The sequence below is a fragment of the Manis pentadactyla genome, chromosome 10 (assembly GCF_030020395.1).
Source record: "Manis pentadactyla isolate mManPen7 chromosome 10, mManPen7.hap1, whole genome shotgun sequence".
Lineage (NCBI taxonomy): Eukaryota > Metazoa > Chordata > Mammalia > Pholidota > Manidae > Manis > Manis pentadactyla.
In genome coordinates this window covers 60,669,745-60,722,904 of record NC_080028.1, presented here as the reverse complement: position 1 = coordinate 60,722,904, position 53,160 = coordinate 60,669,745, and the positions used below count along the sequence as shown (strand labels likewise).

The following is a 53,160-nucleotide window of genomic DNA, read 5'->3' as shown; positions in this document are numbered from 1 at the left end:
AACTCATTATCCAGTACTAAACATCCGCAGTGCTGAGGTTGAGAAACCCTACAATACAGTATCAATTCTAAGAGGGCAGGGTCCTAGGTTGATCTCAGCTGCTGCTCTATCCTCAGACTTAGAACAATGATTGACAGAGAAATATTTAAATTTGTATGTTGAATATTTATGTTTTTAGGAGCCTAGAATCCAGCCTGGTATACAGCTGGCAGGCAACAAATAGTTGAAAGTAACTGAATTTAATGGCAGTGCCCTCAAAGAGTATCAAATGGATGTAACAGGACACAGTGAATTGGACTGATTTTAGTGCTTCATAATCCAACTTTTGGGGGGTTTATTTCTCCTAATGACTGTAAGTAAGTTCTGCCAAGATAAGTCTCTTAGTTAAATGGGGTTTTTGAGAGAACATTTTTCTTTAGATACTTAGAATGTTTAAATACATGAACTCTGTGGGTTAAATATGTAAAGAAATAAGACCTTTTCTGCTTAAAATGAAAGCCTTAAAATGTTCCATTCAAATAGCATGTATTAGGGGATTAACAGACAACCTCTAAATTCGATGGCATCACTAATTAATTGCTGTTATGCTCTTGTGGGTGGCAAATACTTTGAGAAAGTTTAAGGTTTACAAATTTCAAAAAAGAAATTAAATTATTACATGCATAAGACAAAGATGAATCTATTACCTAAAAAGAAAGTAGTACCTGAGCTAACATCATTCAAAGATTTTTATAACCATAATATTCTAAGTATAACTTTACCCTATATTAAAAAAAAAACCCTAAATATAACACCTGTCAAAGTATTTTCAATTCCTTCTATACCTCTAAGAGCTACTGAACATCACCCAGAAAGTGTATGTTCTTAACTAATACCACCTCATTTACAAAATTCTTTTCCAAAGGAAAATTCAAAAGGTGGTTATGTGGATGGATTTTCAAACAATAGTAGGGAAAAATATCTGTGACATCTTTCACTCATCATTTCTGCAATGAATGAATATGGCTTGCCCAAATGTTAAATTATAAAACCACACTATGTAAAATGCACCTATTACATTTAAAAAGACATTAAACCCATATTTATTTACTATCACTGTTAAACATTACACAAAACACATTCAAGTGGCAAGTAATTATAATGCAAGCCCTTGCATGGCAATCCAAATTTATTGAACTACTGATGCTAAGTTATACAAAATTGCACCACTTTAATTAAGGCTTTTAGTTTACATTTGGCCACCTCAAAGTAGTTGTAACATTAGGTTGGTCAATTTAAATACTGTGGCTCCCTGTTGGATAGACACACAATCTTTACACCCAAACGTTAATGCATACAAAGCAACAAGGCATTGTTAAATAAAACAGCAATAGTTACTGCAACTTAGGCCTTGTGACCAATTACACATGATTAAAATTACTTCCCACATTCACATCCACAGTACTCGTCCACCATTTAACATCTCAACCGAAACGTTACACATGTGAAACAATCACTAACAGGCAAAAATACTAAACCTGTATATTTGGTATTGCAAATACACTTATGCATGAGCAAGCAAGGGATTCACAGTGAGAATCTACAGCTGCAGAAGCCTGAAAATGATTTACAAAAACTGTTAAATCATTAAAAAATTGTTTGAAAATATACACTTCTTGTTGTAGACCCCCACTGTACACACAACTATAAACATTGTTCCCTATGTAAACAAAAAAGGAAACATATAATAAGAGATTTGAAAAGTCTGGACATTTCCTTCCCAACAGATATTAAAGGCAACGTCTTTAAATCTAAGACATACTGAAAGGACTATCATATTTTAAAGACAAGATCACTGTCTCCACAGGTTTTTTTAAAAATTAAAAAAACTATATAGCTGTGTTAATCAAAGCGCTTATTTATACAATACAATGATAATGACCTTGAATTTCTTAAAAAAAATTACAGTAAGCTACAAGTATCAAAGAAGCGAAGTTATCTGGAGTAGTCTATATAGGAGCTCTTTGGACTTTCTTTTATTATGCTAAAATAGTGGTGCTTTTAGGATTTACATTATTGTTCTCTCCAATACAAAGTATGGGGTGTGTTAAAGTATTTTCATACATGTACAACATTGGTGGATGAAAAATGTCTCTTAGCAGTAATACTGGATTGTAGCCTCTGGTTTTACCAGCTGCATACTCTAGGACTATTATATAAGTAAAAATCTCTCGTGATACTGGAAAGTGATTAGAATGTGCAAACTGATGTAGTAGCTTTCATCCGCCTCTTAAAGGGTACCACCACAGAAAGTCCATTTAAGATGTTGGTAGGTTTAACAAAGTTGGAATGCTGGCACTGTTGAATTGGGCAACAGTTCTTCAGACCTGTCAAAAGAGAAAAATTAAATTAATTGAAAAATGGGTTGATATTATCACACAAACGATGCAAAGGAACACATTAAGACAACAATGATTAAGTGCTGGTAAGGAGTTTATACAGGCTCTTGTCTTCTTCATTACAGTAATGAAAATGTACCACAATTCACAGCAAAGCAAAGCATGGAGAGACAGTCTAACCTTTTTTGGAATGATTTTTTTCATCTATTCTGTTGCTCTTTGAAAGTCAGTCAAATTAAAGTTTTAGATACAAAAAGGGAACTGTATCCTAGTGTAAAGTTCTGTTTATGACTTTTCAAAGAGGAAAAAACCCCACAAAAACACTACTTTAAAATTTCACATTAGGTCAACTTTATTAAAATCAGAATTAAAAGACAGTACTATTAACCACACGGGTGATACTATAAGAGTGTTTTTTCCATCTTAGAATTACGTACATATAGAACACACATCGAATGAAGGTTTTTAGTGTCAGAAAAGCCAAGACCTTTCTTCCTTACTCTTCCAATAAGAGGCTAAAAAGTTGTTTCAAAGAAGAAGACAAAGTAGAATTTATTTCATGGATTTCATGGTGGCTCTTTAGAGCTGACAGTTACATACTTTCTAATTCCATATTTAAATAGATCTGTCAATTTTTAAGACAGATGACAGAAAAAGCTGGTATTGGAAGGGAAAAAAAGATGGTGGAGTAGGAAGGCAAGGTGGAAACCCCCTCCCACACACACCAAGGAAGCAGCTACAGCAAATACAACTCACCCTGAAAATGACCTGAAGACTGCAGAGTAGACCACCTACACTTGAAGAAGGGAAGAGCAAACAGAGAGAAGGGAAAAGTGGAAGAGCCCTGATCAGTCAGGACCCCAGCTCTTCCCCCATCCAAGCCCACAAGTGGGAGCAAGGGGTGGGAAGGGGTAGGCACGCAGGAACTCTGCACACATGGCCCTGGAGACTGGCTCTGGGAACATGAATCCAAACTGCACTAGGTTCTGGTGATTAGTGGGGCTGAATACTAGGGGAGTCTAAACACTCTGGGAGGCTGAGACTCTAGTTGCTCATGGAGGACAGGCCTGCTCAGCAAGTCCCACTGAGACCCAGAACAGAGGCAGCAGTTTGAAAGACTTGCCAGCAGAGGGAGGGGTATCAGAGGGGTGACGGTTGGACAGCACTCTCTTCACAGGAGAGGGAATGTAGATGATAACTCCTCAGCCCTCCCTTAGCCCAACAGGTTGGGCACTCCCGGGAGCACCAAATGCTCCATTTTCTCACTGGCGGCTCAGCCCCAAGGTGCTTCCCTGCTCATTGCCAGTGCACTCAGCCCAACAAGGTCGTATTTTGCTGCCTGGCAGGCAGAGGGAGGCTTTCCCAGCTTTCTCAATTCTTAGTCCAACTAGGGAGGCACCTGCAGGAGCGAGCTCCAAGTGCTCCTTCCTCCTCGTGGGCGGCCCAGCCAGGTGCCAGCGTGCCCTGCTACCACCAGGCAACCTCGTAACTTGCCACTGTGCACCTCCCCCAGCACAGCATGGCTGTCCTGCCCACCCCATTAGCACCACAGCTCTGCCCCTGCAGGACAGGCAGAGGGTGGCCCTGCCCACAGTGATCCCAGCAGAAGTGCAGTTGCTCTCGTCACAGAGGACTGGCTGAGGTAAACTGCCATCTGCTGCGGACTGAGACAGACCACTGCCAGAGGACAGTCAGAAAGGTGGCCCTGCCCACAGCCCACCAACAGCAACTGGGGCTCCATCAGAAATGAGAATCAGGCACTGGAGAGTAAAGAGTGCTGAGCTTCTGGGCACCACAGAACTCCTTCTTCATAAAGCCATTACTCTCTAGACCAGGAAGCATAACAAATCCATATAATGCAAAGGAAGGAACACAGAAACCCTGACAAAATGAGGAGGCAAAGGAGTATGTTCCAAACAAAATTACAGGGTAAGACACCAGAAAGAAGGCTAAACGAAATTGGAGATAAAAAATCTTCTTCTAAAGATTTCAAAGTAAGAGTCATAAATATGCTCACTGATCTGCAGAAAAGTACTGACAACCTCAGGGAAGACTTCAACAAACAGAAGAGCTGAAAAAGAGGTATTCAGAGCTACAGAGAGAAAAAATAATCTCTAGGAATGAAAGAATGCTGAGAGCTGTGTGACAACTCAAAATGAAATAATATTTGCATAATAGGGATACCAGAAGAGAAGAGAGAGATACAGGGATAGAAAGCCTCTTTGAGGAAATAATTGTCGAAAACTTCCCCAATCTGGGGAAGGAAATAGATATCTAGGTCATAGAAGTGCAGAGAGACCCTAATAAAAGGAACCCCAGGAAGACAACACCAAGAAATATAATAATTAAAACGACAAAGATTAAGGATAAGGATAAGTACTGAAAGCACCCAAAGAGCGAAAAAAGACTTTGTAAGTGAAACCCCATCAGGTATCAGCAGACTTCTCAGTAGAAACTTTACAGACCAGAAGGAAGTGGCATGAAATATTTAATGTACTGAAACAGAAGGCCCTTCAACCAAGAATACTCTATTCAGAAAGATTATTATTCAAATTTGACAGAGAGATTAAACATTTCCCAGATAAACAGAGGCTGAAGGAATTATAACCCTAAACCAACATTATAGGGTATGTTAAAGGGACCTCTGTAGAGGGAAATGTTCTTAAACTTAAATAGTTTCAACAGTGAAAATAAACCCATGTAAAGATAGTAGACCAATTACTTACTAAGCAATACGAAATTAAAACAAATGTGGTAAAACCAACTATAGACAAAATTCGTCAAGGGATAGATACACAAAAAAGGCTGATTATGACATCTAATAAAGTGTGGAAAATAAACAATAATAAAAAAGAAGTACTTTTACACTGTGCTTGAAATAGAGCAATTATCAACTTAACATAGAATGTTATGTAGTTAGGAAGCTATCCATGAACCTTACATTAACCACAAACTTGAAGCCTGTAATAGATACACAAAATATTAAAAAAGAGAAATCCAGCTCTGAAGAAAACCATCAAATAACAAGACAAGGGTATAAGAGAGGAAGAAAGGAACAAAGAAGAACTACAAAACAACCAGATAAAAAATTAATGAAAGGATATAACCATTTTAAGTATCTATGCATCCAACATAGGAGCACTTAAATATGTAAAACGAATACTAACAGAAGTAAAGGGGGAAACAGACTAGAACTCATTCGTTGTAGGAGACTTTTACACCACTCATATCAAAAGAAAGATAAACCAGACAGAAAATAAATAAGGAAACAGAGACACTGAACAACACAACGGATCAGATCAGATGGACTTAACAAATATCTACAAAACATTCCACCTAAAAGTAGAAGGATACACATTTTTTCAAGCAGACATGGAATGTTCTCCAGAACAGATCACATACTAGGCCACAAAAAGAACCTCAATAAATTAAACAAGACTGAAACTGTACCAAGCAAAACTTCTCATACCACAATGGTATGAAACCAGAAGTAAATTACACACACACATACAAAAGCCTACAAATACATGTAGGCTAAACAACATGCTTCTGAATAATCAATGGATCAATGAACAAATCAAAACAGAAATCATGCAATACATGGAGACAAATGAAAACGAAAATACAGCAGTCCAAAATTTGTGGGGTGTTGCACAAGCAGTTCTAAGAAGGAAGTACATAGCAATACAAGCCTACTTCAAGCAACAAGAACAATCCCAAATAAACAGTCTAAACTCACAACTAAAGAACCTAAAAAAGAACAAATGGAGCCCAGAGTTAGTAGAAGGAGGGATTAATAAAGATCAGAACAAAAATAGATAAGAATAAAACAACAGAAAAAAAAAAAATCAATGAAACCAAGAGCTGGTTCTTTGAGAAAATAAGACAAATTCCTAGCCAGACTTACCAAGAAAGAGAGACACACAAATAAACAAAATCAGTAACAATAAAGAAGTTAAAATGGACACCACAGAAATACAAAGAATTATTAGAGAATCCTATGAAAATTATATGCAATAAATTGGACAACCTAGAAGAAACGGACAAATTTCCTAGAAAAATACAACCTCCCAAGACTGATCCAGAAAGAAACAGATAATCAGAACAAAGACCAATTACCAGTAACAAAATTGAATTGGTAATCAAATAACACCCCAAAATAAAAAATTCAGGACCAGATGGCTTCAGAGCTGAATTCTACCAAACATTTAAAGAAGAGCTAATACCTATTCTTAGAGTATTCCAAGATGTAGAAGAAGAGGGAATACTTGCAAATCCATTCTATGAGGCCAGAATCACTCTAATACCAAAAGCAGAGAAAGAAACAATAAAGAAGAAAATTACAGAGCAATATCCCTGATGAACATAAATGCAAAAATTGTCAACAAATATTAGCAAAACAAGTAAAAAAATACATTAAAAGGATTATCCTTCATGACCAAGTGGGATTTATGCCAGGGATGCAAAGATGGTACAATATTCATAAATCAGTCAATGTGACACTACATCAGCAACAAAAAATGATAAAAACCATATAAACATCTCAATAAATGCTGGAAAAGCATTTGACAAAATTCAACATGCATTCATGATAAAAACTCTCAACAAAATAGGTATAGAGAGAACATACCTCAACATAATAAAGGCCATATAAGACAAACCCCAAGCCAACATCATACTCAATGGTGAAAAGCTGAATGCTTTTCCCTTTAAGACTGGAACAAGATGAGAATGCCCATTCTCACCACTTTTATTCAACAGAGCACCAGAAGTCCTAGCCATGGCAATCAGACAACACAAAGAGATAAAAGGCATCCAAATTGGTTAGGAAGAAGTAAAATTATCACTATTTACAGATGACACTATACTATATATAGAAAACCCTATAGACTCCACCAAAAAATTATTAGAACTAATAACTGGATTCTGCAAAGCTGCAGGATACAAAATTAATACATAGAAATCTGTTGTGATCCTCTATACTAACGATGAACTAGTAGTAGAAAGAGAAATCAGAAAAATAATTCCATTTACAATTGCATCCAGAGAATAAAATAGGAATAAACCTAACCAAGGAGGTGAAAGACCTGTATTCTAAAAACTATAGGACATTCATGAGAGAGATAAAAGACGACACCAATAAATGGACATCTATCCCATGCTCATGGATAGGAGGAATTAGCATTGTCAAAATGGCCATCTTGCCCAAAGCAATTTACAGATTCACTGCAATCCCTATCAAAATATCAAAGGAATTTTTCAATGAACTAGAGCAAACAATCCTAAAATTCATATGGAACCACAAAAGATCCAGAATAGCCAAAGCAATCCTGAGAAAGAACAAAGTTGGGGGGATAATGCTCCTTGATTTCAAGTTACACTACAAAGCTACAGTAATATAAGCAGTATTGTACTGGCACAAGAATAGACCCAAAGATCATCACTGGAACAGAATAGAGAGCCCAGATATAAACCCACACATATATGGTCAATTAACATATGATAAAGCAGCTATGAATGTACCATGGGGAAAAGACAACTTCTTTAATAACTAGTCTAGATTATTGTCTAACCCCATACACAAAAGCAAACCTGAAATGGATCAAAGACTTGAATGTAAGACAGAAACCATAAAACTCTTAGAAGAAAACACAGGCAAAAAATTTCTTGAACATTAGCATGAGTAACTTTTTCCTGGACACATCTCCTCAGGCAAGGGAAACAAAATAAAAAATGAACAAGTGGGACTACATCAAACTAAAAAGCTTCTGTTCAGCAAAGGACCACTATCAGCAGAACAAAAAGGCAGACTACAGTGTGGGAGAATATATTCATAAACAATTCATCTGATAAGGCGTTAACATCATATTAAGAACGTGCACACCTCAACACCAAAAAAAACAAATAACCTGATTAAAAAAATGGGTGGAGGATCTGAACAGACATTTTTCCAAAGAAAGACAGATGATAAATGGCACATGAAAAGATGCTCCACATTACTCATCATTAGGGAAATGCAAATCAAAACTAAAATGAAGTATCACCTTGCACCAGTTAGAAAGGCCACTATCCAAAAGACAAGAAATAACATGTTGGTGAGGATGTGGAGAAATCCTACATGCAGTCACTGTGGAAAGCAGTAGATTCCTCCAAAACTAAAAGTAGAAATACCATACAACCTAGCAATTCCACTTCTAGGAATTTACCTAAAGAAAACAAAATACCCAATTCAAGAAGATATATGCATCCCTATGTTTATAATTGTGTTGTTTATAGTAGCCAAGTTATGGAAGCACCTAAGTGTCCATGAGTAGATGAATAGATAAAGATCATGTGGAATACACAATAGAATATAATTCAGCCATTAAAAAAAGAAATCCTGCCATTTGCAACAACATGGATGGATCTGGAAGGTATTATGCTAAGTGGAACAAGCCAGGCAGAAAAAGACAAATATCATGTGATTTCACTTATTTGTGGAATATAAAAACAAAACAGAATGAAGAAAATAGCAGTAGATTCAGACATTGAGAAGTGACTAGTGGTTACCACGGGGGAGGTACTGGGGTGGGTGAGTGAGGGGGATAAAAGGGCTCAAAACTTGTCAATCGTAATGTAAGTTGGTCACGGGGATGGTAGTACAGCATGGAGAATGTAGCCAATGATTCTGTACTATCTGTTTTGACAGACAGCAACTGTGCTAGTGGGGGGTGAGGATTTAATAATAGGAGTAACTGTTGAACCACTACATTATATACTTGAAACCAATATAAGATTGTATGTCAATGATACTTCAGTAATAAAAAAAAGCTGGTATTCACTAAAATCATATTAAAGTTAAAAAAAATTGTGAGTGATATAAAACAAGTAAAATCAGAACTCACTGTTGTCAAATATTTATTTGGATGTTTTTCTGCAAACATTCCTGGGCTAAAAAACTGTTTTTTCTGGGGATTAGACTTGTTGTAAGCTCCAGGAACATTGTTAATACAATGTGGCTACTGAACTAACTTTCACAAATGCCTTGAACTTAAAGCTCTCATTTAGAGTCTGAATGAGTTTGCTGAGGTTTCTAAATCCTAGCTCACTGAAATGTAGTAAATTGGAATGAACAGATTAGAGTCTCATACACATGTGTGAGCTCATACACATGTGTGCTGCTAAGAATGAGCATGCGGTCAGGAATGAGAGGATGTCAGAAATTAGAGGATGTATCTCTAAACAGAAAGCCTTACAAGGAGAATAGGGATAAAAACTCTTAAAAATACACAGCATCATAGTTTTATGGTAGTATAGGGCCATTCAACACAGTAAGAAGTAGAGCTATAAACATCAAAAGTTACCAAGGGTACAGTAAAATATGATTTAATGGTACTGAGCAGGAAACCATTACCATTAGGAAATAACATCAGATAATAGTTGAGGGTCTACCATGTGCCAGGCACTAATCTAATTGCTTTAAAAATATTAACTCAATATGATTGTTTTCAAGGCCATATTAAAAAAACCTGTTATATGCTTAGTTTTTCTAGGTGGTTGTCTCTGACTTGGAACTCTTCAGATCTCAGCTTAGATGTCTCTTACTCTGATAGACTTTCTCTGAATCCACAGTTCATATCTGACTGGTTTGCGCCCCCAGTTATATGCAATACTACCCATAATTGCATAGTGGCTAAGCATGGACTTGGCAGTGAGTCCATGGTTCAAATTCTGAGCCATGTACGCAGATCACTGGATTCAAGGAACAATCTTTTGTGCCTTAGTTCACTCATCTGCAATATGGAAACAACAGTTTCTGCCTCATACAAATGTTGTGAGAAATAATATATACAGTACTAAAAGAGTGTCTGGCATATACGGTAAATGTGTCAGGGGTTCTTATTATCAGTACTATGCTGGGTTTTTTCTACTATAGCATTTATCTTATTTTGCAGTTGTCTGACTTAGGCTGATCTTAATGAGCTTTAGACAATGAGGAGACAATGTCAGAAGGGTGATTTTGCTTATCACTGTATTATCAGCACAAACCAATGTCCAATTGGGACATATGTATACACATGTCTGGATGAATTTATCTAGAATATTCATTTATGTGGAATACCTTAGTTCTGATGATTATGTAAGTGAAATAATTATTTTAATTATTAGGATACACTAACTCATGGATACTTTAAAAAAGAAGTAACCATTCTTTTTTAGAACAATGACAAATTCTATACTCATTTTCTTGAAACAGAACCTTCAATAAAATTGAGGTTAAAAATCAGAGGAAAAGAAAACAATTGGAAGAAAAGATAAATTAACGTACCTGGCTCAGAGCTACAATGCATTCAGTATATTAAAGCAGCTGACATGATGACTTTTTGCGGGCCTTCCCAGGTACTGGAGTTTTTCTGTTAATTTGCCGCACTAGGTCATAAAAGATCTGCAAACATATTACTCTTTTTTAATATACAGGAGAAGAAAAGGAAAACACACAGAAAAGAAAAAGTAAAATGAAAAAAATTTGAACTTTCCATTACGAACCCCAGGTAGGAAATATTCTGTTCAGGTAAGGAATGAGAGTAAAACCAGGTGTTCTTACAACAGCCAAGTTCTTTTCTGTTTGTTTATATTTTGGAAGGGCTACAACTGTTCTCCTTAAAGTAAGTACTGAGTTGAAGGAGCTCCAGGAATCTTGTCTTAGTTAGAACATTTAGTATCATCCAAAGAAAACAATTCTTTACTTTTCTTCAAAGTACCTTTACAACATAACTTTAAGTCCCTTCAAGGCAAGTACCACACGTGCCTTTTTAAATTTGTCTCCATCTTTAACATAACACCCTTCATATACTGGAAGACATAATGTGTGCTCCCTACCTCTATCACTTTCTGTCCAGTCTTACTTTTCTTCAAGGTAAATTCCACTGTATCAGAATTTAATAAGAAGGCTAAAATAGCATGGCTGGTTATTAATATGCATATATTTAACATTAAGATTTCTGCCTATAAAATCAACAAAGCATCCTGAGTACACATTAACTTGGGGGTTGTACTAATACACATGCATTATTTTCCATTAATTTTGAATGCTGAAATCCAAATCAAGTGTTTTTAAAGTTTATTTCACCATACCTCATTAACATTTATTTTTGATTTTGCAGAAGATTCTAAGAATGCACAGTTGTTCCACTGTCTTGCTAGATTTTGACCTTGTTCCTTTCCTACAACTCTTTCATCCTCCAGGTCACACTTATTACCAACCAGAATCATTGGAACCTAAAAACATATTTGTGAGGGTAGAAACAAATAAGCAAATAAGTATGTCATATAAATTCAAATCAAAGGAATTCTAAGAGTCAACCCTAAGGATTACATTTTATATTAAGCCAGAGAAAAGAAAAATGCTAAATTAATGCATAATAAAATTTACAATAATGCAATAAGAATTTACAATAAAAATGTAATAGAAATTTACAGTTATGTTTTGACAGTTAATTTGGCAATGTTAAATACAAAAACCTTAACAATGTTAATTTAAAAACCTTTCATGTGAAATTTTCAGAAAGCAACCTATGATCTCATAAGAGAGGGAAAAAACTCCTTAAAACAATGCTACAATGTACTAAGGAGTAAGAGTAAGCAAAACACACGGCTTTTTAAAAAAATGAAGTACTGAAGGCTGTTACTGTGAAAAGCCAATAGATTCCAAAATTTTTTAATGTTTCTTTAAGGATGTGAATCAACTTCAAGTTTTCTGGTTTTCTGATATGCATTTATTGAATAATCACTTTCAATTTCATGACACAAAAAGAGATTTAGAAAGCTCCTAAAGTGGAATTCTTAGTTTCTCAAACAGTTCATATTAAAAAGCCAAAAAAGTAAAATCATCTTAATTTACTAAAAGTCTTGACCAAGTCAATCATGTGTTTGGATATATGTGATGTTTGTGATTTTACAAGAACACTAAAGGGATAAATAATACTGAATCTGCAAAACTCCTATTAATCATCTGGAGATTGGCCTTGTAAACAATTTTTGGAAAAAAATCTAAACTAGAAAACCACGAATTTTGGCATTTTCAGGAACAGATGCAGCTATTATGTATTAATATATACTTGTTTAATGTAACTGAAAGAGAAAAACTATAGTAGTTACCAGAGATAGTAGAAAACATTTATAATTGAGAAATGCTCATTAAGGTTGCTGCAATATGTAGAGTCCCCCAAAGTTCAATGGCATCATTTTCCATAGGTATTTCTGACCTCTCAAAATATTTGATATGAGGAGGAACTAAAATAATCCTCTTGGGGCTTCCCACAGGGATTAAACCCCAATATTGTAGACTCTGAAGGGACATGTACATTAATGTTAGGATCCAATATATCTGTTGGTTTCCTTTTAAAATTATTGTTATTATGCCCCTCTGTCATTGTTGCTTTAACTGTGTTCATAGGTAGCTCTCATTCTTGTCAAAAGGCTCTTAAATCTACCAGGAATGTACCCAGAATATCATCTGCTCTGTCAGTAACATCTGCCACCCACACCTACCCTTCCTCCCCACCAAATACATGACTTAAAAATAGGAAGGGTGTAAGATTTATTCTACACAGGTTAAGGGGACAGGTGGGTATTTCTCACTTCTCATATTGTATGTATTTGAAAATATGCATGAGCGTTAAAGGTATATTTTTGCCTTTCAAGGAAAAATGCTTTTGAAAAACAACCCTCCCAAATACATGAACTTCATTGGATTTAAATTCAAACTTTTAAATTGGATATCATTACAGTAAGGGTTTGATAAGATAGTTATTTATTGGGAAGTCAGCTTACATCATCAGTGTCTTTAACTCGAAGAATCTGTTCTCTCAGATCTTGTAAATCATTAAATGTGGACTGTGCTGTGATGGAATAAACTAATGCAAAGCCTTGTCCATTTTTCATGTACAAATCCCTCATTGCTGTAAATTGTTCCTGCAGTAGAAAGAAAAAAATCATTAAAAAACAATGTTTTGACAGTTAATTCGATAATTTTAAAAGCCTACATTAGAGTTCAATGAAGAATATAATATATTATGTAACATTTCTTAAAATTACAGTCCACGGCAAGATGCTACTTGAAAAACTGGTATTTCAAGAAACATTTTTTATTTAAAAATAATAGATCAAATTTATGTGCAATAAATTCACTTAAGTTGGATAGAAATATCTTGTCTCCAAAAGCAACTTAAAGGTAGCTTTTTAATACAACACAGTATGTAGGGTACCCAAAGTGAATCCTTAAGTTACTCAGAGCCTGTTCATAATGCTTGAAGGTTCTGTGGGCTCCAGTAGCATGCTTACCTATATCTTGCCATCTTTCCGTTTTTTTTTCTTTCACTAGATTGTGAGCATTTGAGGGTAAGACAAGTTCATGGCATATACATTAGTTCAGTACCATATATTCAGAATAAATCTTCTTTTCACCTTTGGATACCAACAAATCTAGTTGGTCTGTAAATATGTTGAAGGAGACCATTCAAAATACTCTAAATAATGATGGAGGAATAAATGTATACCCAAGTATTTTTCACGTTATTTAAAATAGGCTAATATAGTATTTAACTTTTTAAAAAGCAAATTTTAATCCAAATTTTCTATGAATTTCTTCAGTAACTGACGCAGTGCAATTTACAAAGCACACTGCAGTTACAAAAACGTAGAACTAGAAGAAAAACAACTTTAAAATTTAATGCAAGCAGTACTTTTAAATAAACAGTATTTGTCCAGCCAGCATTTATAAGGTCAATATTGCACAAATTGTGCATATACTTTGGTACATTTTTAACATACCGTTCCTGCAGTATCCAAGATTTCAAGCATACACTGTTGTGCATCTACTTCAACTTGCTGGGGGAAGGAATTAAAATACATCTTCATTTTTTATGTATGTAAGACAATCTTAATATACACAAAGCTAAGACAGTATTCAAAACTAAGTCATAGATTATAGCAACTTAACAGTTCATCTCAAGTAATACTAATATAACAGGAGAAAAAAAAAGCTAGATAATCAAGATTCACCAACCCCTAAATTGTATTAGATGCAAAAACCATGTGTTCTCAATTCAACATAAGGATACCTACAAGTTCCAAGCTCAATTATGCATCACTCAACACTTAATTCTGGAGAGGAAATGATTTCAAAATAGCTCAAAAAAAATTTAACCATCCCAATTCTGCTATTCTTTAGATATACCTTCATTTCTTTAGATAACCACAACCTCTTCAGCATATTAGAACAAAATTTCTGGTAACAAAGCAGCAGAAAACAGCTATCAAATAAATTATATAATCCCTGTTACTCATTTTCACCTAACATTTTTTAGGAAAAAATATTATTTAGAGTGAGATGTGTAAGGAAAAGAGTAACACTGCCTCAGAGGTGGGGTACAGGAAGGGGTTTCTAGTTTTTTGTAGACCATGAGCACAAAGGGAGAAATGGAAACAGTGGCTGTACAGCAGCAGGGGGCCAGGCTGGCTGCTACACAAAGGTGGGCTGGAACTCTCCCTGCTAAATTGAAAATGTCTGCACAGTAAGTTTTATTGTCACATGTGTCAGTGGACACAGAAATAAACCTATTATGAGCAATGACACTTTCTCAAGGAGTTGTAAATAGGAATGTTAGGGAGACTTCTGTACTTATATCTCTAATTTAAAATGAGGGGAGCCTGAGTATTCAGTTTTGGTTTTCGGGTGGGGAAGGTATATGTAGCTACCAAAGTTTGTGTGTCAAATTACCATCCTGGGGTCAGGACAAACTCTCTGAGAGAGAGAATGAGAGAGCAAGAGCAAGTGTTTAACATTTTCATAAACTGGAAAACATGCAATGCCAGGAAATAATCAAGTGTGAACTTCCCTACTAATTTTATAAATTTACTCTGCCTCATCCTATTTTGTAAACAGGATTTAATAATTGTAAAGTTAAAAACAATTTACAGTAAAGTCTAAAGCACAAGGACTACTAGAGTGACATATACCTTTCGGTAAGAATCTTCTATTGTAGGGTCGTATTTTTCAACAAAAATTCCTTGAACAAACTGGACAGTCTGAAAAAAATCAAGACACCATTACACTTCTAAAGAAAAGAACAAATTCAAATCTGTACATTTTAAACTACTGATTCACATAGACAGTTATGCAGTTGGTGAAAAAACACTACTACATTTGAATGTATGCATTTGGTGAGAAAATTACCTCCGAAAGCCTTTTTAAAAAAAAAATCAATAATCACTATGCTCCTTATTAGGTAAATGCTAATTTTAGAGATCATAAGGACTTAAATTTGAATTTTAATTAGAAAGTGGTTAATTGTTTTGTGTACACACACATGCACACTTGAAGATACCTCCCCATCACTTTGGATATATTTATAAATGAAAATGAAAAACAGCTCATGCCTTGTTGCACATTTTGTTTGATCCAAGCATGCTTGTCTGTGCTGGGCAGTCAGTCTAAGTGGCCAAGTGAGATGGTCAATCTGTTTTATTATTGTGGAGCTTTGCTAATCTTTGAACTATTCAAGTTATTTTCCCTACACTTCTCCCCTTTCCCACCCATTGTCAAGTTGCATCTTCTTTCTTGCTGTACTATTTCTTGATACAGAAAACATGGCTGCTAAAATTATGCAAAACTAGACAAAGATATTAAAAAAAAGGTTTTTAGTAAGCTTTGTTTGTTATTTTCTAACATTACATATGTATTATAAGCCAACTCACAGTGAGAAAGAACCACAATTCATTCGTATCTGGCTCTGAAATGCAGACATGCATTTATATGTTCTTATGTTTTGTGCTTACCCCAAACTGTATTCTGGCTAAGTATCTCATGTTGGTTTGAAACCAGTGTCCCAGAGAGAGAATGATTTTCCCAGATCCAACCAAAAGTTGATTAAAACTAGAAAAAGATTATGTTGCTTCTAAAATCATTATGTGATTTCACCTTAACAAACAAATGAAGACAAATAATCAAAACCTGAAACTCAACAGAAAAAGAACATGTCTTGGAGTGAACAGCTTAAGTACACAGAAAATGACTCACCAGAGCAGACTTTCCAACGCCTCCCGAGCCAAGAACAACTAGCTTATACTCACGCATGGTGCAAACTTGTCAAAAACCAGTACCTTAAAAAAAAAACACAGAATTTTTAAGTAGTATCTTTGTATCTGTGTGCTTCTTATGTAAGTAAGGCATTCAAGCAAATATTTATATAAAAAGATTACTATACAATACTAATATGGCACTCTATAAACAGACTTACTAATTGATGCTACTGGTAGGTTTCTGTAACACATCAGATGTAGAAAGAAACTATGGGATTACATGTGACTTTCAGCTAAATCATAAATTCAACTAGAATAAAATGTTTATTAAGAAAAAGGTGGGGGGACTGAAAAACAGCACAAACTGGTATTCTGCTGGTTACAAGATAGCAACACATTTACCTCCCCCCACCTTCCCTGAACCACTTGTAACCTTAAGCCCCTACTAAGTACAGGGATATACCTAAGAAACAGCAAAAAAAAATTCCTGCCCTTGTAGTAGAGCTAATATCCTATAAAGATGAACAGGATAGGGCTGCAAACAAATCCAGCCCACCAACCTGCTTTTGTACACAAAGTTTTCTTGAAATAGAGCCATGCCTGTTTATTTGTGTACTGTCTGTGGCTGCTATCTTGCTATTAAGGCAGAAGTAAGTAGTTACAACAAAGGCCATCTGGTCTGCAAAGCCTATTTACTATCTGGCACTTACAGAAAAAATTTGCCAACCCCTGGGATACCCAAATGGTAAATGAGTTAGAGAAAGCAATGTAAATAATGTATTCCCAAAAAGGGAGGAGATACAAAGGGCCTGAAGATGGCTACTGAGTGCTGAATATGATGAAACAGTGACAATCCAAACAAAACCAAAAACAAACAATGCATACCAAAGCTTATCACTGTAAAATTTAGTATACAAAGAACAGAGAAAGAAGATCCTAAAAGTTTCTAGGGTAGGGAACAATATGACAATACAAAGCTCCCACATTCCTAGAAAAAAAAGGTTGGTCACAATGGTGATGGTACAAAAGTAGCCACCAAAATAGGTTTTAAACGTTTTTAATTAAGAAACAACAGTTCTTAAGTCACAGTAACAAGTAACTCCCAGAACTGTTTTAAATACATTTAATGAACCAATAACCATTTGCCTCAGTGAATATGCTTCTGCAAACTAGCCAATTAACCCCAGCCCCCCTACTTGTTACTTCTGAAATCAAGAAAGGACTTACTTTGGCATAAAGTATTTTAATCTCTCTCTCTCTCTCTATATATATATATTCACACACACAGAATGGCAAAGAAGTAATCAAAAAGTGACACAGGCCAGCTACATAAAGGATAAAATAATTCAGGGAGATGAGTCTAATTTTATTTCCTCCCAGTCCATACCTTTAGAGAAGATATCCTCTGTTTTACCTCTTTCTCTAAGCCATTACTTTATTTCTTCTTAAGATGTCATGTCTAGTGCCATGGGCTTTCTTTCAGAACTTTCTCCTTCATTTCTGCCTTTAAATACATGGACTATCTAATGTATTACCTGTACCGAATGGGGGAGGGAACCCCAAAAGCCAAACACACACAAAAAAAACTTAGCTCATTTTTCCACTTACTATTCCTAGTATTTTATTTCTAAACTCAGAGAACCCATCTTTCCCATAGACTTTTCTCCAGTTCCTGAACACTGTATCCTTGCCTTTTGTAAGTGCATAGCTCTTACTAGATTGTAACTGTAGAAAAAAAGGTATGAAATGAAAGTTCAATTGAACTTTCTGCCTTAAGAATATTACCCATTGTAGTAAGCATATCAATTTGGGACATATAAAGAAATCACTCTGTAAAATATAACTGAAGCTAGGTTTATTTCTCTTAATGTAAATCATTTAAAAATAGGATCACTTAGGCACCAATTCTATTACTGGTGTCATGTAGAAATTATCCAACCACTCTATACTGATCTATTTGAGAAATATATTTAAAAACTTAGGGTTGTAATGAAAGACGCTTCCAAATTTGTGTTTCTGAACCCAGCCAGAGGGAACATGGTAACTCTGGGGACCAGTCTTTTCTAAACATCCCAAAGAACAAACCACAACTTTAACAGAAATAAAATTTGACTCATCTCCCTGCATTCTTTTATTCTTTATGTGGCTGACCTGCGTCACTTTTTGATGACTTCTCTGCCGTTTATTTCTATAACTTACAAAATAAAACACCTCACTTCAACACATGCACACTAAAATGCTAACTAAACTGTGTTGCTTGAGTGATAGTGCTTCCACAGTTGACATTAACTCCTGCTTTTGAAAGTTTGTCAATCTTTGAACTCTGAAATTTCCTAAAACCCTGAAAGACTAAGCAGTCTGCTCTGCTCAGGGAAGGCGGTGTCTGACTGGGGTAGCTTTTTCTTATATAATCAGTAGCTTCACCTTTGTGTTTTTTGTTTAGATAATGAATGGTGGCTCTTATTCTTTGATAGTCGGTCTACGACTCTCACCTGGCATCATTCCAAATGATGCCCATAGACAAACAAGTGTACTGAATGGGCTGCTTGTATCCAACTTGTTTGTTCTTTGAATTTGCTATCAGATGGGTCAGTCTCAACAACGATGGGAGCTCAAATTGATTCCTTGAGTTCACACAGATAAACTTATTTTGTTGTCCTACGATTTGTACCAAGTAGACTGTATAAATAAGGCAATTAGACCTTTGGTTTTGGCTTTGAGGTGTACTATTTGGTGAGTATTTTTGTCATTAGTATAATTCTTCAGCTACTGGCTTTGTTCTGCTCATCTGTTGTGCAAAATCTTGTCTCATGTTTTTCTTATCCTGGACTGTTTTGTTCCCATTCACCGAATAAGGAAGCACTCCATCTGGAATGGATGGAGGCATAGGCCCGATAAGCCTCCAAACCAATTCAGGCAAAGATGAGTGAGTGGTCAAGCTTCACCTTGGGTCACTTAAAAATAACCTTCATGATGGCATATTATCAGATCAATAACTGTGTGCTATGTGGCCCTTTCCTAACTTCTGCTTGGTGAAGGAAACTGATAGTCTGTCTGTAAGGGCATGTTTTTTTTTTTTAAGCACTCTTAAATAATTTTTATTTAGGAATAATTCATATCCAGTGAAACAAGCAGATCTTAACCATCACAATCAAATGAGTTTTGACATATGCTTAAATTCTCACAACTGATGAACACAGCCCTCATTAGGATTTAAAACACTTCCATCACCCAGAAAACTTCCCAATGTGCCTCTTCCCAATTAACCTGATACCCTTTTTCTTGACTTGTGACCTCTTTCTTCTCAACCTTCTTTAGGAAGAACATTTGTGTCTTTTGTAAACTCCCAATATACTCTTGGCTCTTCTTGTATTTACATTGGTAAATGACAAAAATTGTGACTTTGGCAACTGTGTCTTAAACTGGATTTACGGCCAACTTTTGAAATGTCCAAATTAATACTTACGAGGAGCTATAACTATAGAAAAAATTATGAGACAAAATGACATTCAATAATCAGCTCCTTTAATTGTTATTCTGGGATATCAAAATAAAATGACTAAGATAGATAGTCTCTATGTCTCGCCTGCTTGAATGTTTGGAAACCTACTACTCTCTTTGAATTGTTCTACTTATATTACCCACATAATCCTATTTCTCTGCTCCTTCCCCTTACTTCTGAAATGAACTACCTTTTTTGAGGGTTTCTCAAAAAGAATAATTATACCAGCTCTTCAATTGCTAGAGAATGCAGAGCTATAGAAATAGAATTCAAACACTAGTCTAGAACTTAGCTGAAGTTATGTTTATGGATTTTCCTAAATTTCAGGAAGACTGACAGAAGTTTGTTGCAGAATTCCAACTAAATTACCAATTACTTAATTTCCTCTCTTTAAAGAAACATGGTTAAAAGCAGGATAGTAAAGACCAAACACAAATTGCCCAGAATATTTAAAAACTGGGCTTGAAAGAATAAGAAGCTATTTAGGAGATGCTCTACTTCAGAAGTCTTTCTTACGGGTAGATGGTCAAAATTTAAAATTGTAAACAAAATAAAATTTGACTTCAGGAAACTTAAAAAATATCTGAGGGAGAGACAATAGCTGAGGTAAAGGGAGACATGTTCCTTCTTTCTGTAAACGAGCTCAGACCTGGAGCTCAGAACAAGAAATTTGAAATGGAAAATCTGTAATTTAGAAAATCTACAATGGCTGAGCATTTTCAGAGACTTACAAAGTAAACACGCTAGAATCCAAAAGGTCTTTCTTTTCTAAGGAATGAGAGCCTATGGATGAGGACACTTGTATATATGGCAAGAAGAGCCACGGGAAGAATGAATGTCCCATGTTTACTAAGAAACAGAAGTAGAACAATCCAAAATCTGTCCCACAATGTTGCCCCAAGGAAAACATGAGCACTCAACAATTCCCTGCCCTTTCTCCACTCTGGGTGGGAACAAACTGACTACGCAGAGTCACAAGAGAATTTTGGGGGCTAATGCAAGTGTTCTATAACTGGTTCTAGTGAGGACTGCACAACTATGTAAAGTTACTAAAAACTCAAACCAAAAACATTGACACAACTAAGTCAACAAAAACTAAGTCAATAAAATTACCATTAAAAAAAACTGACTATAAAAAGTAGACATCTATGGGAATTTCATTTCTTAATGACATGGTTGGGACCTGTTTTCCCAGATGCTTCACTTATCCATAAATGAGTACTACTTGTTGCTAGAATGAGTCAGGTTCATCCATATTATTGCTTCTATCAGTAATTTGTTTTATTTCTTTTGATCGATAAAAAAATACCTCTATTGTACACATACACGACGTTTTCTTTACACAGTAGCTGATGGGCATTTAGATTGTTTCCGGCTTGTGGATATTATTAATAATGCTCATCAATTTGTTTTAATTTTAGTAACTCAACCAATATTTTCTTCTACAGAGACCTATGGTCATAGGAAATATAAAACATTTCAAACTGTGATGTAGAGAAACATGATAAATTCATCAATAGACCTTCAAATCTAAAAAAAATGACAAAACACATCTAACTCACCAATAAGCAGCTTTCTAAAACAGGGAACACTGGTAAGAAGTAAGAAGGAAATATAACGGAGCATAGTCATTATCTTTCATTAATTTTTAAACCAATTATTTCCTTAGACCAAACAACTAAAATATTTTAATTTAAATCCTGATAAATACCAATGCTAATGCTATTTTTTTCCTTAAAACAAACAAAACCACTGTGATGACCAAGATCTGAACTAATATCTATTTTTCACATCTGTGTTTTACTGTACTGACTTTGAAAAACTGTTTACATATTCAAAGACAAGGACAAAAAATGGATTTCACTGTGATTGCCAACTGACTGGCAATGGCCATTATTTTCTTTTTTAAAGAGCTGTGTCATTCATCTAGTTTTAGCAGTAAAGACAACTCTACTAGTAAGTAACGCCTGTTTTATTGGTTAGCTGAGCAGGGCAAGGAAAGAAATTGGTGGCACTTATGTTTTTGTGAGCTGTGGGCAGGACCTTCCTGTCCAAGTACTCTTAACTTGAAGCCCATGAATGAGAATTTGAGAATCTGAATTCCTAAAATTTCATGCCCCATTTTAAGATGGAAAGGATTGTATCCGAGTTTCAAAGGTATTTGTGATAGTTATTATTTGAGACATTGAGAGTAACTGTTCTCTTTTATAGAACCCCAAAAGATAATTTTGACAGCATAGCACAGTGGTTCACAGCACTAAGGTTCAAATTCTGATTTTGTATAACTTTGGGAAAGTCATGAAACTGTTCAGGGCTTTACTTTCCTTACAAGGAAAAATGGAGACAGTAATACCTTCATAATAAGTTTGTCAGGTAGAAACAAAAGAATATAAATTCCACAAAAGCAGGGATTTTTGTCTGTTTTATTCATTACTATATTCCCAGAACCTGAAACAGTACCTGGTACATCGTATGTACTCAATAAATTAAGGAATGAAGTATAATAATTTTCCGTAGGAGTCATCGGTCCCTTGCACACAGCAACAATCAATAAAAGATAGCTTTAAAAATAATAATGGCAATGGTCTGAGCTACTGTTCAATGCTATTCCTTCAGCTGAGAATCACTGCTCTACCCTTTTACCTCCTAGCCCAATAAAACATTTAAGAATGCAAGTGGAGGACTGCTGTCCAGCTTGCGTCTAGGTTAGAAAGTTTCTTCTAGGTAGGCAAAGATATACAATACATAAGCTAAAACCATTTTCCAACTACACACGGGTTTCTGTCCTTATTTCAGTCCACCTGTCACTACAAAAAATTTAGGATATGTTAAGATCAACTGACCTATATTTTGTTTCTTTGGCTATACTCTTAAGGCTTACTACATACGCCACTAAAACTAAGAGGCACTTTGAAAGTACTTTTGAACATCTCTGAAATTGGGATGTGTATTACAATAACCTCTCATGCCAATAAAAAACAAAAAGCTAATTAAGTACCAGTATTTTGAAAGATTTTTAAATGTACTTCAGGGAGAAAGACTGGGAAATAATCCTCCTGTAAGTAGTTGTCTTGCTTCTTTTTTATACAGATTATTGCACAAAAGTCCTATAATGTTGATGTTATCTCTGACATGCTCTCTCTTAAATTAATTATGCAAATCAATGAACTTCATTGTACCTCAAGTTATATTTCTTGATCAGCAGACTGTAGTACTGACAGCTTTGGAAGAACCTTACTTAGTACTACAACTTTAGTAGGAGTGAGAAAAATTTGAGATTGTAATATAAAATGAATTTTAATTCCCTTGAACTTAAAAAAAATAACTGATAATGTCATGGGATCATTTTTTTCTCCTTTTGCTCATGTTTTTTTCAGATAGCTTTATTACCAATAAACAGTAAATTTATAAAATACACAAATGAAAATTAAACACTGAAGTATGAGATTGTGTTGTCTTATAATTATTCCATATTATTTTAAGAATATTGATAATCATTGGCATTTTTAGAAAGTGGCCATTAAGAAACTCAAAAATACCAAGTTTAGCCAGTCACTCAACTCACAATGGTAATAATTAGAATACTGATGAAGCCAGAGAAGTGTATTTTTCAGATAAATAATATTCTGATGGTGACAGTACATGTTTAAAGAAAACAAACAGGCAAGCATAAAAGAAACAATTAAAATTTCTTTAATCCTACTTTGGAAACCCTAATAATATGCTTCTTCTCAAAAAAGGGCTAAGATATATAACTACTGGAAATTACAAATAAAACATTATTGTAATATATATATATAGGTAGATACTATATATAGAAAATCCTAAAAACTGATCCAAGAAAGTACTAGAACTAACTAATTCAGTAGAGCTGCAGGATACAAAACCAATATATGGAAATATGTTGGGTTCCTTTATACTAAATATGAATTAACAGGAGAAATCAAGAAAATAACCTCATTTACATTTTCATACCTAGGTGCTAAAAAACTGGATAACCTAGAAGAAATGGACAACTTTCTAGAAAAATACAACCTTCCAAGACTGACCAAGGAAGAAACAAAATCTAAACAGACCCAATTATCAGCAATGAAATTGAATCGGTAATCAAAAAACTACCCAAGAACAAATCCCTGGATCAGATGTATTCACTGCTGAATTTTATCAGACATTTAGAAAAGACGTAATACCCATTCTCCTTAAAATTTTCCAAAACGTAGAAGAGGAGGGAATACTTCCAAACTCATTCTATGAAGCCAGCATCACTCTAATACCAAAACCAGACACCACAAAAAAGAAAACTACAGACCAATATCCCTGATGAACATAGATGCAAAAATACTCAACAAAATATTAGCAAACCAAATTCAAAAATACATCAAGAGGATCATACACCATAATCAAGTGGGATTCACCTCAGGGATGCAAGGATGGTACAACATTTGAAAATCCATCAGCATCATTCACCACATCAACAAAAAGGACAAAAACCACACGATCATCTCTATAGATGCTGAAAAAGCATTCAACAAAATTCAACATCAATTCATGGTAAAAACTCTCAACAAAATGGTTATAGAGGGCAAGTACCTCAACATAATAATGGCCGTATACGACAAACCCACAGCCAACATAACATTATACTCAACAGCGAGAAGCTGAAAGCTTTTCCTTTAAGATTGGGAACAAGACAAGAATGTCTACTCTCCCTGCTTTTATTCAACATACTACTGGAGGTCCTAGGCACAGCAATCAGACAACACAAAGAAATAAAAGGCATCCAGACTGTAAGTAAGAAGTCTAACTGTCACTGTTTGCAGATGACATGATATTGTACATAAAAAACCCTAAAGAATCCACTCCACGATTACTAGAATATCTGAATTCGGCAAAGTTGCAGGATACATAATCAATACACAGAAAGCTGTTGCATTCCTATACACTAACGATGAACTAGCAGAAAGAGAAATCAGGAAAACAATTCGATTCACAATTGCATCAAAAAGAGTAAAATACCTAGGAATAAACCTTACCAAGGAAGTGAAAGACCTATACCCTGAAAACTACAAGGCACTCTTAAGAGAAATTAAAGAGGACACTAACAAATGGAAACTCATCCCATGCTCTTGGCTAGGAAGAATTAATATAGTCAAAATGGCCATCCTGCCCAAAGCAATCTACAGATTCAATGCAATCCCTATCAAAATACCAACAGCATTCTTCAACGAACTGGAACAAATAGTTCTAAAATTCATATGGAACCACCAAAGACCCCGAATAGCCAAAGCAATCCTGAGAAGGAAGAATAAAGCAGGGGGGATTTTGCTCCCCAACTTCAAGCTCTACTACAAAGCCACAGTAATCAAGACAATTTGGTACTGGCACAAGAACAGACCCACAGACCAGTGGAACAGAATAGAGACTCCAGACATTAACCCAAACATATATGGTCAATTAATATACGATAAAGGAGCCTTGGACATACAATGGGGAAATGAAAGCCTCTTCAACAGCTTGTGTTGGCAAAACTGGACAGCTACATGTAAGAGAATGAAACTGGATCATTGTCTAACCCCATACACAAAAGTAAATTCGAAATGGATCAAAGACCTGAATGTAAGTCATGAAACCATAAAACTCTTAGAAAAAAATATAGGCAAAAATTTCTTGGACATTAACATGAGTGACTTCTTCATGAACGTATCACCCCAGGCAAGGGAAACAAAAGCTAAAATGAACAAGTGGGACTATATTAAGCTGAAAAGCTTCTGTACAGCAAAGGACACCACCAATAGAACAAAAAGGCAGCTTACAGTACGGGAGAACATATTCATAAATGACAGATCCGATAAAGGGTTGACATCCAAAATATATAAAGAGCTCACACACCTCAACAAACAAAAAGCAAATAATCCAATTAAAAATTGGGCAGAGGAGCTGAACAGACAGTTCTCCAAAGAAGAAATTCAGATGGCTAACAGGCACATGAAAAGATGCTCCACATCGTTAATCATCAGAGAAATGCAAATTAAAACCACAATGAGGTATCACCTCACACCAGTAAGGATTGTCACCATCCAAAACACAAACAACAAATGTTGCCGAGGTTGGTGGGAATGTAAATTAGTTCAACCATTGTGGAAAGCAGTATGGAGGTTCCTCAAAAAGCTAAAAATAGATATACCATTTGACCCAGGAATTCCACTTCTAGGAATTTACCCTAAGAATGCAGCAGCCCACTTTGAAAAAGACAGATGCACCCCTACGTTTATCGCAGCACTATTTACAATAGCCAAGAAATGGAAGCAACCTAAATGTACATAAGTAGATGAATGGATAAAGAAGATGTGGTACATATACACAATGGAATATTATTCAGCCGTAAGAAGAAAAGAAATCCTACCATTTGCAACAACATGGATGGAGCTGGAGGGTATTATGCTCAGTGAAATAAGCCAGGTGGAGAGAGACAAGTACCAAGTGATTTCACTCATCTGTGGAGTATAAGAACAAAGAAAAAACTGAAGGGACAAAACAGCAGCAGAAACACAGAACCCAAGAATGGACTAACAGTTACCAAAGGGAAAGGGACTGGGGAGGATGGCTGGGAAGGGAGGGATAAGGGGGGTGAAAAAGAAAGGGGGCATAATGATTAGCATGTATAATGTGTGTGTGGGGGCACGGGGAGGGCTATGAAACACAGAGAAGACAAGTAGTGATTCTACAGCATCTTACTATGCTGATGGACAGTGACTGTAATGGGGTTTGTGGGAGGGACTTGGTGATGGGGGGAGTCTAGTAAACGTAATGCTCCTGATGTAATTGTAGATTAATGATACTAAAATAATAAAATAAATAAGTTCCTGCACAACGAAGGAACCATCAACAAAACTAAAAAGGCAACCTACTGAATGGGAGAATATAGTCACATATATCTGATAAGGGGTTGATATTCAAAATATATAAAGAACCCATTAAACATCAACACCAGAAACATGCAAATAATTTCATTAAAAATTGGATAGAGGAACTGAACAGGCATTTCTCCAAAGATGGAATGTATATAATTGTTGAATCACTATTTTGTGCACCTCAAACTATTACAATATTGTGTCAATTATACTTATAAAAATTCAAGGGAAAAAAAACTGGAAGCATTTTCTACACTATTAAAAATACACAATATTTTTAAATGCAAAAATATGTCTGCAACTTATCTTTGAATAAAATTCTTGTTTTGGTAATTTTGTTTGTTATATGTCATTAACAGATAAAAATTACCAAACTTAGTGACTTATATATAGATCCCTTCAATTTGTGTGACTACAATCAACTACTGAGCAACACAATGGCAATGAACAAGTGAACAAAAGACTCTGTCCTAAGAATTTACAATCTGGCAGGGGAAGAGGGGGACACAAATAAAATCAATATAAAATATGTTAGATATGATATAAGCACTATGTAGGAAAAAAAAAAGCAAGTTAAGGAAGACGTGGGAATAGGGGGACTGTTTTATACAGGGTGGTTATGAAAGACTTCTGTTAAGGTGAAAGTACTATACAGCTCAGTACTCAAAGCGTCCTTTCAATGGACTGATATTAAATCCTGCTTTCAACAAAGGCTCTACCATTAAACTCTTTTCTGTTTATTATTTTTAAATCAACATCTTTGGTGAGGTGACACACCAATTAATGTGTGGCTGAAGTTAAATTTGGATTTGGGAAAGCCATAGAGATTTGTCTAGGAGTCACTGGAGAGCTCATGGTTTCAATGGCCCTTTGTCCTCTAATAGGAGGAAATCTAAATGTAGCCAGTCTTATGAGGTACTGTTATTCAATATGTACAAAATGGCCCTTCCCTCAGTTATTTTCTTTGCCAGCTCTATATAGGAGGATATTCATGACTTTCTCCTTCCCCCATTGTGTAGCAAGAATAATACATAGTTCAGAAGAGAATGTTCTGACTAGCCAATACTCAGGATTCAGACCTTAGAAAGGTAGTAGCAAGGAAACAACTCTAAAGTATTCTTGCATTAACACAGCCCACTATCTTGTTCCCCTTTCTGACAGGCTGCACGAAATACTTTAGAAATTGATCATATACTATTTGTATTGCTTTCTAAGAGGAGACAACAAGCTGTAGAGAGTAACACTGTCTTGGAATTTAAGTGGTTTGGCTGTTATCTTAAAAGTTATATAATTTGAGATACATCACTTTATTAGCAATTTCAAGGTTCTTTGTCTGTAAAATGAGGGAATAAAGGGAAGGGGAAAATGTTAAACAAAGAGACGTCTTACATCAGCCAGGTAGGAATGTAAATGCCTGAAGCAATAAGGTGTGTATTAGGGAATGGTGTGGATTGTGGCCAAGAAGAGTGAATGTTTATACAGATTAAGTCACTTGAATTCTGAAATTGTGAATATTGCGAAAAACAACAAACTCCATTTGAGGTATGTAGTTTGGACTCTGGAGCACCAGTTTTTTTCTTTTTACTTCTGGACAAGATCTCTGAGGTCCCTTTCAAATCCAAACATACTGTTCCATGTACCAGGTTTTGAAGCATTATAAATGGACAGAATTAAAAGTATCTTAATGTTATATTCCCTCTTTTTAATTACTATGAGATATAAAATTCTATGTCAGTAATAAAATTTAATGATATTTTTTCCTAACTTCATAATGGTGCTTTGAAACATAACATTTTAAGATACTGTACTTCAAATATAATAGATACTCTAAAACTAAAATTAAAGAGTTGGAAACAATATAGGGCAATCTCCCCATTCACAGACTACCCCCAATGGGGAAAGTTTATTTACACTACTGGGCAGTCATCAAGGCAAGATGCAAAGGCCTTCCACACTTTTTCTTCTTTCTAGCACACTAGTCCAAGATGCTTTGTGCAGTTAAAAGGCTTCTTTCAAACTAATTTAAGATTAGGGCATGGGCATGAGGTCTGCTCTTAGGAAATATACACTTCTCTTCAACCATTACCCCAAATGAAGAGATTGGTCATATTGAGGATTATACATATTTGTAATGGGGATTAAGACTGGGAAGTAAATTATAAAAAGAAGTAAAAAGTAGCAGCAAAGTGCAAGTCTATATATTAAAATATACAAAAAAATGTGGACTAGGGAACCAAATGTCACCAGGTGGAACATTAAAGTGATTAGTAGATTATCTTTAAAGACTGCTTTAATTCTATCCAGGATATTATATAACACATCATCAGACCAAAGAAATTAAGAAACCTTTTTTACTAATACAGTAACAAAATCTGTATCCAAGGTTTATCTTAAAAATGTCTGAGTCAAGATTATATTGAAAAGCAAATAAATTGATTCACCTTTTTTGAAATGATGAGCCTATGGTTTAAACAAGATAAAGCAAACCTATATTTTAAGATGAAACCAAATAACCAACTAACTTTCCTTAACCAAGGGTGGCCAATTCATTATTAATAAAGAAGCCATCTGGCTAAATTTGAGGAACAAACTTAGTTTCTCCTTATATACATAAAAGTAAAACTATACCATCTTTGCAGCCCAGGGTGGTAAAATATCTGGAAATAAGAAGACCTAGAACTGGCTATCCATGCAATTTATCCAAGGCTTGTCACTTATTTCTAGGCTTGTTTTCTCGTCTGTAAAAACAGACAATGATAATAGTGATTTCACAGAGTTGACAGACAGATTAAGAATGTATATTGTCTATAAAAGCCTTAAGTGTTAGTAATTACCATCATTAACTAGATGCAGAGAGGCCCTTATTTATTTTGTGTCTATTTGGTCAGCAAACAAAAATGTTTGCTGAATAAAAGACTACCTGAAGATCAATAATTCATTTCCAGCAAAGGAAAGAACTATTTAGATCTTTAAAACACCACTAACAAGTTACCTTTTATACATAATATGCCTTTTAAGTTCACATTAATTATTGACAAGATGTCACAAGTCCCAACTGAAAATGAACTACATGAATCCTGGTATTAAAAAAAATTAGTTTTTATACTTGCCCAGTGGACACTGTAATTCCAGTAGAAAAGAAAATGCTCCAGGACAGGAATAGTGTTAAAATGAACATTTTTTGGTTCCAGAGACACCTGCTCTCAACCTTGTAACCCAACTTTTTTCTTTAAGTCAGTCTTATTAATGTAAAAAGTAGGTCATGGTAAGACTCAATTCTTGAAAAGTGATAAGCAACATATAAAAAGCATAATTTCTTTCCATTAAAATATTATATCATATGGTCTCTATAAAATTAAAAATTTTCCAAAACACCGATAACTCAAGCAATCCTCCTATCCTTGAGTTGTTTTGCTACAACCTCCCAACCCAGTCTGAAATTGTTATCTTAAATTATAAATAAAGGACTAAGGAAAAACACTTAACTACTGATTCTTGAAGTCTAGTGACATTAGTTCTTCCACTGAACCCTTTCTTGAAGAGATGACACTTGATTTCTCCTTTCTGCCTCCAACTCCCAAAGTAGTATTTTAGCAGCTGAAGAGGATTACTGTGTTCTCTTCTCATTCTCAAATACAATTAATTAAAATGTCATAAGAACCTGGGACTAATCTGTTGGACAAAATGACATGATTCAAAACTTCTAAGCAGATTTAAAAATTATTTTTGGATACAAATAGGAGGTCCAAACACTACTGCTCAGGCCTTCTTTTAAAAATAAAACTTCTAACAAGGAAATACAAAATAAGCAGAAAGCTGTTAAAATGAATATTGCTTGTCAATTTACTCTGAGAGTTGTCTGCCTCTCTCATAATGAGGACAAATGGGAAATGTTTCCAATCTAACTAATTTATATTCTGCCAAGAAAGGTCTTCTCTGTGAATTAGATTTCTAAATCTAGTCAAGCACTGAATTTGTAGACTATCAAGCTGTTCAGAGCATTTTCTCTATTCTGACCATATTTATAATCCCTCAAGTAGAAAAAAATTCTTTCCTTGCCCTTTTCATGGATTAATACTGCTAGTAAATAAAGCCTATTCCAACATACATTATGAAAAGCAATTTAAGGTCATGTTTTCCAGTTTTATTACTGGAAGTTATTACTGTAGTTACCTTTCAAGTTCAGTACTTGATCAGGTCTCCGAGAGAATATACTAACTAAAATACGTAAATTTATCAGTAATCTGACAAAAGGAGAACCACCTGTTTCTTTCTCAGCCCAGTCAATAGATGAGCAAGGTAGTTTAGCAACAAAAAATGGAGATTTCAACATCTCAAAAACAGAAGAAGAAATAATGTGGGCTAAAATTAAGATCACCTAATTAGTTCTTATGAGATCCCTCCAAACAGGCTGGATTTGTGTAGAACTCTCCTCTGCTCTCAAGAATTCTTTGGACATGACCAAAGAATTAAGTAGTCAGATCTAGTCGTAAGTTCTAGAGGCATACAAAGTGAGCCAATGATGTGCTGTGCCTTCCAAACGTTAATTTAGGTACTGTGAAATATGGACGTTTTATTATTTGCTGTGTATCTTAGAATCTGAAAAACACATAAACAAAGGCTTTAGTTTATTTTAAACTATATTTTAAGTTGAAAAAAATGCTAAAATAGGAAAATGAAACAGTTAAGAGCACAGTCTTTAGATCTGATTATATGGGTTAGAATGCCAATTCTAACATTATTTAGTCAGGTAACCTTGATCATATTTAATCTCTTCGTGTTTCACTGTATCTGAAAATAGGACTAATGGTATCTATTTCTTGAAGTTTCTAAAGATTCAAATAACTTACCCTATGCAAAATGTTTAACATACACTAAGCAGTCAGTAAACATTACTTGCTATTTAAAAATATCCCACTTATCTATTTAGTGCTTGAACATGAAACGCAAGTACCTCAAAAGTGTACTGTACACTATAGTTATCTGTGTATCTGGGGGAGTTGTCACTGATTCTTCTCTCTTCTTCACCCTATTACCAAGTTTGATCCAATCTACCTTGGTATTTCTGGAAATCAATTTCATTCTCTCCATTTCATTACCTTACAAGAGTCCTTGTTATTTCTCATGCAGGAAAGAGGGATACAGGAGGCAAATATGAAGGAAAAACATTAATTTGTTATACACTTGAATTTCAATGACCATATTAGAGATACTAGTTTTAATTTTGAAGAAAGGTCTGGCATCCCAGGAATTTGAGAGAAAACAACTATGACAACCACTTTTTAGTGTCCTTTATATCCCAGAAGATGACTTTGTTAGTTTAGATTACAGTCTTTATAGTATTTGTACTGTTAGCTCACAATCAAGCAGGGTCTACGAACAAAGTTCTATTGGTGCCAAGAGAATTCTTTGCCTGTAAGGATGTCAAGCAAGGCTTCTCTAAGTGGATGTTTAAACCATACCAGAGGGTATTTTAAGGGCATAAGGAATACAACTGGGAAGAGGGCATTCTGGGGAAACAGATCAGCATGAGATAATTCATGATGCCATGAATATATGAGGGTGATAAGCAGATGGAAGAAGAAGGGGACCCTCTCTGTTTAAGAGTCTGACCTGTGTTTTGTAAGAGCTGGGAAATGATATAGACATATCAGTGTTTCAGATAGGTCACAGAAACTGAGTATTATTTTTCTGAATTCTGGTAATTCAAAAAGAGGTTACTGCAGGTGGGAGATGGAGATCTAAGGTCAGAGACAGAAGGAATAAAGAGAAGGTGTATTTGAGAAATTTCTAAGTCAGAATCAAGAGAACATGGTGACTGGATAGGTGAAGAAAGAAAAAGATGCAGAATGATCAAACATAGGGACAGTGAAGCTATTCGAACAGACAGGGAACCTAAGAGGAACAGATTTAGTTTAGCAAGATTTTAAGAAGTCTTTTGGATAGGTCTCAAAGACAGGTGAGTAAAAACTGACAATGGTATGGACAGGGCAGTGGCATCTTTACTCTTGAAGAGATTAGAAAGATACTACTGCCTGCATTCAGAAGCCTCCAGGCACACAACAGAACATTTTGTTTAGCAAGCTTATAAATGTACCACGTGTAATTAGCTTCATCTGAATATTTCTGGCTTATTAATTTGAAATATTTAATTTATTCAGATGATCACAAATCTCAATTTTTAAGGTTTTATATAGTTTTAGTTGTAAGGTGTTATCAAATGAACTCTGATGGACTCTGGCTAGTTTACAAGAAATAAAAAAACCATGAACAGAAAAAGTTAATACAGTATAAAACTAAAAAACTTTCTAGGCTTAATGAGTGGCTCAGTATAAAACACTTAGTGACTAGCCTGTATTGTACAATAACATATAAAAATCATTTACCCCCACAGTGCTTTTAAACTTGCTCTTCTTCCTCTTTATCTGAAGGATTTTGTAAAAGAGCAGTAAGCATTTTATTTCCTATTTTCTGACTTCTCTAGGAATAGACACTGCTGTTATGGTGACACCATTGTCACTGTTTAGATCACATTCTTTTAAGGTGTAGCCTAAAGAAAAATCCACGGAAAAAATCTAAAAAAAAATCTACTAAAAATCAACCAAAATGACTAACAAGCAAAGAAGTACAGATTTCCTTCTCCTCTAATGAAAAGGACACCATGTCTTCTCAAGTCATTTCATCATACAACTGATCTTCATATTTCTACATAGGAATATAATGTATATATATTACATACATTTATATATGTTTATATATTATATATATAAAAAATATATATTAAAGACACAATTAATTCTACAAGAATGTGGCCCAGGATATAAACCAGAAAGTCTCATAAAAAGCTAACATAACATCAAAAAAACTATTCACATTTGCATAACAAGACAAACAATGAGAGGACAGCAACCAAACAAACCTTCCCAGAAAAGCTTATTTTAGCCAAAAGATTAAGCAAATTAAGGACACTATTACTATTCCACATAGCCCCAAGAGGTTTGCTAAAATTTCATCATTACAAAATAGGAGGAACCAAAAAGAAAGGGGAGGAGGCTAGGTCACCACCAGGTTTTTACTGCCCTTTTTTTTGGTATAAGTATCAGTATTTTTAATGACTCTTTTCTAAAAATACCACCAGGCACGGTGGATGTCCCACAATAGTCCATGTTCTTCACCTATCCAGTCACCATGTTCTCAAGGAGTTATTTCAACTTTCAAGTCTAAGAAATACATTTTGTGAGGCTATAGCTGCCATAGAAAGCGATTCCTCTGAGGGATCTGGGCTAAGCAAATTGAAAACCTTCTGGAAAGGATTCAGCATTCTGAATGGTATTAAGAACATTCCAGATTCATGGGAAGAGATCAAAATATCAACAGTAATAGAAGTAGTTGACTCCAACCCTCATGGACAACATTGAGGGGTTTAAGACTTCTATGGAGGAACTAACTGCAGATGTGGAAATAGCAAATGAACTAGAAAGAACAAATAGAATTCAGCAGCCATGAACATCAATCAAGGCAAGACCCTCCACCAGTAAAAATATGACTCGCTGAAAGCTCATATGATGGTCAGTAATTTTTAGCTATGATGCATTTTGTTATTAAGGTACATACATTACTTTTTTAGACATAATGCTATTACAATATTACACACTTAGTAGTCTACAATGTAGTGTAAACATAACTTTTATATGAACTGGGAAACCAAAAATTAATTTGACTTCCATTACTGCAATACTTGCTTGATTGTAGTAGTCTGGAACTGAACCTGCCATATGTATGACTCTATAACACCTAACCTGCTATTAAGAGAGATCTCAGCCATGGACTTCTCTGATTTATATAACATGAACACATACAAAAGTTAAACAATTACAGCAAAAGAATGACTAGGCACAGACTATCCTCAACATTTTCTTAGAAACACAGACTATGCAATGCAAATGTATGACTAAAGCTTAAACTGATTTAAAGTGAGCTCACAGGAAAATTTCAGGCCACTTCAGACTTTACTATATCCAAAAAGCACATTTAAACAAAGCATTACTCATCTGACAAACTATGCAATTTTTAATTTAAAATTTGAGTAGCACAACCTTTTGATAAGGTCGTGATGTCACACACAAATATATCCTAGATGAATTAATCAAATGTACTTTTATATTTTCATTTGAACATTAAAGAATGCCTGTCCAAAAGAACATTCTGAAACTTAATAAACAAAAGCCAATACCCCCAGTGCTCCTCTCTTACCAAACCATTTACTCAGTTACCAAGCATTTATTGCACTTCCTTGATACTATTAACAGTGATATGCAAAGGAGTTGGCTACATCATAAATTGAAATCAGGGTGACTAACAGTCCTGGTTTTCACCCTGAAAGTCTTGTGTCCCAAGAATCCTCAATCCTAAGCAAACCAAAATGGTTTGTCACCTTACATGAAATGTAACCTCATAGGAATTTGCTTCCTCTCAAGTTTCATAATCTTGAAGCTGAGGAACACGAAGGCTTAGAACACATCTTGTCACATCGCTAATCATCAGAGAAATTAAAACCACAATGAAATATCACCTCACACCAGTTAGGATGGCGACCATCCAAAAGACAAACAACAACAAATGTTGGCGAGGATGTGGAGAAAGGGGAATCCTCCTACACTGCTGGTGGGAATGTAAATTAGTTCAACGATTGTGGAAAGCAGTATGGAGGTTCCTCAAAATGCTCAAAATAGACTTACCATTTGATCCAGTAATTCCACTCCTAGGAATTTACCCTAAGAATGCAGCACTCCAGTTTGAAAAAGACAGATGCACCCCTATGTTTATCGCAGCACTATTTACAATAGCCAAGACATGGAAGCAACCTAAGTGTCCATCGATAGATGAATGGATAAAGATGACTTGTTACATATACACAATGGAATATTATACAGCCATAAGAAAACAAATTGTAACATTTGCAACAACATGGATGGAGCTAGAGGGTATTATACTCAGTGAAATAAGCCAGGCAGAGAAAGACAAGTATCAAATGATTTCACTCATCTGTGGAGTATAAGAACAAAGTAAAAAGTGAAGGAACAAAACAGCAGCAGACTCACAGAACCTAAGAATGGACTAACAGTTACCAAAGGGAAAGAAAGGGACTGGGGTGGATGGGTGGGAAGGGAGGGATAAGGGGGGAAAAGGGGTATTACGATTAGCAGCGGGGGTGGGGGGCGGGTTTGGACACAGGGAAGGCAGTATAACACAGAGAAGACAAGTAATGATTCTATAGCATCTTACTACGCTGAAGGACAGTGACTGTAATGGGGTATGCGGTGGGGACTTGATAACAGGGGGAGTGTAGTAACCATAATGTTGCTCATGTAATTGTACATTAATAATACCAAAATTTAAAAAAAACATCTTGCAAATATTTTGGGGTAGCGCACAGCTTATCTTTTTTCACAACAGAATCATACTCTTTTCTGAAATAAAACATGGAAATTAAAAACCAAACTGTGTGCAGCACTTAGCCTAAGAGCCAAAGTGTGAGTGTTTATGGTAACAGTATTTGCATAGCCTTTACAATTTACAATGTACTTTGACATGCGTTTTTCTCATCTGAATCAAAGTCCACAGACATTTCTCATGAAGAAACATGGCACTATGCTTAATCAGAAAGTGTACCCTTCACTTACTATACACATATGTAGTAAGTGCAAGTGACCACAAAGGTTACAAAGATGAACAAAACATACTTGCTCTCAAGAAGCTTATAATTTTGTAGGAAAGAGGAGACATGAAAATATGGAAACTCATGAGAAATACAAAAATCCTAGGGAAATTCAAAGAGAGGTCAGCAGATTTATGAAGAAGGTGGCAAGTGAACAAAAGTTGTAGCATTTCAGTAGGAAAGACTCACCAGGGAAAGAAAAGTGAGAGCAAAGGCACAGAAGGTAGCAAAAGGTAAGAATGTGATTAGACTCAAGAGAAAGCAGTCTGGCTCTCAAGACACAAGGAACAGGAAAATAAAAACAAGAGAGTCTACAGTTAAGATAAAAGATCTCTGAGTATTTGTTAAAAGCCTTGACTAATTTTGTAATACTGGACATTCTGAAGAAAAACATACCAATGTAGAGCTAACTATAGGTACTTTTAAAATGAATAAAAGTAGTTCTAACAGAAGGCTGGATAAATACATCTAGAAATGATAAGCATTTTATTCAAATATGATTAACATGTGGCCTACTTTTAAAATGCATGAATTAGTTTGCAAGAAAAACCTATGATGATAAAAACTAAAAGTGGTCAGAAAAAATACCCTGCATAGAGGAAACAAATTACAAGAAAACAAAAGATAGTTATGACAAGTGGTAATTACACTTTCATTCTACAAGACTGTATGAATACTAAGTACCTATTAGGTGCAGGCAGTACAAACACCAGAGGCACACATTTTAGGCTCCCTATTTTTCATAACAGTATTTTAACTTTCATATCATAGTATCTGAAATCTAAAGATCACTGAGATTACTTTTACTTAATATTACTACGACTGAACATGGCACATAGGCCTAAGATCTCACTTGCACTGACAAATGAGGCAGATGTTTGGGGTAGGCCATGTTTTTCTCCAAAAAGTTCCTTTGGTCTGTCCACACATAAAAAATACTCAGTTAATGTTTAAATACTTCATGGCCAGCAATCTATATGTAATGCTAACTGCTGTATAACCCACACTTAACAGAGCACCTAGAATGCAGAAGGCAATTTTTTTATTGAATGAATAAAAACCATATTCTTGCCCTGGAGCAGGGGTTGACAAACTCCATCTCTCAAGCCAAATCCCATCTGTTGACTTTTTCTGTAAATACAATTTGGTTGGAACACAGCCGTGCATTGCTTATTGTCTATAGTTACTCATACTATGATAGGAGAGGTGAGTGAGTGTGACAGAGATAGTATGGGCCATAAAGACTAAAATATTTATTGTAAGGCCCTTTACAGAAAGCTTTGCTAATACCTGCCCTACAGGCCAAAACCTGTTCGAGGTAAGGACAGAGCTTGTCCATTAATTCCCTGGTAGCAAATGGGTTTTACTCAAATACCAACTCAAAAAATTAAGGCTACCTGCAGTGTAGTGTTGAGAATGATTGTGAGACCAACTCTGGACTCAAAGGGAAAAAGAGTACGTTCTCAATTATCAGTGTCTACTGTGGTTTAGGGAAGGAGAAATTGAGTTGTAAAAACATTTGAAAACTTCTGCTGTAGAATATTTTAAATAACTAGGACTGTTTGGTACTTTTACAAAGATGAATTAATCAACTGCAAAATAATACTAAACCACCCCATCCCCCACAAAATCCCTAAATCACTGAGAATGGTCCACCTGAATGCTGAGGACTGTGTACCAAAAACAATGATTTTGGTTCTGGCATAGTTGATATTGCTCATTTTTAAAACCTTCATTCAACAGACACCTTATTCACTTAGTCAACAGATTCCACTGTTTAAGGCCTTCTGTGAGGATGATAAAATAGTGTTACCCAGGGGAACTTATAACAAGAATGTAAGCCCCCAACATATCACAAAACTCCATCAAGCTTTATAGATAAAACTAAAAAGAGAATCTTGGATAAAGCTAGTGCCTGGTATTTTCATTTTCTATAGAGCAAGGTTGTCCACCAAGACTCATTTTAGGTCTGTGTCTTTATAGACAGTGGTTAAGCTTCTCTAAAAATAAATGCAAACACATACTCTAAGACATTTTTAGTCAGATATTATGTTTCTGTTAGATGTAGTCTGGCCCATATGGGCCATACTCTAAGTAAGTTAAGGAACCATGTATGGAGTATTTGAAGAAGTGGCAAAACAAAGTCACTGCTGGGAAGGGTGGGAGGGGAGATCTCAAGACTCAGAAGCCTTGGGGGCGCTTGGTGATATTACAGAGGTCATCGTCAGCAACACCTCACATTATAGTAAGGACTGTGTGTGTGTGTCAAAGTTTTTAAAAGCACCTCTGGAAGACTCTGATAATACCTCCTTCCTTCCTTAAGACCAAAGACCTACATCCCTAGCAAAGCAAGGCCAGGGTCCACTAGAGACTATCTTATTCAGTATCTTTCTGCCCTCAAGTGTCACCCAATTTAGTATAGAAAAGGAGTTTCTGTTGCCCTTCAGGCCTCCAGAAATCAGACTTTTCAGTAATTAAGTAACCTGCTCTTAATGTTTCAGCTTTCACAAATCACAGAAAGACAGAAACACCACAACTGCAAACGGATGACCATTTTGGGTGTAAGAAGGCTAACCAGATATCTTTCTATGTTCCTGGTTTAAGTCACATCTTCTTCAAGTCTCCTGAATTTTTCATTCCAGAATTTAACACCAAAGATACTCAATAATTTTGCTGAACAGGTTGTAGAATGAAGTAACTACATCAACCACAGAGATATATCCTCATTAGGGAAAATACCTGCTTTCATGTATTTCAAGCGAATAGTATATACTAAGTACAGTTTATGAGCTGTTGTGGTAGAGGTATAAGAAGTTAGAAGTGAGGCACTTTAGTACTAGCAGATAAATTAGAATTCAAGTTAAGGGTAAGGATTCCAGAACAAACCACACCTGTTTTCACGAAGGGGAGAATGTCACAAACATTTCTTTTAATGTAAGTACTCAGATTTTTACAACACATTACCTGCTACAAGGATAAGGGAACATTTTTTTAAAAACATAATTTTACAGTCTGTTTCAACAGAAGGCTGACTTAAAAAATAGAATTAGTGTCTTACCATGAGAGGAACAACTAGTAACTACAAAAAATTTCATTTTTACTGTTAACCTGTTAACTAAGATTAAATAAAAAAGCCTAATATGACTGCCCTTAAATCAATGCAATAATTTTAGATTGTGGATTCATAATTTGTATGACTATATTACATTCTCAATGAAATTTCAAGAGAGGGATATTCCTAGTGGAAAATTCACTAGTAAACCCACCAAAAGTTCAGAGGAAAAAAATTGACCAACTAAAAAAACAGTGTAAGCACAGGTAGGTTCTATAATTTTCTCTAACAACTTTAATACCTCAATCTAAGCAGCAGTTTATGCTAACTGCTTAATGCCAAAACTGGCTTGTACAACTAATTGTCTTATGAAGTTATTTTTGACCAATTGAACAGTTCTTCCTTTTATACTCTACCCTCTTCAGTTTATTCAGAGAGGTACTTTGTATTCAGTAAAATAAACACCACTTAGAAAAATAAAAAGCACGCCACACTTTGGAAGCCATAAATAGTGCTTACATTTGCCTTTCCCATACATTCTTCCACTTATTTGAATAATTAGTAGGTCAGTGAGCATATATTTTTTTTGAAGTAGTTTGGAACATGCTTGTCTTGGCAATTCTGTAAGATGTAATCCAGTATTTCCTCCCCCCTTCCCAATACCCAGCATATACACATTTGCATTCTTGGACATCAGTATATAGCAAATGAATGGATAAAGACAATAAGAACCAAAGTCTGAGTGTTAATTAGGCTGCTGGGATAAGCAGAGCATACAGAGGAAACAGAAAAAGTGGGCAGGCACTTCTAGTAATCAAGTCTGAATCTCAAAAGTAACAATTCTTCAGATATTTACTTCTTTCCTTGTCAATATCAAGTGATTTCCCCATCAAGGATTTTTAGAGAAATTATGTTAGTTCTGTAATGTCTCTATTCCAATCTTTTACTATACTCTTACTCCACAATTAAATGTATTATATAATTCTTAGAAACCTTAAATATTGGGAGACAAACTGCATGATATTTTATAAGACCATAAAAACCTATCAAGAAGAATTTGTGGCTAAAATATGCACTCTCAAACATTTTCTTTAAACACTATTTTCCAGGCACTGATACACACAGATGAATCTTCACCACTTCTGAACATTTAACTAAGGAATTAGGGGTTTTAAAGATTCATCACACTTTGGAAATGCATTCTGTCTTGAGTGGGTGGGTGTTTAAAAGAATTCCTCTAGGGAGACTGTTTCTAAGTTAACTGCTTCAAAGTAACATTTTCAGACCGTGATGTCCTCCCCGAGACACAAAGTAATAAAGAGTAAACCCTTTCCAACCATTTCAGACTATTTCTCATAGGAATTTTGAATTCCTAGTTTCTGAAACCTGTAAAGTTTCCTAACCTATTTAGTGGCAAACTTCGACCTGATAAAAACTTTTTACACAATAAAACTTCATGAACTAAGCACTGACATGAGGCTATTTATAGTTTTTATTCATCCCATTCAGTGAAACTACTCATGTTTCACTTTAGAAATGTTAGGTGTTTGATTACTCTTACTAAAAATTCAAAAATCGTTCCCCCCAAATTCTGAATTCCAACATACCTGGCACTGAGAATTATTATAGGTGAGGGATTACGAACCTATACTCCATTTCCACAAATATCTGCTATAGCAAAATACTTCCTTGAACATACTTTGCACTTTCCAATTTTTCTATTGTTGCCTTCCCTGATTCACTGTTAGTCTAAAACTTACATACCCCTTTGTATAATGTACAGATCCCACTCCATTTTTAATGTTTTCTTGGACTAATAGAGCCTAAGAGCTTTCACTTATTCCTGATTCTGTAAACACTCTTCTGTATCACTCACATGTACTATTGTTATTTTGAAATGTCATTCACATTTCATATTAACTTTTCATGTCTTTGGTATGAAACTTCTGTGCATAATTCTTCAATTTAATTGTAACACACAGCACTAAGAATAAGTAGCTCTCAATAACATGCAGTCAGATGAACAAGTCCTCATGAGACAGATGCCCTAAAGAGTTTTATAGTTGGAAATAGATATAATACCTAAAAAATTAGTGTTAAAAGTAGCAGACTATGATGGGAATTGGTAAGGACAAACCATTGAATACCATGTATTCTTTCCATTAAAATAAAAACTTTTTTAGCACTTAATCATGTGTCGGTTACTGGGCTAGCCATTTGAAATTGTGGCGGAAAAGTGACATGGTATTCCTGCCTTCCTAGACAAATAGTTTAGAGGGGCAGTGAGAATAAATGAATAAATATAATTATTGCTGTGATAACAACTATGACGGTAATAGAGGGAAAGCTCCTTTACATAAGGTAACCAGTAAAACCTTCCCTGTAAAGGTGACATCTGAGTTAAGATTTAATGTTGAGACTCAGGCAGAATTGCAGACCGCTGGGGAAAGAAAGATCATGATTAAAAAGTAGCTCAAAGAGCCAAAACTTAGAAGGTGGTTAAAAGGCTTGTTGGGTCAAGATCTGAAAGAAGTCCAGTATGGCTTGAGTTTAGTCAACAATGGAAAGGAGGTATAGTTGTGAAGCAAGCAAGAACTGGATCTGGTTTTTATTTTAAGCATTGGGGGAGAAATTTGGACTGGAGGGTATTGCACAATCTGCTTCACATTTTTAAAAGATGACTTTTTCTTCTGGGTGGAGTCTGAGGTAAAGGAGGACAAGAATGGAAACAAGTGAGGAAGCTCCTGTAGCTGAGAGTCCAGGCAGGAGATGACTGCGGCTTCAACAAGGGTAATAATCACAAACATAGGATTTTAGAGTTCAAAAAGACCTTAAAAACCTTTTAATTAAACCTTTCTCTAAATAAAAATAAGCCCTAAAGAGAGGAGTTAACTTATTCAAGGTTTCATGGCCAGTGACAGAGAAGGAACTGCAACCTAGGTCTCCCAGGTCAAAGTCACCACCTTTAAGCCATGCTACTTAAGACCACAGAATGGAATCAAAGGCCTAGCAACTATTCAAAACTAGCCACCATTTCTCAGGGTTACCCCCTCATGCTCAAAGGAATCAGCTAAAACTTATGAGAAAAGTGTCCAATTTGAGCACTTGAAGGTTCAGAGAAAAGTGCAGGAGTCTGCTGCAGAGTAAAAGTAACAAAAGTACTCTCACACTGCTTAGTGATGAAACTTTTACTGTAACCATCATCTTTTAGCTGATAGATAATACCAATTTATCCTTTACATAGGACCTGCTGGTAGACAAGATGTATCAATCATTAAAGCATCATGTGCTTTTCAAAGTGGAGTTTATCCCTCCTGTTCAACCAGAACTCTATAAGGATAACAGTAGCTCAGCTCATGAGAAAGAGAACCTCTTAATCACTATCCTCCCTCTTTTCTGCCTGAACACCGCTGCACTGACTATTATCATTATCATCACATAAACAACAGAAAAACATTGCGAATGTTCTTCTGTCCTTAAAAGCTTGCAAATCCTGTCTCCTCCTAGTTGAAGTATGAAAAAGTGACAGGGCTCTTGGAAGAAAACAAATTAAGTATAAAAAACCTAAAACAGAGGAAATGTCATAGAAGTTTAAGTTTTTATTTCAGCTAGCAACTAAAACTGCATAAGCAATAGCCAGTGATAACCTTGTGACTAATTTGACTGTCTTGAACATAAAATATCATCTCAGTATGTTCCTAATTCAGGACAGCCAGAAAGAACAGCTGACCTGCTTATTATTTAATACAGGGAGAACTAAAGCTTCCTATTGAATTCGCTCCCTCACTGTGGGATTACCTCATGTATGCAGGAGTTCTATAATGCTCACTCCCTGAAGCAATCCTGAAGTTAGCATTTTTAGATTTACTCCTCTAAACCACTCCATACACCTCCTCTTCCTCTGATGTCAACCCTGTTCTCTCCAACAGTGGTTGTTCAGTTTCAATACTCTCTTTACAGAACACATGCATGTTATTATCTTTAGGGAAATAAGTGGCACTAAAATTTCCAAATAGCTGCCCTATTTATAAAAAGCTGTAAAACAAGGATTGTTATAATTGTTCTTAAACAAATATGAAAAAGAAACTTTCTTCTCTGAAGGTAAGAACATTACCATTTGTTTTGGAAAACTATCTACTAAACATACACATTACACCACATTCCCAGGTCAAGGAGACATTATTAAACTTGAAATAGGAAAAATTCCATAGTTTTACTGTAAGAAAGCTACTAATAACCTAAGATTGTAAAAGTCAACTATAAAAAAATCCATTTATTTAAAGATATGTCAAAACTTTGGCATGCATATAACCTATCTATAGATGAGTTATCAAGTGTATAAACGAGTATTAAAACAAAAAATAGGCTTAAAAAGTAACAATCACCTAATCTATTACTGTAATCAAAAGATGCATGGACTGTTCAAGGAAAAGACTGCAAAGAAACTAAGCCTAAAATGATAATATATGTATTAATAAGTTATTTAAAGATAAAGCACATGAATACACTGCCTCACATTTATCTATTGTTCCTAATTTCTTCTCTTCCTATCCAGCAAAAATATAAAAAAATCAAAAATGTTAAACACTGAGAGCAAAGCATGGAAAAATGAGTAATACAAAAGAAAAAAAGATTATTAACCAATTGAGAACATTTTAATAGCCTTTCAGTTAAATGGAGATAGTCTCCTTTGATACCACACCAAAATTTGACAATAGGCTGCAATATATTATGAGAAATTGTATCAATAGATTTTATGTTCCCTCTAACATTAAAATCCATTGGTCTAAGCTAGAATTTTCTAAAGAATTCTTACCCATGTATAATTCTGTAATATGCATTGGTACAAAGGTTATGCATGTCTTCAAATATTGACACATTTCATTGTATATTATGTTTAAAAACCACATCCATCATTATCACCAAAATTAACCAGAAAAATCTTTTAAATATTGGGAAGCTGTTAAGAGCACAGTGGCTAATATAAGTTTTCCAAAATTCTGATTTTCATTTGAAAACTAGAACTTTATTCATTGACCATAAATACTGTATATCCTTTCATTAAGCAACAGGCTTACTTTGGTTATTACTGAGAAAATGTCAGACCTACACCCAAGTCTGAATAACCATAGTTTGTCGGGCAGTCTTTAAAGTAAAAAATGGTGTTCATGAAACAAGTAGCTGGTTCAGCTTGCAACTCAGATAATCACTCAAATGCTTTTCTGAGAGACAGCATTATTTTTTAGTGTAACAGCAAAAGTGTTTTAAGCATACTTCCCATTTTGTCAAAGTACATTAAAATGATGTGTATAAGAGTTGAGATTTGATGAAAAAATTTCAGATTCTTCATTGTGTTCATTTAGTTGAAAATTTTTTCTTTTAAATTATGAGTGCATAGCAGTGAAGAATATAATGACTACTACTAATAATAGCATGGTGTTCTGACCTGATTTGTTCTAAGGTGCCAGAAGTTTGACTCACCATTGCTTTTATACCACTGGTATAAATGTCAACACAGTAAAAATGGCAAAGAACATCTCAGAATTACTGTAAAGATAGTTCTGTACTTGCAGACTCCCTGAAAATGCCTAGGCAATCCCCAGGCTTCCTTGGAACATACTTTGAAACCACAGAGCTAAACAATTTATTTGTTAAGCTGTTCACATCACAACTATTCTTTTTCAGTCCTCACTCATACCTTAGTAAGAATCTTAACAACCAAAATCAAATCAACTTCAATTGGAAGAAGCAATGCTACAGGGGAATAAAAGCTTTATAGAACGAGAACAAATACTACATTAGTATATTCTTTCATAAACATTTACGAATAACAACTCCATTTAATCTTCAACAACTCTAAGCAGCATATGTCATCTTTCCCTTTGAGGAAGCAAGCAGGTAGGAAACCTTCAGAAAGGGAGGTACAAATTCTGCCTGAAAATTCATTGTACTGGTGAGACTACAAGTGATATTAATTTTCTTTATACATTTGTGTTCTAAACACGTAAATAAGAAAATTAAAAAGACAAACATATTTAAAAACTCAGCCACTCTTAACAATACAATGTGCAGTGGTATCTCAAGTTCAACAATTTCAGGAGCATAAGAAAATTAGATACATATGTTTATAGACCTCACCTCTATCCCATCTTAGAGTACAGAATTCAAGATTCCTCAGAGATTCTCCCCAGTTTTGCAAATGTTACCGAGGAGCTTAATGACAAGTTATGAAGACTTAGAAGCAGCAGCTATAACTATGTTAGCATAATATAATAGTATTATTATTCTCACTGCAATCTTAAAACACAAAGTAACACCTGGATGCAATATGCATAACACTCTGACATCTAAAAACTATTAATGAAATGAGAAGAGTTTATATTTATGGTCTATTTTACTGATACCATCAGTCCCATTAACTGGTAACTTTTAGAAAGTCCTTTTTTTTTTCAGAATAGAACTTGGAAAAATATATTCTAATGTGAGAGGTTAAGTTTTAGAAGACACAGATAATTAAGAATTTGATTTTCTGTAACATTTTCCATTTCCTTTCCAGAAGCTTTTGCCAAAAACTGCTATTAAATGGACAAAACAGATTCTCTTTAATCTTTTCCTCCTTCCCACAAGGAAAAGAAAAGGAAAGCAACAGATAGAGGTAATCCACCACTAAGGCAGTCAATTCACTGTGTATTTTCAAAATAAAACTATTGAACAAAATGCTAAATACAGGAGAAAAGAATTATTTTGTTAAAAATACTATTTACTGAAATAAGTTTTCAAAGCAACTACTGAAAAACTTAGCAAGAAGCTCTGTGATGTAGTAAGAGTGATGATTCCACAGTCAATAATTTTAAGTTATCAAAATTAGTTGTAACTGCTGTTAATACTGCTCTCTTCCATTAACATCTTTATTCAGTCTACTTGTACAGCAGTTGAAAACATTCAATTCCTCACCAGTGGAAAAGATTACCTGACAAATCATCTCATGAGATCAGAATCCAGTTTAAATTTAAAAGGTCTGTGTATGCATGTATGCATATTATATATATACACACACATATCTGTATATATACACACATATGGTTTTTTTTAAAGTAACATAACTACAAAATTATAAAATAGCATCACTACAAGAGTAAGCTTTAGGAACCAGCTCAATGTAAAATTCAAAACCAGAACATTAGATAATTAGTCTCCATGGTTAGAGAGACTAAGATTTTTAATTTAAAAGTGAACACATTTCTACTACTTGAGCACATTGTATACAATCAATTTTAAGCATAGTAATGCTCCAGAATATTGTTCGGCATAACAAAAGTCAGACAGAAATTCTACAGTTCATGTTGCAAATATTTTTTCTTTTGATAAGCAATTTAGATGCTATCTTAAAACCTGGTACATTTCCCTAAATTTTCATTTCTTTCTTTTATGAGTTTTAAGGCTCCTTGGAAACAGTTCAAAAATTTTCGATTCTCTACTGACGCAAAGCAAAAATTCTAAATTGCTACTGAAATAATCAGTTGTTGTGTACCTTAAATTTCACTAACACTAGGAATAAACACACCAGTGTTAGGAAGTATGGGGAAATGGTATTTTTTTGTTAGTGGTGCCTTTTAAAAAGTGATTTTAATTTTTAAAGGCAGCACAGAAGTTCCTCATAACTTTTCTTTTTTAAAATAGAAATTATATGACTAAAGGGATTGGTCTACTAGGTTCCAAAAAGTACAACAGATTATATAGCAAGCCAGTCTTCACTGCTAACGGATAAATTCATTCTATTCTTTGTATCTACTGCTTCCATTGCATTCATGAGATCTCCAAAAAACTAAAAAATTAAAAGACGAAGTCCTCAAGTGGTAATTAGTATCTTTCAATGCTATTGCAAAATATTAAGAACACTGAAAAACCTTAGGCTTTTAGCACAAGGGTTAAACTAAGTACAGTACCCCTGTTTAGTGAAAAATCTGTACAATGTTATAATGAATCATTGGATTAGCCAAAATGTCTGTATCTTCGATTTTTCTAAATGAATTATTTCAGTCTAATCTTAAAGCCATGGAATCCTCAAATTATGTTGGGGGTTATGAGGGAAGGCGACATGTATTTAATCACAACCTCATATGGTCTTACAAAGTTTAAGAAAGATGAATCTCTAATTAAGTTTTTATATAGACTGAACATGTGACATCTTGCTGTAACAGAAAAAAATTGCTTTTGAGCATTTAGTCCACACTCAACTATTCCTCATACCAGTCAAATCTACACACTACAGATCAATACTCACCTTCTTGATCAATTCATACACACAAGAACAAATTAAGTCCTTAGGTAAATGACACACGTGTATCAGTAAGATCTTGATATTCGATAATAAAATTATTTAATTATTACATTTTTGGAGAAAAAAGTCAACTTTGAAAAATGAGCCAAATCCTCTTTTTATCAATCCAGTTTCATGGATTAATCTCTCTCTCTTAACAAGTATTTATCAAGCACCTACGAGAGAGAAAACTAAATGAGCAGTTTCTCATTCAAATGTTAGACTTTATATTTAAAACATGTATAATTAGTTACCATGTTATCAATCTCTCCACAGCCCTCTACCAATCTTGAATTACACTGGAAGACACACGTGATAAACTCTTTATGTACATGGATCATGGTTTTTATGATCAATTCCTTAACACATCTTGCTAGACCCTCCTTACATGGTGGCTCCCAATAAAAGGGGTTCACTTTCCCTTTCTATACCTAGGAAAAAGTACTGGAATTCTACATTAAAGGAGTGTTTTGAGGACAAAATGAAAATCAACTTGTATAGTTAAAAAGATTACAGAATCAATGTGGAAATGTGTCCTTTTTCGAAGGAATAAAGTTCTCTTCAAATAGCCTCTCTTTAAAAAATGTTCATTACATTTAATCCCTAAATCTAAATGCTAAACACTATATACACAGGCAAGGTTCTAGGAACTAAGTGTACGGCAGAGATTGAAATGATCAAGTCCCTACCCTCATGGTGCTTACCTTTAACAAACAGGTATTGTCTATATGCAAGGTACCATGCCAGTGCTTTGGCGTATACAAAGAACGGGTTCTCTCCTTGGAGTTTACAATCTAGTGGCATAGATAACAAATAAATAAATATATATATATATATAATGGTAATAGAAAGTAGGAAGTGATAGGTGTCCTAGAAAGAAGAGACATGACTTTTCTGAGGTGGGGGGCATACGGGGAAAAGGCAAAAAGAACATTTTCATTCCCCTTACCACATTTTTAAATTAAGTCTGCTTCCTATTGGGCTGTTCAGTTGTATTCGGACACCTGGCACGTTGTAAAACAGACTGGCTACATGTGTTTCAAAGATTTACTTTGGGGTTTCTTCATATAAGGGAGCCTCACAATTTATTCTGAATACCAAACAAAAAGTGCAAGTGAAAATACTTTGTGTAATGCAGACATGAAAAGCGTAGATGGGTTCAAATAAGCGTATCACTCAGGGCTGTTTTCTTAAAGTTATTTAACCTTCCTGAGTATCAATTGTCTCCTAAAACCTGCGAATGACACTATCCAAGTGATTCTTCCACATTATTTGACTAAGGTACCCACTTTTTTGGTAGGATGGGAATACTACCCTCTGTGAAATGTAATTCACTATAAAAATGCTGTACTTCTTCCTCCAGATGCTCTATTATGGATAGATTACTGTCCTAAAAGTCAGCAAGACCACTATTTATCTTATCTTGTAGAGGCCTCAGTTTCCTCCTCCATAAAATGAGAAGGTGGGACTGCATGATCTAAACAGCCCTTTCCGGCTCTTACAAAGTCCCATGACTCCATTATGACTCAAATACTTACTATTCAAGAGTCAGCTTTTAGAAGTGATAGGAGGTTGAAGTTAAATGAACGTCTCCCTTTTTTATGTTACTTCTTGCTAAGACAAAGTTTTGCTGAGCAAGTCCAAACAGCATTTAAATTACAAAAAAGAGGGTGAAAAATGAATTTAAGAGTTAGAGCTTTAAGTTATAAGTACTCGCTATATATCAGACGCTAACAGCAAAACATTTCAATTAAACTGAATTATTTTTAAATATTAAAATCACAACCTTCATTTAGTGTTAACTTTCTATCCCTTAGAAATGGGATTTCTCGTCATTGTAATACAGAACGGCTTATGTTCATAACCAAACAAGAGTCGCTGGGCAAAAATGTTTTCTAAACTAATAAAGAGGGTGGGAGGAGCGGCAGGCGAAGCAGCAGCAAATTATCTGCTTAAACTCGTAACTATGGTCTTTTCTCCCAAAGCCATCAGTTTTTCTGGAAGTAAAATTTCGATGGCTCGGTTCACTGAGGGTAGTTTTAAATAAAATTCATGCCGCTGACAGTCAGTTTTAGGATCAGACACATTGAGAGGGCGAAAAAGAGAAGAGAACAAACTTCCTGGATTTTCTCTCCCGTTGTAGGAGAGATTTCCTCTTGCTGACGAAGGGAAAGGCCCCTTTAACAGTTCTCCTCGGAGCCGTGGCTGCTGCCAGACTAGGTGGGGCTCCCTCCGCTGCCTTCCTCCGGCCACTTCCCGCAACAAATGCAGCAAACCAGCCCGTTTCGGGCAAACTTTTCCCCTGTCAAGCTGGAGCCTGCAGGGCGCCGGGGAGTGGTTTCCCCCGAACGCACCTCGCCCCGGCTCGGGGCTGGGGGAAGCTGGGTCTCCGCAAAGGACAACTTTCTGGTTTCCGTTCTAACTTCCACCCACACCCAGGAGGGAACCAAGGTGGCACCGAGAGGGCTCCGGGACGGGGTACGAGCCCTCCGAGAAGCGGGGGCCGCTGCGGCGGCAGCGGGCGGGCGAGGGAGGGGGGGTCCTCGGGCTCTCACTTCCTCCGCCATATTTCAGACATTTGACCCCTTCCGCAAAGCGCGCTGCTCCCCCGCGGCGGCGGCTCGTCCCCGTTGGCCCGGGAGGCAGCGCGCCCGCGGTCGGGTGCCGGGCCGTCGCACCACCTGCCGCGCGCCGGGAAGCTGCAGCCGCCGCCGCCGCCGCCGCCGCCGGGGCCCCTGACCGCCGCGCTCGCCCCGCCCGGCCCGCGCCGCACCCGCCCGCCCGCTCCCGCAGCCGGCGCCCGGCCGCCGCCCCACGCCGCCGCCGCTCCCCTCGGCGGCTACGCGCGACTCTGCGAACCTTGCACACTGTCGCCGGGTCCCCTCAGCCGGCGTCGCCCCGCGCCTAGCGCTCCCTCCGGGTCGCTGCTCCCGGCGCCACGGCGGTCTGCCGTTGCCGCCGCCGCCGCCGCTCCGGCTGGTTTACACGCCTGGCTCTGGGCGAGGTTTGGCGGTGCCGCCTTGACGTCAGGCGTTCGGCCTCGCTCTCGCTTCCGTCCGTGGGAGGGGCGAGCGGGTGCGCGGCCCGGGAAGGGGCGGGGCCCTGGGGTGGGGCGAGCAGAGGCGGGGGCGGGGCCTCTCGCACCGCCGCTGCGCAGGCCGGACGCGCGCGGCGCTCCTCGCGGCGTTTGGGTGGAGGTATTTTCTTTCCCCTTCCACCGCCCCTTGTCCTCGACTGGGCAGGCTGGCTGTGGATACTTTCGCGTGTAGGTTTCCCTGACTGCAGCGGGTTGCAGTGGTGCATAGGGCTTAGGCACCCTCCGAATGCCTTTAATGCGAATTGTAATTCGATCACCAACGCCACCAAACATTTGGTGCTCGCGTATTCCTTTGTGCTGGGGAAAGTGACCGGAAAAGTAACTGAGAACGCTCAGTTTCCACGCCTAGAAACAATATAATAATAATAAATAATAGACAAAATTCATTCACTGGTGTCTTAACTTTAGCGAACTCTTTACTAATTACCCTGCCAAACTTAGTTAAACAGATGATCCCAAACAGCTTTGTACTCTGTACCTCAATTAACTGTTTATATAGATACAATAAATTGCATATTTGAATGCGTGACTCGGGCCCTTTAAAGGGTTACCCAGAGGTAGGTTTATGATAATACTACTGGGCAATAGAAAGCACTTTCTCTTCCAAAAATGCCTTGTTCCAAAAAGGGCGGGAACTTAACGAGGGAACTTAGATTAGAGAAAAGGCTAAATAAAATACAACTACCGTTAGAAGACGACGTTTTTATGAAATGAGGTTTCTGATGGGCAAATACGTTCAAATACAGAGCAAAGTGCAGGGAAAAGCGGTGTTGGGAGGACATTAATGACTAACTTATCCTTAGTTCAGAGTTTCACTGGGCCCTGTATAAATTATTGTTGAAATAAACTTCAATGATCTCTGGTACATGTGGAATATAAATGCAGAGTATGATCAATTTTACTCCTTTTAAGAGTACTAGTAATTGAAAGCTAACCTAAGTTAAAGGAATAGATAAGAGTGAATTATAATTATCCTAAGTTTTCTCTGTGTAAGTGCATTCTGGGTATTTCCCAATTTAGATTAATGGAATATGTTACATTTTTAGGTAATTTCTGTTTCTTTAGCAAACCCTTTTTAACGAAAATTCAAAGGCAAATTTCAGAGCAGTCTGTAGGAATTGTTATAAATTCTGAATGGATAAATTTCAAATAAATTCCACCTAATGGACTTTAAATTATTGCCAGAAACTTTGAGAAGTCTGAAAGCTTGAAACTCTGAGTTCATGGAGTTCAGATGTTGCCTTGGTATACTGTATTTTTTTCTTTTTCTTTTCTTTTCCTTCTTTTTCTCTCTCTTTTTTTAAAACTCTCTTTGAGCTTTGGGCAACTGACTTTTTTTTTCTTCCCAGAAGTCAGTTTTTAAAGTTTGGAGCTGGGATTATTTAGAATTTGAGAGAATATGTAAAATAGTTTATTTTAATTAAGAGTACATGTGTTTTCTTCTATTCACTAGAAATCTAATATTACACTTGCATTAGACTATTTTCTCTATGTAGAGAAAGCCAGTGTCTGCATCTCTTAGTACTGAACTTGCTTTTGGGCTTGAACCCCCTTGATTCTATTTCCCAGAAATCTTACCAGGATATTTCACCGGCTACTTGAACTGGTCATATGTGCAAACTGAACCCATCATCTTTGTCATGAAATCAGTTTCTTCTATTTTTCTTTTGTTAATTTTATCACCAGCTTTTAAATTACCTAGTGTCCATGCCTGACACTCCTTTCCCCACCTTTTCTTGAACTATCAGTCAACTGACACATCTATTAGTATTTCACTTGCATTAACACACTTGTTTAGATAGGTACTACTTCACAACTCCTAGCCTTTAGCAGCATCTTCCTACCTTGCCTTGCAGCCTCTGTTCCTGCTGTGATTCATTCTACACATAGTTGTCAGGTAAATTATCTTAATGCAGACTGAGCAAGTCACTCTCTTCCTTAAAGAGCTTAGTCTCCTTCCTGCCCTACCAAAATAAAGTTAAAATCCTTGTATTTAATTTTCCCTTTCAATTAAATTGCCTTTACAGTCAGAGTGGACTTCTCATCTTGCCCAAATATAGTGCTGTCCCACTTCAACGGTGTGCAGAGCTGATGTCCTTTGCCTTAGAATGCCCCTTTCCA

General features: G+C 35.8%; 1 protein-coding gene across 1 annotated transcript; it reads right to left on the bottom strand.

Annotated features, from left to right (window-relative positions):
• Positions 1-1,135: 1,135 nt before the first annotated feature.
• RAP1B (RAP1B, member of RAS oncogene family) lies at positions 1,136-50,972 on the bottom strand. The gene is made up of 8 exons (XM_036899388.1): positions 50,802-50,972; positions 16,438-16,520; positions 15,378-15,446; positions 14,190-14,246; positions 13,191-13,331; positions 11,493-11,636; positions 10,687-10,803; positions 1,136-2,366 (listed from the first exon to the last, which is right to left on the bottom strand). The coding sequence occupies exons 2-7, from the start codon at positions 16,492-16,494 to the stop codon at positions 10,717-10,719; spliced, it is 555 nt and encodes a 184-aa protein (XP_036755283.1). The 5' UTR covers positions 16,495-16,520; positions 50,802-50,972; the 3' UTR covers positions 1,136-2,366; positions 10,687-10,716.
• Between the last annotated feature and the right edge of the window lie 2,188 nt (positions 50,973-53,160).

Bases quoted from the DNA above. Each gene is read 5' to 3' on its own strand.
- RAP1B (XM_036899388.1), bottom strand. From the start codon at position 16,494: ATGCGTGAGTATAAGCTAGTTGTTCTTGGCTCGGGAGGCGTTGGAAAG. The intron at 14,247-15,377 runs GTATATGTCACT...TCCTTCCCCCAG, and splicing joins TAGAAGATTCTTACCGAAAG to CAAGTTGAAGTAGATGCACA. The intron at 10,804-11,492 runs GTATGGTGAAAT...ATATGTTTGCAG, and splicing joins CAAAAATAAATGTTAATGAG to ATCTTTTATGACCTAGTGCG.